This window comes from Crassostrea angulata, chromosome 10 (genome assembly GCF_025612915.1).
Source record: "Crassostrea angulata isolate pt1a10 chromosome 10, ASM2561291v2, whole genome shotgun sequence".
Classification (NCBI taxonomy): Eukaryota; Metazoa; Mollusca; class Bivalvia; order Ostreida; family Ostreidae; genus Magallana; species Magallana angulata.
The window spans coordinates 8,230,378-8,302,466 of NC_069120.1; the positions used below are offsets into that span (position 1 = coordinate 8,230,378).

General features: G+C 34.6%; 3 protein-coding genes across 6 annotated transcripts; 2 read left to right on the forward strand and 1 right to left on the reverse strand.

The window, feature by feature from the left end:
* Positions 1-254: 254 nt before the first annotated feature.
* LOC128165218 (A disintegrin and metalloproteinase with thrombospondin motifs 6-like) lies at positions 255-18,588 on the forward strand. 3 transcript variants are annotated; one of them, XM_052829503.1, is made up of 24 exons: positions 272-792; positions 975-1,330; positions 2,826-2,976; positions 3,080-3,288; positions 3,864-3,947; positions 4,507-4,637; positions 5,159-5,202; positions 5,399-5,504; positions 5,617-5,766; positions 5,992-6,133; positions 6,224-6,334; positions 7,462-7,607; positions 8,083-8,146; positions 8,281-8,383; positions 8,600-8,733; positions 9,106-9,229; positions 9,330-9,410; positions 10,012-10,175; positions 11,078-11,210; positions 11,321-11,450; positions 12,589-12,793; positions 13,269-13,445; positions 14,285-14,438; positions 17,815-18,588. In XM_052829503.1, exons 1-24 carry the CDS (start codon positions 681-683, stop codon positions 17,934-17,936), a joined length of 3,333 nt encoding a protein of 1,110 aa, XP_052685463.1. In that variant the 5' UTR covers positions 272-680; the 3' UTR covers positions 17,937-18,588. The 3 variants fall into 3 exon arrangements, with proteins under 3 accessions (XP_052685465.1, XP_052685463.1, XP_052685464.1); XM_052829504.1 differs by lacking the exons at positions 272-792; positions 975-1,330 and adding an exon at positions 2,215-2,311; XM_052829505.1 differs by lacking the exons at positions 13,269-13,445; positions 14,285-14,438; positions 17,815-18,588 and having other exon boundaries at positions 255-792; positions 11,325-11,450; positions 12,589-12,730.
* Positions 18,589-19,143: 555 nt separating this feature from the next.
* On the reverse strand, positions 19,144-46,067 carry LOC128165217 (FRAS1-related extracellular matrix protein 1-like). 2 transcript variants are annotated; one of them, XM_052829501.1, is made up of 11 exons: positions 44,971-46,067; positions 40,647-41,018; positions 26,163-28,384; positions 23,439-26,039; positions 23,076-23,278; positions 22,793-22,942; positions 22,590-22,699; positions 21,919-22,215; positions 21,532-21,601; positions 21,104-21,277; positions 19,144-20,489 (listed from the first exon to the last, which is right to left on the reverse strand). In XM_052829501.1, exons 2-11 carry the CDS (start codon positions 40,863-40,865, stop codon positions 20,182-20,184), a joined length of 6,354 nt encoding a protein of 2,117 aa, XP_052685461.1. In that variant the 5' UTR covers positions 40,866-41,018; positions 44,971-46,067; the 3' UTR covers positions 19,144-20,181. The 2 variants fall into 2 exon arrangements, with proteins under 2 accessions (XP_052685461.1, XP_052685460.1); XM_052829500.1 differs by having other exon boundaries at positions 21,532-21,694; positions 44,971-46,037.
* Positions 46,068-61,450: 15,383 nt separating this feature from the next.
* Positions 61,451-64,027, forward strand: LOC128164863 (uncharacterized). Its single transcript, XM_052828916.1, has 3 exons — positions 61,451-61,459; positions 61,739-61,796; positions 62,009-64,027. Exons 1-3 carry the CDS (start codon positions 61,451-61,453, stop codon positions 63,787-63,789), a joined length of 1,848 nt encoding a protein of 615 aa, XP_052684876.1. The 3' UTR covers positions 63,790-64,027.
* Positions 64,028-72,089: the final 8,062 nt, after the last annotated feature.

Genomic DNA, 72,089 nt, shown 5'->3' on the forward strand with positions numbered 1-72,089 from the left:
CCCCGGGTTTTAATTTTAAAGGAGATACAATAATTACTGACCGAGGAAAAGATACTGTGTGAAAATTGGTGTCCAGGAACCTGAAATGTATCATTAGTCTTTCTGACTACAAAGTGGGTTTTGTTTGAGAGGGTTTCTCCCGGAGAGGTTGTAACGGCTGGGTTTAGCTCGTATGCCCGCCCTAAATATCAAATCAAATCATTAAAACACAAATTTTATTCCGTCGCTCAAGTGACATTAGACCTGTTTTATTTCATGTTATAATTTACATGCAAATTCAATTTGGAGAGCTTGCTTTGAAAAAAATTGAAAGCAAATTAAGACACGAAATGCTAATGGACAAGGTTAAGTGATTGCTGATAGAGGGGGGAAGTCTATCTCTACTGCAAACATCAATATGTGTAAGGAGTTGGGACATTAACCCGCCAGAGGAGGAGCACCGCTATTACAGGGCCAGAGCTTGAATGGATTTACTCTTATTTACTCACAGCATCACAGAAAAAAAAGTTTCTCTGCTCAGAACAATTCCAGGCTAACTCAAATCAGTTTGATTTAGGTAAAAAAAAAAAAAAAAAGGTTTCGACGGAGGGGCTCTAACACCAGTTCTCGTCAGTTTATGGAAACCGTTATTCATAGTTTCTTGAACATTTTGGAATTAAGCAAGATATATATTTATTACGATGAGAATTGTTGGATTTCTATGCATTTGTGCGATAAAGTTTACAACTGCAAGCGTCAGCGATATGCAAAATGAAAACAAAGATGATAAGAGGATACAAAATGAGAAAACAGGTAAAATTACACAATGTTTATTCCCAAAATGAATAGCTATTGTATTTCTCGGTAGAGCAATTGTAGTTCCATATGGAAGGTCTCACGAAAAATGTCTGCGACGTTTTTTTGAAACACTTTAAGAAATGCAACAACGTTAAATTGAAATCTCGTTAACCTTTCACCTCTTTTTTAATTTTCAGCCGCTCTTTTAAAACGAATTGGTCAGTATGAGATGGTGATTCCCACCCTAGTGGACGAGGACGGCAGGTTCCTGAGTTACAACGTGTCTAACTACGACAGCCAGGGTCGGGTGAGGAGGGACCTAACCAATCAAGAGAATCCCTCCACTGTCTTCTACAGAATATCAGCCTTTGGTCAGGAGTTCCACTTTAGATTACAGATTAATCGTGAGCTACTTTCGCGCTCGTTTTCTGTCGGAGCCTTTGGTAACGATGGGGAGGAACACTCGGTGAACATCCGGCGGAACTGTCACTATGTGGGCTACAGCAGGAGACCCCACGAGTCCACTGCCGCCATCAGCAACTGCTTTGGTTTGGTAAATATTGATGACACTCAAAAGGATAGATAACTAAAAAGACGGCAATGTGAAATTAACAGCAAACTGTTTCATGGCACATTGCATTTGCGATATGCAGATTTCTTAATAGCTAGGCTGAGGGTGGTAGTGTGAACAGCCTCCAAAAACGGAGGTTGCCTAGACCTGGTGAAGGAGAGGGTGCCGATGCAAGAGTTATTACTTTAAATTGTCAGGTCAAAATTATATCCATATATATTGTATCATATTTACGCTTATAATTTAATTTTTTTTTTTCTGGCGGACCCCCCCCCCCCCAAAAAAACAAAAAAACAAAAACCGTGTTAATACGGTATACAGTTTACCGTATATCACGAATATGATTTCCATTTAGGTGGGGGTTGCGTATTAGTATTTCATCTCCATTTTTGACCACATCCTACATATGTCTTCGATTTGCAGTTCGGAAAACGGATTATAACAAAAATCTATCATAGTGTAGAAGTTACCGAATTTGGATTCGATCATCGTAGTACATTTGTTTTTCTACAGTAAACCCACAGCTATTGCAGCTGTACGTTGTCGCTAATTACAGCTGTATACCTACACTACAGTAGCATTCTATCATCGAAGGCAAATGATTTTTTTTTACACAATCTATAAAATTGAAAGTCGAATTGCAATTGATAAACTTTATGGAGTATATATACGTTCATAATACGTAAATTATATAAAAAAAAACCTGTGGAAATATTTCTTTTTTTTCATTTTGCAAAATTATGTCGTAGAATTTCTATTTTCTGTAATTTTCTGGAATAAGATGGTAAGCGGTTACTCAACAAAACCCGGAGACCTGTAGGTTGCACGGATTTAAGTATTATTTTATTGTGCTAATTCGAGATCCTGTTAAAAAATAAGCAAAAATATTTTTGTTTCAACTGTCTTTTATTCAACTTCATTATTTAACTTTAAGTTCAACCTGATATATAATGATCTGCTAAGGTAAGAAAACTTATTCACAGCAAATTTGCGAGATTTTGAGACGTCAGTAATGAGTATACATGTATAAAGTTGTTAAACAGTTAAAACTGTCAGTGAAAAGAATGTGTCCCGAAAACAGACCTGAACAAGTATTCTTTTTTATAGATTGGGACCAATTGCCCAAACGGGATATAATATCCTCATACAAGCACTACTGTGATAGGCTGAAGCCAATCACAAAAATTCATATACTATTACAGAAATAAGATAACTTCTTTATCAGCTGTTTATTAAGCTTTTATCCACATAAAGATAAAATTTGTTTAATTAATGCTATAATAATTATCTCACTGAAATTATCTTATTGAAATATTATTGTAAAATATATTACTAACATCTAACTTGACTATTTGAATTAAATTTTTCATTGGATATATGGAAATGTTTGCTACTGAATTTATATTTATCATATTACCAATTAACAGATTATATTTATGTATAGAGATTTGAGACATTTTACATCTTATATTTACAGCATGGCATATTTCAAACACAAGATGAGGATTATTTTGTTGAACCTCTGTGGAATGATACAAGTAGTGACAGTGGCAAGGGACACCCCCATGTTGTCTACAAACGATCATCAATGCAGTTCCCAAAGGATAATGTCCACTGTGGCGTCACAGGTAAGTGGGAGTTTTGTTTGAATACTGATTTCAGATAAGTTATTGATTTGATAAAAAAACCCAATGCTTTTTGATTTATTAATTATGAAATGAATCTTGATAGATATATTTAAAAAGAAGGATAAAACTGTTAATGACAATACAAGACACATAAGGTCCCAGGGGAAATTGAAGTTAAAGAAGAACCGCATCCCAAGATCTGCTGTCAGTCGGGAGAAGAATGTAGAGACACTGGTAGTGGCTGACCACAAAATGGTGGAATATCATGGCAAAAAAGTCATACAATCTTATGTCCTGTCCATCATGAACATTGTAAGTGCATGCATTTGATTTCCTAAATGAATTTACAAAGAGCTATGGTTTCTGCATGTTTTATACAGTCTTTGTCTTACACCAGCTGTAATTAAAAAATCACATTAACATATTTAACTATTAGTACTGATGGGTCAATAGAGAGAGAGAGAGAGAGAGAGAGAGAGAGAGAGAGAGAGAGAGAGAGAGAGATTTCCTCATTATTTCTTAGAACTGTTTTAACAAAAGTTTGGACTTTGGGCAGTATGTGACAAACTCTGATTTGATGAAGGTTGGGTCTACTCATGTTTAACTGTCTTGAAAGTTATTGGCTAAAAGATATGAATATGATTTCATCCAGGGATATATATTTTGTTGAAACAGTGTCAATTTTACACAAAAAGCAGATCTTGGCAAACAACTTTCTGATTGTCTATGAATATTAATGAGCTTTTCTTAGCAAATAAGAAGTTGATGAGCAAACTAATTACAATATAGTAACATCCCACTGAAAGCCCAGGCTCTTGTTAAAACCGTTCTGTGATTTGTATGAGTACTATTTGATTTTGAGAAAAATCATCTTCATTTGAGGTCAGGTTGCTAAGTTATACCATGATGCCAGCATTGGAAATGCAGTCAACATAGTGGTCAGCCGGCTGATTGTTTTTGAAAAAGAGCAGGTTAGTTCGCCATGTCACCCTTTGGATCATAATAAAAGAAACTAAGGTGCCCTGTGACAAATGAGAAAAAAAAACCCCGATCAAATCAGCAGTACTGGCATACGCATGTTAGTACAGTCCTTAAATTTGAAATTTATCGGGATTTTACTGGAATGAAATTTAATACATTTCAGTTGATCTAAATGTCAATAATAATGATTTCAGCAAGATTTTAATGAATTTTTTAAGAATGAAATTCAAAAAATGAATATTTAAAGTGAAGCACTTGTTTGTTATACTTATTGCATTGTCTCTGCAATGAAATTTTGATTACCCCCTACATTAAAATTAATTCTTCAAAATAATCAGACTAGTTTCCTGTTTTTGTTGCTATACATATCACAAGTTCACTTTATTCTATCCCATATGCTGAATATTTTTTTTATCATGTTATGTCATTTATTTAAATGGTGTAGGTGGTAAAACATGTAAAGTGTACATCATATGTAGATTTGTTCCAATCTTATGAGTAAGTAGAATACTGTATAAGTATATCTGATCATAAATGTATATGTTTCAGGCTAACCTGACATTGAATCATGATGCTGACCAATCCCTGTACAATTTCTGTAAGTGGCAGCACTTTCTGAACTTTTCCTCCTCTTCGGGTCATGGAGGAATGTACCATGACAATGCTGTTTTACTGACAGGGTAAATATCAGCTGAGCAAGAAATATACACAAATCTTCAAATTTTACTTTCTTTAACACTAAGGTCAATGATATCAGTAAATAATGTCTTCTTTTTGTAAAATAAGATCTGGCTTTTTTATTATACATGTATTATACATGTATATCTTTAGGCTGAAGCAAGTGAATTGCATTTAAATCAACATCTTTTGTGCAGAAAAGTGCTTGTATGTATTTTGTTAATCTTGTTGCAACAGGTAAACCTGTCATAACAATTGTGGCAATACTGTAGATTTCTAATTTTACGAGAGTACTTAATTTCACAATTCAACAGTTTTGCATCAAATCACGGGAATGCAAAATTGCAAATGCCAAAATTTTATCAAAGTTTCATTTAGTTTACATCTGTCTGAAAAGGAAAAGCAAGATTTTAAAATCTGCGAGATTTGCTTCTCGGTTTTACACAGATATTAATTCCTTGCGTTTAACTAGGAATGTACAGTATTAGGATGAGATCAATTGTTAAACTTTTGTATTTTACAGATATGACATTTGTTCATACAAGAACGAGCCCTGTGGAACTTTAGGTGAGTAAAATATATTAAATTAAGGTCCATATGCCATTGCAGAAAATACTTAGATAGAGAGGTTACATGTACAGAATTTATGTAGACAAAACTGCTTCATAATTTCTATCATCAGTTTGATTAAAAATTAGGATACATGTATTAATGTTGGTGAGTGTATCCCAGACCACAATTGAATTGTTCTCCTATGCCCTAGGTCTGGCCCCTCTGAGTGGGATGTGTGGGGGAGACAGAAGCTGCAGTATCAATGAGGACATTGGCCTGGCCTCCGCCTTCACCATCGCCCATGAAATCGGACACAAGTAATTTCAAGTTTCTCACAAAATTATTCTCTTAGCATTTCCTCTATGAGATGAAATACATATTATAAATTGTAACCATCTCTTTGGTTATGAAGAGCTGATTTTGTTGTAGTTTTGGAATGCGACATGATGGGTTAGGGAATGACTGTGGTGTACCAGGGTCCAATATGACGGCTGGACTAATGGCAGCTCAACTGTCCAAAGAAACACGCCCATTTAACTGGTCCTTTTGTAGTCGTAACTACATCACAGAGTTCATTGAGTAAGTAGGATCTGTGACACATGTCTAATGTGTTTGTATTTTTAAAAAAATATTTGGCAATAACTATTTGTAATTTTTAAAAAAAAATTCTACAACTCTTATCATATACAGGAAGATTTTTCATGATCACAGTTAATATGAATATAGTAACATGAAAAACATGTATATGATTTGCATTGTTCATTGAACCCATCGAATGGAAAAAACGATTTTTGATGTTTTCAGCTCTGAGAAGAGTGCCTGTTTGGACAACAGTCCTGTGGTACATGTGAAGCACATTGACCCCAGAGTACAAGAGGTCAAGAGGGACAGCACGGAGCAGTGTAAGATCATGTACAACAGCCAGTCCAGGAGCTGTAAGCCCGAGGTATATCCCAGCATTCCATATTGTCCGACTGTATAGCATTCTGTAGTATTGTATCAAGCATTACATTGAAGCCTTTCTCATGCATTACAGTTGGTTTGTAGTGAGCTGTGGTGTGTGGATGAGCAAGGAGAGTGTAAAACCAAGGGAATTCCTGCAGCAGATGGGACTGGCTGTTACATCACCAACACCAAGGAGAAAGGGGTCAGTAAAAGTCGGCCAATGAACACTTCATTTCAAAAATTTCAATATTGTTAAAATGAAATAATTACATTACTAAGGCATTTATTTATACCTGATGAGGTAAGAATGAATGAATGAAATTTTTTCCAAATGGTGCGTATAACAGTTATTCTGTAATGGATCTAGCTGCAGGTCTGTTGCTCCTGGTCTGAAAAAATCTGGATGGACGACCTGGGAGCTACAGTTCCTTGAATGTTAAAAATTTGCAATTTAAAGGGTACAAAATCTTGAGCTAATTTTTAACTGATTAATCTTATTTTGTAACACATTCTGTACAAATATTCTGAAAAATTTCTAAGACATTTTACTTGAGATATTGTCACTTTACTTGCCTCTGATATTCTTATAAACACCATCACCAGCTCCTTAAAGAGAACGAAGTAGTATAGTTTGTTTACATCATACATGTAAAAATTGCGGCTCTCGATCTGCACGAGAAATTAACATTCTTCATTTTCTGATGTAGGTTAACATGTTTAAAAGAGAGTCTAAAACAAGTAAAGCAATGACATCACTAGTTAATTGTCTTAAGAATTTAATGGTGTTAATTATTTCCACAGAATTTGTCTAAAAATAGGATTAATCGGTCCAAAGCAAGCGCAAGTTATTGTGCACCATAAATTGCAACTTTTTAACACAGACGGAACTGAAGCTCCCAGGTTTTCCATCCGAATTTTTTTAGTTTAGAAGCTAAAGACCTGTAGCTATAGTGAATCTATTACATTTATTCTGTGGCACTGCTATTACATTTATTCTGTGGTGGTGGTATTATTACATTTAATCTGTAGTGGTGTTATTACATGTACTTTTTTCTGTAGTGGTGCTATCACTTTTTTCTGTAGTGGTGCTGTTACTTTTTTTTAAGTGGTGTTTTTACATTTATTCTGTAATGGTGCTGTTACTTTCTTCTGTAGTGGTGTTATTACATTTATTCTGTAATGGTGCTGTTACTTTCTTCTGTAGTGATATTATTTAATTTATTCTATGGTGTTGTTTATTACATTTAATTTGTGGTGATATTATTTAATTTATTCTATGGTGGTGCTATTGCCTTTATTCTTAAGTGTTGCTATTACTTTCTTTTATAGTGGTGTTACCAGGGAGAGTGTCGCGCCCTTGACTACCAGCCGAAGCCGGTGGACGGTTCTTGGGGACAGTGGTTAAGCTGGGACATGTGTACACGTACCTGTGGCGGGGGCATTGAGTCAAGCTTCAGAAGATGTAACGATCCAGAGTAAGTAGATGTACATTTTAGTTATTATACTGTCAGTTATTATACTGTCATACTGGCTAAGAACGATGTTGAATAATGGTTGAAGGAGGTTTTAACCAATTGAATTTACTCTTTGTTAAAGTTTATCTTAGTTTTGCAGAACAATCTATAAAATCTTTTTGTAATTTGATACCCATATATATTAAGAGGGGAAACCTTAGCAAGTAAATCCATTCTAAATACTGTAGAATGATTTACCGGTTGATTCATTTTACCCAATTTTGTTTGGTTGCAATTAAATGCATCGGTGGGTGGGAGTGCAATTTCGTGCATTTGATTGTATCGATAATGATCTTGGATACAAAGGATATAAGTTCACTGGTAAAGGGTGAGCCAGCTAAGGTAATTCCTTCAGATATGAGCATCCATTATTCCAATGATTCACTGTAGATTGTGTTAAATAACAATGTTTCATAGTGCCTTATTTTATATGAAGGCCCAGACATGGAGGAAAGTATTGTGTTGGACAGAGAAAAAGATACCGGTCCTGTAACATTGAGGTATCAATCTCCATCAATTTTTGATGTAACCGAAAAAAGACTTTTCGAAATTCTAGATTTGAATTTAAATGATATGTAAGTGCATACATATATACAAAGATGTAAAATACATGTTTTACGCTTCTTTGTCGAAGGCATGTCAGAACAGCGAAAAAGATTTCCGAGAACTTCAGTGTGAGGATTTCAACAAGAAACCTTTCAGGGGGAAATACTACAACTGGAAGCCTTTCTCTGGGGGTAAGCCACCAGCTTAAGAGAAGCAGTATATACACACTAACTGAGTCAAATTGCTTTAAATGCTGCAGAATATATCTAAGTAAATCAAATATTTTTATCAGGCATATTTTGGCAAATTTAACAGCACTGCCATGAAAGAAAGATTTGCAGAATATAGATTTAAATACACAAAACATAGGCTTATTCTAGATAAAAAAGCTTATATTTTACTTTCAGCTCATGACAAGCCCTGTGCATTGAATTGTATTGCTGACGGTTTTAACTTCTACACCGAACAAGCCCGTAAAGTGATTGATGGAACCAAATGTTACCCAGACAAAATGGATATGTGTATCAATGGAAAATGTCTGGTATGTACGTGTAACAGCTACATAATGTAGATCTGAGAATCAGAAATATAGTCTGTTGAAAATCTAAGAAAATTCTTGATGTCAGGGTTTCCTTACAGGATTGTTTTGGAAAACCAACATTCATGTAATTAGATTACGGTAAATACCATATATTTTGTCTTATATAATACACACTGATGTATAGTACACACACCCTTTTATGGAGCCAAAATTTAAAAAAAAATGTACGTGTAGTTTGTTTGTATTATACACTTCAAAACGTATGGCACTAGTAAAGAGTAAACTTGACTTTCAAAATCATGCTAATTTGCAGGGAAATTTTTAAGCATAAATTGACAATGTAAGTTGTTACATGTATTAATTTTATTGCAGCCTGTGGGATGTGATGGAATTCTGGGATCTGTGGTGGTCGAGGACTTTTGTGGAGTTTGTAACGGGGATAATTCTTCGTGTTACACTGTGAATGGGACATACAACAAAATAGTGTCACCGGGAAGTGAGTATAATGATGAGAGTTTGGGTCTACATACATCCCTGTGTGATGTGAAGTATTGATGTGTCATGAATCAATCTCATTTCAATTCCTTATATTGCAGCATACCAAGAAATAGTCAGAATTCCTAAAGGCGCAGTTCATATACGTGTGTCAGAAATAGTGGAATCTCTAAATTATTTAGGTAATTGATGAACTATTAAAAGCATATTGTAAAGCGATAAAGCATTTCCAAGAAAATTATATAACTATTTAAGGCATTTTATCATTTACCCTTAATTGGTCTCTCTCTTTGATTGTATTGTTTCAACTTTTGATATCCTTTGATATGACCCGTTCATATGTCATATATCTACATTCCAAATACTTTTTGCATGTAAAGTGTGTGAAAAGATACTGCAGTTATAAGACCGTAACACACAGGGTGCTCAAAGGTAAAAATGAAGAGTTCTAGCTATTATGACATCACAAATGTTGAACGCTGTAAAATGCAACATCCAAGCCAGAATTTAAGTTCACGCTTGTGGATGTTACAGTGGCTCTTCCATTAAATTGAACTTACTCTCAGGATACAACAGAAATTTTGATGTATAAATCACATTTGCAGACAAGGCAAGAAGTTTAAAAATGTAAATATAATTTGTTGCAAATTTTCATAACTCACTAACGTTACTCAATTTGTATCACACACCGCCGCAGTTATAAGACTATATCTTAAAAAAAAAAATAATGATTCAATGCTTAAATGGACTCAACAGGCATGTATTTCCCCTTTACTGTTTCAGCTTTGAAAAACATGTCAAACATGTTCCTGATCAATGGCGGTTGGACGGTAGATTGGCCGCGGATGTTCTATGGAGCGGGAACGGTGTTTAATTACGAGCGTTTGGAAGGACAACCAGAAGTAATACACTCTACTGGGCCCACCACTGAGGATGTAGTGTTTATGGTAGATTCTCATTTATGTCTTTTAGGTTGATTGTATATTTAACAATTTTGTTCACACACCTTATAAACCAGCAGAGGCCCTGTTGGGTATACAAGTCTTGGTAAATCAAAAAAGCATTGGCTAGAAATGAATTAAGGTAAGGTTTGCGGTTACAGGGAGATAACTCACACATTTTCATTGTGACGTAACACCAACTACCCTTTCTCTCAGTTATGACGTCAAAATTTATATGACGTCATAATTGATTTCAGTTTTTTTTATTTCGCGGGGTTTTGTAGTTTCAATGAAAAAATAAGAGGACACAAACATTTTATCAATTTCCACGAAAACGAAATCCGCATTATATGGTTTTGAATAGTGTTTTAGAAACATCAGATTACACATATTCTAAGATACGTTTTTCCTGAAATCGGTGGACTTGGAAAGGTTTCAAATAAGATGTTTTCATTTACATAATAGTAGTCCAAAATTAAGACTTTTGTTGCATTTTATTCTATTTTTAGATAGTTCATCAGAAATTAATAAAAGTGAATCATGATATTAATAGTGATATCATTTTCGAACATTTTAAGCATAAATAACCCCCATAATAGTCACATATAAAATGTACATATTTTCACGAAATTGTTTACATTTCATCAAAATGAAAATTGGAAATCATGAACTTTGACCTTTTGTAGTTATAAAACAGGACGGGCAAAATTCATTTGAATTTCATGAGAAAAAAGACTTTAGTATAGTGAACAAAATGGTATGTAACTTTGGTACAACCTCTAAAAAATGCAAGCCGCAAACCTTACTTTAAAGCCACAGTAAATAAAAGTTGTATATTACATGTGTAATACAGTTTACACAAAGCAGTTCATTATTCTAATATTAAGCTGGATGGTTTTTTTTTCCAGATAATATTGCAAGAACACAATAAAGGAATCTATTATGAGTACAACTTTCCAAAAAACACCTCAGGATCGGCAGCAAACTCTTCTTATATCTGGAAACATTTCTGGTCACCCTGCTCAGGAACTTGTGGCAAAGGTAAAAACTACAACATGTTATTAAAATTCTATTTCTAGATATCATGAAAATGCTATTCAAGTTGATTTGAATGAGAATGTTCTTTTGAATCTGAGTATACTTTTGGCTAGGAAGAAGGACTTCAGTTCCAGTTTGTGTCAATAGTCAGGATCAGTCGGACGCCTCAGAAACCCTGTGTGACAGCACCTCTAAACCAGATACTAGAGAGGAGGATTGCAACCAGAACCCGTGTCCTAGAGAGTAAGGCATTCATCTCTGTATATGTAACAAAAATGTTTTTTTTTAGTTTTCAGGAGGGCCTCATGGTCATGGCCATTTTTAGTCTGTATTGATCTCCTTTAGATGAAGAGCTCTATATAAAAATATAGGACGATAGCCAAAAGTAAAAGTAAAAATACGGATGCCCATATATGTACTTTATCATTTATGCTTAGTTTATGGAACATACCAACAATTTGTTAGTATCTTGGACATTTCAAATTACATTAAATGCAACACTAGAGTTAACGTGATGATAAGTGATTTAAGGTCGGTAGCGGGTTTAAAATTTTGCGCCCTCTGCGCAGGGTATTGCGCATTACTGTTGTAAAACACAAATTAAAAGTAAAATGTTCAATGATACAGGTTATCATGTAACGTTTTTATTTCAGAAAAATTACTTATCAAAAAATCATTTTAAGTGGAATGAATCGTTAGAATAATGTCAGAAGTATTTTAATTTTTTCGCCGCTTCTTCAGAGTCAACGTCTTAGGATGACGTCAGTTGAGACTCTGACGTAACAATTGACAAAAATTAACGTCGTGCATTTTCTATTACAGCATCAATAATTAAAATCAAAACTATAATTTGCAAAATAAAAACATATACGCGACCCTTCTACATTCTGTGTGAGTGGAAATGTATTTTTCTTCTAATACGAATAAAATTAAATTTGATTCGTTAACATCCTTTCGCTTTATACAATTCTGTAATGTAAAATGGCTGGCACGGCACGTTTATAGGATCAAACTATGAGGAGGGATAGCCTAAAAACCATCCGCTCAATTTTGTTTTAATTTGGCAAAAAGTTTACTTATACGTTCACCTTCCATCGCTGAAAATTTAAAGAAAATCGTATGTTTGTAATTTTTTAAATATGAAATTGAAAATGAAAACCCTCATTTTCCTGTATAATCCTATATAAAATGTCGGTGATGAATCGGACATACGACCAAAATTTGAGCCCGACAAACAGATGAACTATCTGGTCAATTTACTTTATATTTTGCACATAGTTTACTCATAAGTTGACATTTCACTGTAAAAAATTAAAAGGAAATCGTATGTTTGAAACATTCTCCCCCGAAACTCCTTAATACCATTAGTATTTTTTTATAGATGGTCAGTAAGCGACTGGTCCCACTGCAGTGTTACTTGTGGGGCAGGGAGGAAGATAAGGACAGTCCTTTGTGTGCAGGTGGTCAGCCAAACAGAGAAGACCATCCTCCCTGATAGTGATTGTGTGCTGCCCAAACCTAACCCCCACCGCCGCTGTCGAAGGACCGATTGTCCCCCAGCTTGGGTAGCGGCAGACTGGGGAAAAGTAAGTTGTATCCTTAAGTATAATTAAAAGTAGCTTTAAGATTAATTTCAGTTTAAGAAAAAAAAATAGATCAAAAGACAGTCCAGCCAAGAGTTGAAGGCAGCATGGTAAGCAGTCATGTCACAGGATCTTTAAAACAGATATACTATAGATTCCTTATTAAAAGCTTTGAATTAACGTTTGTGTAAAATTCTGTAAAAAGTATATTAAATTGCAAAAAAGGTTTGGTGCTCGTAATTTTGTATTCTCATGATTTGATAAAAAGTGGAATTGCCGAATTAAGAGCTCACTTAAATTAAGAAATCTACTTTTAATTGTATAATTAGATTAAAACTATGGGTCAAATTCTGATTGCCAATTTTTTTAGAAAGATAACTCTGGAATGATTTTTCAATGTTCTTTAAAATCACTCATTCAGTACATGTATTAAATTATGTTTTAAATCTTAATATTTAGTTTTGATGTTGTTTCCTAGTGTTCCTCAACCTGTGGTGAGGGGGAGCAGAAAAGGGACGTAATGTGTATGACCAGTGACCAGAGAAAATACCTGGACAGTAATAAGTGTCAATCCGACCAGAAGCCAGCCGTTGTACAGAAGTGTAATGACAATGCCTGTCCAGGACCGGAGTGGAAAGCAGGGAAGTGGGATACGGTGAGTTCTGAATTGATTTTGAGAGAGGGGGATGGTTAGTGTTAATAGAAATATAGATTGCCATATAATGAGATGAGTTTTGAATGGAATTGGAATATAGAGAAGTCTAATGGGACAGGAAGAGTGTTGAATTCGTATTGAAGGGATATGGTGTAAAAATGAGTCAAAATTGGAAAGAGAGAGGAATGTGGTGAGTGTTGAATTGGATATGGTGATATTTGTATGGAGTAAACTAGTATACTGTATACAGGGTAATTTTCGCCCCGTGTAATTTTTGCCCTTCCACTCTCAAAATTTCGCCCCATCTTGAATTCCACCTGACATAGATGTGTTTAAACTTAAGAGAGATAGTTTGAGACATTTTAATTTGCCCAGTCTTAATTTTGCCAGTTGACAACGAGGGTGAAAGGGGCGAAAATAAACGGATGGGCGAATATTTCCTTGTATACAATATGTTGAGTGTAGAATTAGATATGGTGATATTTTAAATGGAAGATATGGTGAGTGTGGAATAACAAAATAAAAGGGGAATGATATATGAATGTAGATATGGCAAAGAGAATGAGAAATTGGAAGTGTAAAATTGAATGAGAGTAGGAGAGTTAAAGATTGGGATGGATCATGTTGTATTGTGAGTGTTGAATTCAAGTTAAGAAGTAGGATGTGGTAAGTGTGGAATCAGAAGAAGAGTTTAATATGATGAGTGTGGAATTGAGATTATAGTGTGAACAATGAGTTCAATGAGTTGAGGATTGCATTGTAATCAAATATGAAATACCTATAAAACAGTTGATTGAAATGAAGCCATCATATTTATCATGTTTATATCCTCACTTTAGTGCTCAGCAAAATGCGGTAAAGGGAGACAATCACGAGTGGTGGTATGTCTGGACCACGCTGGTAAGCTGTCCAGTGGCTGTGATGCCAGACTCCGGCCCACGCTGGTCAGGGAGTGTCAGTCCTACTGTGAGAGCAAGCACTCCCCCAGGCTAGGTAAGTCAGATTTATTTCAGGAAAAAAGAATCATTCTTTGACTTTTATAAGATCATTTTGTTTGGTCACTTGATTAGATCGAATAAAGGTCTTTTTGATAAAATTAACCCCATACCAACCAAAATTATAGCCAAAATCTCTTGTGATTGTTTAAAAATTTTGATTTATAGTTCTATCTCAGACAAAGACACTGGAAAATTTAAAGACATGTATAAAGGGCAAGATGATAAGGGGAATTTAATTATATGGTGATTGGATTCTTTCCTAAAAAAAACCCTGGGGTCTTGGGGGAGTATTAATACATTTGTACTGGTATATATGGGACAAGATTCTGCAATTTCTATTGAGCAACAGTTTGAAAAAATATATGAAATACTTGATAAATGTTTATATATGTATTTAGAGAGTAAGGCTATTGTGGGATCTGGATTATGACGGAATTTCTAAAATCCATTAGATATCCATATTACACAAACAAAGAAAGCAAAGAAAATTCATATTATTTACCTTTAATTCAATATTCATAAATAGTGAGCTAATTTAAACTATGTAAATAAAGTATTGCCAACCAGTTTGTTACATAAATGGGAGAGCCATGGAGGCATCAACACAGTTGACATTTAAGACCACCATTTCTATTGGTTGTTTCCAAGATTAGTGTTTAGACTTATGCCTCTGCATGTTGGTTTTATAGTTATACAGGTTTTATGAGCTGACTGCATTATAAAATCAAAGACATATATAACATATATACATCTAATAGTATATACGTCCCTGATAAAATGCAAGGACTCTCAATATGTGTCAGACATATATTATACTTCATTTTATTGAATAAATATAATTTGCAACCGCTGATTTAAATTAAACGAAACTATGTAAATTTAAAATCATACAGGTATATTGTAAATACTTGTAATAATAATATTAACAAAGTAATGATTAATACTTGTATAATAATAATAGGAATAATTTTAAAATAATCACTACTAGATGACCCATTGGTAAGAGTTATCACAATTTATGTAGAATAAAAAATGTATAATATTGTTGTGCGTAATATGAGTCTCATCAATGTTATATATTTATTTTTGACAAAATAAGACTGACTATATACAGGGTCTTAATTGTTATACCCATGTTACCAAGTGTTGGTAAATATAATTTCTGTGAAGAATGGAAACATGAACAATATTTATACAAATGTACACAAATTTACAACAATTACTGAGGATGAGGGAGAGGTGTATACAAAGCCAAGTATTATGTCATGATCCCTCAAGAAGAAATATAAGTGCAAGAGTGACATCTCAATTAAATAGTTTGTTAATGAGTATGTCAAGCATAAAAATAGTTCCTGATGTTTTTGTGACACTTTCATTCATTCTGGGACTGCTGAAGTGGAAATATTTAAAAAGAAATTACTTAAAAAACATAAGTTATATTATGTTCATGGTGTGATCTGGTCCGTACTTTGCAATGTCTGCCATTCCTGTAGAATTGTTCATTGCTTAACAAGAACTAAGTGACATTGAAATCAACAAGGGGCAGTCATATGAACTCAGTGAATGAACTCAAGGCGCATTGATCGGACATGAACTATAAATCATCTTTTAAGCATCTGACACCACAGTGAGAGATTCACACAGAAAGTTATGAAATGTTAATGAATTATGTGTTAAAAACCAGGAAATTATACACATAGATAGTCAAAGATTCTAAAGATGATTGAAAGTTTAGAACAATAAGTATGATCATTATGATGTATATTTATATAGAGCATTGTGCATACAATTACACTAATACTGGTGGGTCATGTTAATTTTTGGCTTCTGTCTGGGGGGTTGATTATTTAGTTATTGTGGGTAAAAATGATTTATGGTTTGGACAAAAGAATTGCAATGCACTTAAAATATTTCTCTGCATTTTTTGGCTCATAAAATTCTATTTAATTCAGACATGCATTTTTAGTTTGAATTTTTTGTGCATACCTATGTTACAACAGACTGATCGGTATGTGAAAATGAGCCATAAATTTTGTTTTGTTTATCAAACACATCTTGTAAATAAATGATTGCATCTGTGAAGCTGTGCATATAAATGCAGATGAATGTATTCGATGTATTAAGAAAACTGTAGATATTTTGATGAAAATCTTTTACATTTGCATTTAGTCATAAATAACCAAAAAAATTCCATGTGAGAATTTAAAAAAAAAAAGGTGATCAAAACAAGTTGCGGGGAAAACCTTAATTTCTCTAGTGTGACTTTTTCGATGGTAGATGTTTAAAGCTGCTTGATCTGATTATAACAGTATCAAATAATTTTCAATACAAACCAACTATCTTAAAAATGTTGAGTCTTTTGCCTATTTACACCAGCAGAATCAGTCTCCTTTCAAAGATAGAAGTATTTAAATTAAATAAAAATAATTCCAGTATGGGAATGTTTTGAAAAGGGAACTGTTTGGTTTTGTCCCCTGATTGGTTGCATTTATAGGCTCCATTTATACATTATATTCATGGATTGTAAACAAAACAAACTTCAGAAATATTAGTGAAAATAAATGTACACAGGTTTATTTGATTGGCATAGACATTTCTTAAAATCTTAATTTCTTTGTTTATAGCAAGTGTTAATTTATGAAAGTCTGAATACAATCACACCTGCCTGGGCACCGAAACAATGCGTACCCTTTTATGTAAGGTTGTTTTGTAAGCAAATTTTGTAAATTTTGTCCTATCATTTTTCCACGGAAATATGGCTTAATTGATTGGGAAAACTACTGCAATGCCTATTATTATACATATGCTATGCAAAACCATCTTTTAAAAGCGCCAACATAAAATTTGGTATAAAATTGGACCAAGCATTTAATTTAATTAAGACATATACTTCAAAAGGAGTTTAATTGTGACATTGATGCCTTCGAAACAATAGAATATGACTAGGTTAAAGTATATTTATAGAATATATGTAAAGATCATCTAAATGTATTTACAAAGAGGTTTGTTTATTACCTCTGTAATTAATCAAATCATTGTGATCAACTTGACCCTGACCTTGATGAATAACCTTGAAATTTACCAATTCTTACCTTCGACCTTGGCCTGGTCATTAATTATGAAGTCTCTATGTTGTGTAATTAAAATGTTTGGAAAAAAATTGAATCGTAGAATAAAAATAGAAAGATACTTGGAATAAAAAATTAGACCCTATTTTCCCAATAAAGCACATGTTTATTGGTTAATGGAAATGGTTATTGGTAAGGGCTGTGGCTTTGTTAAAAGATATAGTCCATAGAAGTTAATGCTAACTACAGCTTAATGTTTCTAATAATTGATAATTAATGAGATCTAATACATGTACTCTGCAGAATGCACGGATCAAGACCACGCCCACTTCTGTCCACTGGTTGTGAAGCACAAGGTCTGTAACCGTGGTTACTTCTACAGGATGTGCTGTCAGTCATGTAGAGACGCTGAGCAAACACCTTAGGGTCTGTCCAGCTACAGCAAGAACTGAGAACTCGTTAAGACCTACACAGCCAGACTCAATCTGATCCATCCAGAGTTACCTTGCAGTGGTGCATCAGCTTTTTGACTGTCTATGAGTTGAAGTGCCTATCAACAGTCATATGTTTTTTTAAAACTCCATTGTTTTGTGTGTAAATTCTTCTAAAGATTTTCTGGTCTTAGTATATGTAGTATTTAGTGACAATAACTAATATTGATCTTTTTTACTCTCTAACATGTAGAAATTGCAAAATACATTTATTTCAGTAGAACGTAGATAGAAATGGCCTATTTCACTTTTTTTTAAATAGGTATTTTTAGAAATGTTGTACTAATTATTTTGAGCTGTAAGTGTGGAAAATTGTGCATGGAGGGAAAGTTTGCAAAATTTATGACTCCTCAAGCATTTGTCAAATCCAAAAAATTGTGTATTTAATTTATGTATGTAAGCTCGAATTCATTCTAGGTTACAGTTATTCTTGTACGTGAGATGAGGTGCCTTGATGTCTTTTATGCAAACCACAAAAGAATATAATGATTATTGAACATTGTATACAGTATATACGTACATGTATCACAGGTTTATAATGTCTGAGCACTGTTAGGTTCATCTTATTAAAACAGTAGTATTTTAACATAGTGTCAAGTCTCTCAATTCAGGGTCAGAAAGTAATGATGATTCAGTAATCAAGTGACATTGATTTAGATTGGCCTGGTCCAATTAAAGAAAAGAAGCCTTTTTTGACAAAGGTAGCGGTGTATTGTACTGGTACATCAGACACCAATTGATGTATCATGTTTCTAGTATAGTAACATTTTCATATTGCTTTGCCATAAATAGAAAGATTTAAGAGATAACAGGAAATATAAATTTTACCACATTCATTCAGTTACAAAGGTAACAGTAGTAGTTGAATAATAAAATGGTGGAGTTGGTCGCATCAAGTTGTCTACTACTATATCCTTTTAAGTCCTGATGTAGAGTTAATTTTGAAGTAGCAAGATTGTGTTACATGTATGAAATCGGACATTTACTGTATTTTCAGAATGCATTGGCAGCGACTAGTTCCTTTAAAGTACAAAATGTCCGTTTCCAAGTTCTCTTTGGGGTTTTTCCCAAACACCATTTTCATCATCTATTTCAGTTCTTTTTTTAAATCTAATTCATACAGGAAAAGAGACAAGATGAGTAACTTTTGTTTCTATTTATTTTCTAATGACATGTCATGACAGAATAGAGTCTATAATAATATCACCTCAGCCTGGTCATGACATCAGTATAACAGTACATAAGGGGATGCTAACACTAGTTAATGGACTTTGAATTATACACCTATATAAACATGTCCCATTTCCAGATCTAAGGGGCTGTGGTAAATGGATTTCTTTGACATTAAAACATGATATGTCAAGAGTACATTTATAAAAATACAACATATAGCAGTCAGTTAAAACTTAGCAAAAAATATGTATATTAAATGGATTAACACAGAATGGATGAATGACCTTAAAACTCTCACATAGACATATAAACAGAATATTGTAATATAGTTAATGATTTACAAATACATGTACAAATATAAATTGTGTCGTTTCATAAATGCAATAAATATATCACTACAAAATGGTAATTTGTACATCCCCAAACTATATCATGATTGGTAAAGCAATTAGTACACAGTATACCTCAATAGTACAGTTTATAATCAACCAAGTACATAGTACATAGTACCAATTACTTCATTGTTGAGGCTAATTACTACAACCTCTCAGTACAAAGAACAATAGTCAGACACACATAACAACAACGTGGTGGGCCATACAGATCTAGCTATCATTTCGGCACAACCCAAAACTTGTCCGCACTTACTGTCATAGATTGCACAAACAGAGGTTCACGTGACCCCGCATTATTATGCTTAATATACAGAGTACCTCCAATATGTAGTTATGTATAAACAGAGAGATAAACAAAAAGCAACAAAGTGTCTTATACGTGAAGTCTGCCACCAGCAGTCTGATAATGAGGTCGAGAAAGTCGCAGTCCCTTTGCAGTGGTCCACCTCTAAGTCACCTGAAAATTTTTATGCACCATGTGGACTCGAATACTGTTCTAAGGGCAGATGCCTACGAGTTCCGACACTTATTGCCGCAGATTGAAGGATCAACTTTGTTACAGTTAGCGATAATCTCATGTAGTCTTATAAAACCCGAAACCAATCTCAGACTCACGAACTCCACCGGTAACGCCTACGTCGTTTGCCTCGATTTCGATTTGGCTGGTCTGAAGGAGAGGATTGGAGACTGGAAAACTTTTGACCGGGAACCCCCTCACAGATAAACCGTTTAAGGTTTTTGGTACAAGACTTGTTCTTCCACTTCCTGCGTTTATTGACCAGTACACAGTTACGTCTGTCCCGCCTACCCCGAGTCTGGGGTTGGTTCTTGCCCCAGTTTGTGTAACTAAGGAGAGGGGCAATGGAAGTACCACCCGACAGATACTCCCAGTCTCTGGGGTTGCGCTTATTATTCAAACCTAAAATTGGAAAAAAATGTGTATGAAACAGATGATTACAATTATTATTCGGAAAATACGGCACATTGAAAAATGTGGCCATTCAGAATTTTTTTTCTTGAAATACCGGTAAGCAAACGATCCATATATTAAAAAAATTATTTCTTTGGTTTGTCTAAACCGATTGCCCATAAACCAATTTGATTTAAACGACGCATTAGAAAGGTGTGCTGGCGGATAACGCAACGATTCATCGTGTGTTCCAGTGATTTCGTTGAACCGCCTCGCGTAAATATTATTTCAGCATGAGGAATATTTGCATGTATTCTTCAAACAATGTATATAAAAATATACTTTTTGATTAAAATTTCCGTTATCTTGGGTTGAACCAATTATTTGGTTTCACTGACAACTTGCCAACATTCCTACATTTCATTCACCGCTTTGATCTTAGAACTGCACGGCTCATTTTGTAATTAAAAAAATATATCTACAATCTTGTATAGATGATATATGGTTTACTTATCTCCGAAAGAAATATAAATTCGTTTAACTAAACAGTTATTAAAATAAAGTCCCATGGTCATTGATTGTCTTGAAGACCTCGTTCTGGGGAACACTAGAATTATACTCACCGATCCAATAGGAATTCTTGCCCGCTAGATTGGCCAGGAATTGGTAGTGGGCTTTGGATCGCACGGGGGTGAGGGTACTCGGCATCACACTCAGAGACTGACAATACCGCTTGGCCTCCTCCCAAGATTTCCTCTCCTTGTAAAACTTGTAGCAGCGGCCCTCAAAAAACTCCCCTGTCAAATGGAATCAAAATAAGAAACCCGCCAAGTCTAGTGCACTCGTAATTCCATCTAAATATCTCTAAGGACAGATGTAATTTTGAAGTACTAGTATCGCCTATGACAGGGTATTTTTAAAACATTATAAGTTTTATCATGTTTTACACTTATTATAAAAAGTGGTTTTATAGAAATAGTAACTAAAACTTTTTAATAAATAGTTAGTAAAACCTATACACTAAGCATGCACACGTAGCTAGGTATTTTACCTATGATGCAGACAGATGGGGCGGGGGCGGAGATCCCAGACGCATCCTGAGGGGTGCCACTATCCCACATCTGCCAGGTATAACCATTACATTTGTATAACTTTTGTGTGTAGGAATTAAAATGAAACAAATCTTTTGTGGTTCTTGTGCAATTCTGGGGAGCCTGTTTGAAAGGTAAAATATAAAAAGAAATATTTAATTAAATAACAATGTGAACGGTAGCAAAATATAATGAAACATTAATCACCACCAAACACGGGAAACTCATCTGTTAGACAAAGCTGTAACAAGGAGAGGACCGGTAAATAGGCACAATTTAAGTCTGCTAGGATTTAATGAGACCAAATACACGCAAGCTTGTTTAGTTGATGACTTCTGCCATCCTACCTGAATTCTTAGAGACGATGATGGCAGTGGAAAAATAGAATCCGATTTCTTGGTCACATCTTTCTTTGACTTCTTTGATTTTCTATTCTTCTTCTTATTTCTCTTACGACCTTTCTTCTTTGACTTTTTGCGGTTTCTCTTTGTTGGTATCACTTCGTTGAAGTCGGGGTCTTTGAATGACGTCGATGCTTTGGACGATGACGGAGATGATTTGGATGGCGTCGAGTCGGGATCAGTATTGTAAGCATTATCTAGAGGATTCTCTTTGATGGTTCCAGGGCCATTAAAGTTACTGAACTATGAAATACAAATACAAAATCTAATGACTATTCATATCACAAAATACACATTGTGCAGCACTGTCGCTAAAATATAACTTAATTTGACAATAAGAAGCAACAACGCGCGAAATTGATCTATATTATATTGTAATTTTGATTCTTATACAATGACTTGCTTGTTCAATGACACGCACAGTGCACGCGTTATAAAAGAACTTCGGGAAAATTCATGTACTATAGTAAGCAAATTCTTTTTTTTTAAATTGATTAATGTTTTGACCCGTTATGTTATGTTAAAGTTTCATAAAAAATTCAGTATGAAAGTCCCTCGGTGAATTTGTAAAGATTTTAACGACTTATGTATGTAGAGTATAAGCTTCTTTTACTCACAGTTCCGACAGTTTCCGTCTTCTTATTAGGACTTGGCACCAAGCTGTCCTGTAAGTCTATCACTTCTTTATTGTTTTTGCTGATCATTCCGAGGTACTGGGGGCACTCGCCTGAACAAAACAAGAGGCGTATATAAATATCTCGTTGATTGATGACAAGCGCAATTAATGAATTATAAACGTGTTCGATTGTTCACTCCTTACCGTTTTCCGCGTTGATGATATGGATGTTCATTTTGACTTTTCTGCCCAGGACTGCGTTGATCGGCTCTTCCAAGAAAATTTGAAATTTCTCGCCATTTTCCATTATACCGTCGTCTGCAATTTGTATGTCCCACGTGGCTTGCTTCATTCCTGAATAAGTTTATATGATTAATTAACCGATATCAATTAATAATCTAAATAATAAGTTCAGTTAATGGTTGTGTTGGGGTAGGGGGCATAACCATCATTCAATCTCTAAACTCTCTGATAATGGTATACATACCTGGGTTGAACTGGACTTGTTTGGAAGAGCTGGTGTAGAAATCGAGTCCACTCTTTGCCGACATGTCCCTGACCTTTATCCCAACAAACGAAATCTGGTTCAAGTCACCAGTCCGCTTCAGAGTAATACTGAGGGTGCCTATGTCCTCACAAGAAATAATCTGTTTACGAGGAAACTCGATCCTTGACCATTTCATTTCAAATCTACAACGACCATAATTTTATAATTAAAGAACCGAGAAATGAAGGTTAATTTAATGCATTACTTACAAAGTTAATATGATTGCGTAAAATGAGATACCAAGGTTTCTCTATAGCAATGACATTATAAGAAACTCGATTTAAACTGAAAAACATTAGTTACCTTTGATTATCCAAGACATTCCCTCTGTTGTCCGACACACTAAAGGTGAAGCTGTCATTGGTTTGGGATTTCCTTGGATTCAGTATGTAATGGAGACTACTGTCATCTAAGTCCTTCTGGGTAAATCTTCTCCTTACGTACCGCTTTGTCTTCACGTTCTCAATGTGTCCAAACTGTGGTCTCTTGATCACGTTATAGGTTAACTGGGAACTGGTCGAGTCGGAGTCAATTGCTTTTAAATTTCTATTGGTGAGTCGAAATCCGTACCGGTCGTTGCCAAAATATTCCAATGTGTCAGGCTGTTTTAGCGTGAGTAGCTTTGGGGCGTCGTTTACTAGTGGCTTGATAAAGATGCTGCAGATAACAGGTTTGGTCTGAAGGGTTCTGTTCACTAAAAAGCCCGAGTGTTTACCATCGGATATATTGAAAAGAAAGTTGTCCAACCCCGCGTGAGACCCATCTGTCCTGTACGTTATGAAGCCTAGATTGATATCGCTCTGAGTAAAGGACCTGGTGATGATGATTCCGTTGTTATAGAGACGTCCGTAGGTTGGAGGCTTGGCAATGATGAACGTTACACTAGAGTCGGTCGTATCTGGGTCCTGGGCCTTCAGTAGCAGGGGAGACAACTCCACCTCACCACCCTGGGTGACCTCAATCAAGGTGTTCACTGTGAGTGAGGGGAGGACGCGGTCAAGCGGTTCGATAGATATTCTGAAGTCACCCTCCTTAGCCTGACTGAGTCCATTGGTAACGGTAAACTTGAATAAGTCCTCGGTATTGTCCCCTTTGTTCAAATTATTGTAGACAACCTTCCGAGAAGCGAGATCAAGCTGTGTGAAACTGTTGATTCTTACCAAAGGTTTGTCAATGAATTCAATCTGGCCATGTCTTGGCATTTGTGTTATTGCAAACACGATTTCGTCTGCCTTCGTACTTTCATCAGATGCACTTAGGTTATTGGTTGACAATGACGTCCTCTCGCCTTCTCGAACATGCAGACCTTTATTGTAAACTGCCAAGTTGCTCTTTTTGGAATTCCTTATTCTGATTTCAAATGTTTCCACGTGGCGCCTGTTTGTTCCATCTGTCAGAAGAAACAGAAAACTATCTGTTTCGGTGTTACCCATACTAGTCGTATGGATGTATCTCACTCTGTTCATGTCAACGTCATGTTGGGTAAAGTTTTCACCGACCTGCATGTCTCTGCACTCAGAGATACGAGTTGGCGAAAAGGGGTCTGTGCAAAACTGCAAGGAACCTTTCTTCGGAACAGACATCAAGATGTATACGACTTCATTTTCGCTGTTGTCTGGATCAGTCGATTGCAACGATGCACTGGATATCATAGCAAAATCTCCATAGTCCAGCTGCAATCCGGCATTTTTGGTTATTTCTGGTCCCTCGTCATTCAATGCTCTAATCGAGATGTTACAAAGTTTTTTAACTTCATGTCTGCCGTCGGAAACGGTAAGAGCAAAATTGTCCCTGAAATGTTCACTGTTGTCATGTCTGTACTTCAGTTTCATGCCTTTATGAAGTTCTTCAACTGTGAAATCATGTACAGCAACTTCAACTTCGCCATTCGCTGTCTGTATCATCAACACAATGTCACCATGATCCGGGGCTTGGGATATGGATAGAGTTAGCTGTTCCTTTGGAACGTCCATGTCAATAGCATCGATAATCAACTGATCAATGACCTTGGAGGACCCTTCGTCCACTGCAAAGTCCTGAAGCATGACGTCTGGTTCTTCGTCATTTTGGGGAATTATCCTGAAGCCAAGGGGTGTTTCGTCAGAGCTTTGTTTTCCGTCTGTTGCATAAAATTCAACTTCGTCGTAGATTGGTTCTACTCCCTTGTGATTAGCTTGGACATAATTGATTGTTTTATCAATTATATCTTGAAGTTTGAAGGTTGTAATACGAAATCCTGATCTTGACTTTTCGGAGCCTTTCAGGGGTTTTAGATTTTCTAGGTATCCCCACTGAGGTTGTTTCGTAATGACGAAGCTTATTTCTTCGGGGTCTGTGTCTGGATCTTTAGCAGTGACAGCGGCGGGTGTCAAAGTGACTGAACCCCCTTCATTAACCGACAATTCTATCCCTTTGATGATAGCTGGTTTTGAGTTATCAACTGGAGTTATCGTGATGTTCAAATCATACACTGGAAGATCACCTGTCGCCATGAAGTTCTGATTGGATACAATAAAAGTTACAGTGTCTTTTATCATATTATTGCCCACCTCTCCGCCTGTGTGGATGTACTTTACTTTGTTGCCATTAACGTCTTTCTGGGTAAACTTGGTCACGGGCTGCTCCAGTAGTTGCATGATTCCATGTTTGGGCTGTTTTACTATTAAAAAGATCAAACCGCCATCATCTGTGTCTTCATCTGTTGCCGCCAAAACTGATGACGTAACAATGGCGTCACCACCTTCAGATACTATAAGTCTTGGCCGGAGATTGTTCTTCAACAGAGGGGCTGTGTCGTCCAAAGGCACAATGTCGACTTCCACGACCTTGGTAGCTCTGTTTATCCCGTCACTTACCGTTAGAGTGAAGGAATCAACTAACACCTCCGCCCCATCGTGAACATATCTGAAAAATAATAAAGATATAAAATCACGACCACTCCTGTACATTTCCTAATTCAATGTAAGAATGCAACAAAATTCTCAGTTCTTTTCGCCATGTGATAGCATAGCTATAAAGAAAACTTACCTAATATCATTGCGGCGTAAGTCGTCAATCTTAAATTCTCCTTTTTGTGTCAAAGCAATGCCACCTTTTTGTACAACTCCATAGGATGGTGTCTCGTCCAGAATAAAAACCAAATCTTCTGGAAGAGTATCCTCGTCAGTGGCTGTTAGCTGCAGATTGGATATTCCAAGAATACCACCTTCTTCTACCAACAATTTACTCACCAGTATTGAAGGTGGTTTATCATTCACCGGTTGCACGTCGATTTCAAAATATTGTCCAAGAACTTGGTTCCCGCTAATATCTTGAACTGTATACACAAATCGTACTAAGCGGGATTCGGGACCTATGTCAGCTATAGGAGGCATGTAAGCAATTTTCATGTGGTTTATATCTTCTTGTTTGAATGTAGTTATAGCTGGGATGGAGGCGTTTTTCGAAAGCGAAGAAAAGTTATGTGTTGCAATAATTCTCCCGGCTTCTTCATACCCTGCGTTGTACACAAAGTACGGGGGAGACGTTATGATGTAGGTGAGTTTGTTGTCGTCCGTCTCTATGTCTGTATATTGAAGTTCATCTTTCGTTATATATGTTATATCAGTTTCCGGTACATGTACTAGTCTAGTTGCTTTCGGGGCTAGTTGGGGTGGGTTTTCGTACACAGGTTTGATAATAATGTGGAATGTTTTGTCCCCCGACCTGTTCGGGGGATCTTGGTGGTCCCGTAACTTGAAAACAAAAGAATCCTTGAAAACTTCATTCCCAAAATGCCTGTAGAATATCTGTCCTCTTTTTATGTTTCTTTGGTTGAATTTACTAATTCTTGTTCCAGCATCTCCTGGAATCGTCTTCTTTATTACTTCTCCTGCTGATGGAGGCTGGGTTATAACATACATAATGTTTTCATCGATGGAGTCCGTGTCATGGGCTGAAAGCATATTGGTGGATATTCGCTTTGTTTCTCCTTCGTTTGTCTCCAACCCAATATTGTTAACAAGGTACGGCGCTGAGTCGTCCTTTGGAATGATTATGATGGGAAAATTAATCATGATTGTATGCTGACCGTCACTTATTCTGAATTGAACGTGGTCATTTGTAGAATCGCTGTCATCATGTTGATACGAAATTAGCCCTCGCCGAAGATCTTCTAAAGTCATTGCAATTGTTGACCTTTTGTTTTTTAATAGTTGTCCATATTTAAGACCACCAAGTACATACAGACTTACAGAATTAGCATTATCAGGGTCTAATATGCTTAATTCATCAATGGTTATCTGCCTGGATTGACCTTCAAGCAGAACAAGGCCTTTATTGATAGCCACTCTTGGGGCATTTGTTGCAGATGGTCGTACGGCAATGTGTAGAACAATCGGCAAACTAGATGCAAAATGGCTGTCGAACACAGTGAACTCTGCCTCAAAAACACGGCGTTCCGATTGGCTGGTGCTCGGTGGCTGGTAGGCTATTCTATGATGATCCAGATCATCTTGTATAAACGAGTCTATGGGTAGAGTATGGTCGTCTAGGTGAACAAAGTAGCCACCATTGGTATTAGGAAGGTTTGTGATATTGTACACTAAATCTTTTGAGTTTGTCTCATAATCCTCCGCCGAAATAACACCCGGTAGAAGAGTGGAAAGAATGAATTGATTAACATCCATCATGTATATGCTCATAAAAGAGGACCGGGGTGGCGAGTTGGGAAGAGCACCTTTGATATGGATAGGGAGGTAGAATCGTTCAATCATGACGTCATCACTGATATCTGGATCATGCAGCTCTACAGTCAAGGGAAGATAATCTACATCTGGATTGGGAGATTGTACGTGCTGGTAGTATAATTTACTGTACACGAAATCTGTGCAGGATTTCCGCATAGTATCAACAGAGGTTTTACCCTCTCCTTCAACAATGTGTCCTGCAATGGGCCAGGTAGAACGCTGAGAGGAAAAACTAACAGTGCAGGTTACGTTACTCTTGCCACTGAAGTAGAAACGTATCACAGAGGAGTCTATTGGGTTGGATAAGCCGTTAAACTCTGGCACCACAACAGGTCGCAGTCCCCTTGTGATGACGATTTCGTGGGACGTGTTGGCGATTTGAACGTTAAGATGAAACGTCTGGGAGACGGTGGAACTGTCAGAGAATCTATACACTCGCAGTTTGACCTTGTCCTTGTCTAGTAGAGGTGACCCACCATGGATGTATTGGATAGAGTTTGGATGGAATGAACAGTCAAATATCTGCAAATGAAATTTTAAGAAAATATTAAGAAAAGCATATAAGTACTAAATAATAAAGTTAACATTCCACATAAGACGTAGTTTTATCATAAATAGACATATATACACATTTTCCGTATTTTTTCGCTGTTTACGACCGATTTTTTTGGAAGCCTAAAAGCCGGCTTATACAGATTTTATCATTTAATTTTAGCGCTATATGACCGTTTTGAAATTTTAGCGCCCTGTACTCCATTGTTTTACTTCACTTTACCTTTTTTCAAATGCATTATACTGTGGAATCATTAGATTTCGTGGTGGCTCAATTTTCGTGGAATTTGTGGGTACCTCTCATCCACGAGTTAACATCCCCCACGAATTAATAAATTAGAGCTGTAGAGTCATATTCCTCTTGCATGTATACGAAAATACACGAAATTACGTCCCCACAAACCTGTAAAATTTAAGCAATCCACGAAAATTGGCCCCCACGAATTTTAATGATTCCACAGTAATAGATAAGCAATATACAGTATAAAATAAAAGCATTATGTTTATCTTGAAAAAAAAAACAAAGGCTTTCGTTGCAGGGTGGTTCCTTATGTAAGGACAAATTTCATCTAAATCCTTTAATTCTCAGGACGTACATAGCATCGATCACAACACAACTAACTCCCTTTTTATTTAATTTGCTGTGACACCTAAATCCTAGATAAAAATTAAAACTGAACGTATAAATGAACATCTATCTTAAGCACTATCACTATAAGAAATTGCAACGCATTTTATCATGTTTGCATCGTAAAAAGTACTTAATCTGGTTTTTTTTTTTTTTAATTTTTGTCGGTTAGAAGTGAAATCTTAGTAGTACACAAAGCACTTTTGATTTCTATAGCATTGCATAACGGTAACACTTAGCAGAACATTAATCGTTAAACAGTCCAACCTTTCCCCGCGCTGCTTCAGAAGCAAAACACTCTCAAAGTGCTCATTGTAGTGTTAACGACGTGGAAAAATCAGGAACTTTTGTTTTTAATAAGCATGTGCATATTTCGCAAGAACATAGAGCATCTTTTGCAATTTAACGACCATACCAGTTCAGCCGAGAATCGCGGTTTTATTTACCGCACCTGCGATGGAGCCGTTTTCTTCGGCAAAATAGTGCTTCAAAAATGCACTTTTTCTGACAACCTATCCTCAATGCTGACAAAACACGTACAAAACAAGGACTTGAACGTCACAGAAAGTCGTAGGATCACTTGATAATGGCTGATCTGTTCAGCAATCGTTTTTATAATCAGCGTGCCGATTTTCACCTGCAGTGATCTGGACCCGAGATCAAGATGGAACCGATCTCCTGTTCCGTAGGTTCATGATGCTATGTAGGAACCACATGTAAGAATGGTTACGATAATGAGATACAAGCTTTGCTACACCATTGAAAACACAGGAACAAAACAGCTTGCTGTTCCGCTACAAATTACCTCTTTTTTGCAAACAAATTCATTGTTAAAGATTCTATCTACTTTCTCTATACCAAGGTAATCTGTAGGCAAGAATTGATGCTCGGTTTAATACCATCTATACCCCTTTAAAACTCTCGACTGGTGGAGTTTGCCGCTATCTGAACTACAATTATGCAGTTTAAATGCAGTTTGCAAGGTAGTAATTATTTTGGGTGGACTTTGCGTGTCTGTTGAGATTTTAAAGTACACAAAAACCACCTAGGTGTAAGCAGGTGTCCCTAGCCTGTTATAGAAAGGGGGGGGGGGGTTAATGACTCGTGGGACACCCTATAGTACCTTATCGTGTATCAGAACATGATTTGACAAAAATGAATCGATTTCCTAATAAGTGCATACTGTGTGATTAAAGGAATTTTGATAAAAAGAACACACCCCATCCCCAAATATATATAAGTATTTAAAATTAAATTAAGACTGGCTATGCTATACTGACCTATTCAATTGTAATGTTATTGGTTAGAGATTCGTTTACGATAATATTAATCTTGAGAAATACAACATAAATGCTAACGATGGAAGCAAGCGATAACCACTGGGGATATTCTGAAGTGATGAAAGTCGTATGGCGAATCCTATCTTTCCACAAACATTTATTTTCCCACTCTCGTGTGTACATAGACATAAATATTAAGAAAATTGGAGTCTGCTAAATTTATGCTTCTTTATTACATCAGCTCTCAAATAACAGGTGTCATAAATGATATGTAGACTGTTCAAAGTACCGAGACCGTATCAAGATCAAACGGTTTGAATTTCTTTCAGATTGAAATAAAATTTTCACTAAATTAATTTTTATTCTTTTCTGCTTTCAGCACTGTCCGTTGAATCAACACAAGATCGGTTTTATTAAAAAGTCACGGTGATTTTTGTTGAAATACAAAGAACAATGCAGGTTATGGAGGCAGATTTTACAACCCATTTAATATTTTTATCAATGCCAGTGTAAGCTATATATTCGTCAGACGACTTTCATTTTGATCTATCTGTCCCGTGTATTATAAATCAGGATGCAGAGTTTTTCAGGTATTACCTTTCAGGTGGTTTTACTTGTTTCAAGATGTTCTACTCACTAAGTTATTTTTTAAAACAAACTTCGAGGTGGCCACCTTAATAGCTTGTCTATATAAGCTGTCGAAAGACGATCAAAAATGTGTGAAGCGATTTGTATTGCCTGCACAATTCTGTACAGATTGACCAAGAAATGTCAGTTTGTAATAATTTGCTTCACAAAAAATCACAGCGTCTAAATCGACTTGCAGATCCGTAGATACACAAAAGGCCATCTGATTGGAACATTTTAAACAAACCCGACTGATATGCAAAAGATAAGACATTATATTTGAAACCTCATATACTAGTATATTTTTCAATGTGTTCAATCCATAGGGCATTTGTCAAAATTACTTAGCGTTTCTTTCAAATTTGTTTAAAGATTTTCATTTTACATGTAATGTTTACAAATGTCAATAAGAGGAAAACATGTTCTAAGCGACCTTGTTTCAAAATCGTATATCTCTGTACCTGTTAAAGTTTTTAAACCTCTCTAAAAGCATAGCGCAATATGGTTTAATATCTGCTAAATATTGCAACTTACATTAGTTCGAAACCCGCTGTGTTTATCATTATTTTTAAGTGTGTAAGATTTTTTATTTATCTTTTATTAATTTTAATTTTTTAAAATCTATTTTTTGGTCAAAATATTTCACAAATTGAAAAAAGAACGGGACATCTGTATCAGATGTTTAGCTATGTTTTGGTAAATCCGCATATTCTTATATATTTGAATCAAATATCGTAATTTACAGTGTGTCTTTTATGGACCAAAGCAGAATCCTTCAAACGCAGAAAAAGAAACAGGTAAGATAATGTAGACTGGAGAATTTCAATGTAAATATGATTTCTTTGAGTGATGTTATTTCACATCCTAGTGCATATATCCTTGTCAGATTTCAAGTTAGCTAACTTAAAATTCACATCTAAGCGGCTGTCAATGGTTTGTGCAACAACAATTTGTTTGGACTGAGAGCCGCTGGATCAAGTGGTCTTTGGGCGAGTTTTTGTGTGGTCTTCCCCATTATGATTTGATTGTAAACATTGACCAAATGATTAACATTTTCCAACTTAAATATTTCAAGATTAAGTTCGGCAATTCCTGTTTCTTGGTACCCGAGAATAATTGGTAATGTATACTATCAAAGGTGAGAAGAATAAATAATTGCTTTTAACTTCAATTCCCTGAAGTGGTAATCCTCAAAGCTACTGGCTCCTACACGAAATTTAAACAAGTGCTTGTTGATCATTAAAGTTGTGGTATTGAACTTTTACATTTCAATTTGGTGCGAAAAATTAACACAAATTGATAAGTTTCTGGTCGCCGAGACCCCACTTGAATATAATCTAAAACCATACATGGTCGACTCGGCGGAACGAAGACATGCGGCCAAGTACCTGGAACCTGTCTAATTAGCAGTTTTTCCACCTTGCAACAATAGGATGCCCTTACACAGGTGTTCAGATTATATGGAATCTTACAAGGACAAATTATTTCCAGAGAAGAAAAAAAAACCTGCATAATTGTGGTTAGGAGTTTGAAGTTTTTCTTTTGCAAAATGCCCTTTATCTCTATGACAGATTCATCCCAAGATTTATACATACCAAATGTATTTGAAAACAATTTAAACTATATTTTAAGTGAAATTAGTCTATAGAGAAATCACAGACCTGGAACCTTGTTTGCATATCTGTGATATATAGACTGATGATGTGGTTAAGAAACATTGTGTATTGTTGACAACGAGTGCAAATAAAAATGATTTCTCATGTGAATACGGTCACACTATTTTAGTGGAAAAATTGTCGTGAGAAATGCACATTCTAATTGTTGTCTTTTTAAGGTTAATTTAAAATGCCATGGTCTAGAAAATTACAAAATACCAGATTCTAGTTATGCTTACACCACGTGCAAACAAACGCCAAACACATATAGTGGACTAGCTGGGTATGAAGTTACCAAACAAACATTTAACAGTTTTCTGTAATAAAACGGCTATTGTAAAAGCAATGAAAGCGTTCACAAGACGTCACTGACCCTTGAAATGGAGTTAAGCCCGTGTCTGTCCATCAAGAACCACAAATGATTCCCCCATTCGCCAACCCTCCATTCATCTTACCGCAATTTAATAAGTTCTTCATGACACCGGTAGATCTCCGACCCGATGGAGGTGATTTTAAAACACATTTTTCATTTATTTTACAATAAAATTCTCATCAAAGTAAGTTGCAAATATTTTATGAAGAAATAAAACCGTCTTCAAATGATCACCTATTGATATCTATAAGTATTAAACTGGTATTCTTTTTTTTGCAAACTGAAATTATCGCAAGCCAGATCGTCTGATGCTGACCAAGGAATTACAATCAGAAGGAGAAAGTGAGATGCTCACGGGTTTCTAAAAGTGTGAAGAGAAAAAAGTATTTTAAAAATCGCATCTTTTTTATCTTGGTGACCTTTTTGTTTTTTTTCAAATCTTCTTATCACCGTGATCAGACCAAAAAACAATAACTAATCAGATATTTCGTCTGAGGGTTTTCAAACTAAGATGTTTAGCTTTGTATAGTGCCAATCCGTCAATTATTCCCATTCCCCGACGATCGAAATCTCTATCATGGGAAAAAGAGAAAAAAAAGGGTTTTCTGAAGCTTTCTGAAATATTATCTTTACTATAAGAAGCTTAATTAAAAAAATATATCACAACCATAATCAAAATCTTATTTTTATTTGATTTATAAATTAAAGTTCAGTTTTAAAAAAAAAAAAAACGTTTAGGCAGTAATCTTTCAGTTGACTTTGTGTATCTCAGAATTTCTATTTGTTTCTGTTTGAACGATTCCAAGTTCACGGGAAGTGCTTCTTTGCAATGCCCAGGTGCTGCCTTTTGACAATATTATGTTTGTATTTCCGCTTGAACTGGTAAAAGATAACAAATGCGAAGTTTGAAATAATTATACTTTTCCAAAAAAATGTTTGAGTATGTTTTATGCGGGGATAGTTGATATTCTAGAGGAGAGAAAGCACTTGATGCTGGTTCAGTAATTATAGGATAATTTATAGACGACTTAAAATTCAGTAAATTATGTGTCTTGAGTTAACTAACACGTAAATTTTATGCATCGGATGTACCAACATATTTTCAATTCGACGAAGAATGTGAAAAAGGCATGGTAATCAAACCTAGTATATTGAACAGGCATTTTTGCCATCAGTTTTAGGTGTCTTTTTACAATTGCTAATGGGGCTTTACTGATATGTTCGGTGTCTGTCGATAATGACCATTTGAATGAGCCCCTTTTCTTGTTTTCCAAATGCCTTCTTTGACATTACTAAACGATGGAGCATGCTATAGTACAGAGTGCTGGAGATATATCAGTTGTTGCCAAAAAGTGCTGACGAGATACATGTGGTAAAAGAACGAATAAGCACGTTCTGCATACACACTTTCACGATGTTGATTCTCATATTACAACTTTCAATTTTGCGTAGCAAATACAAACCTACAAGAAGAGCGTAACAAATCGATCTATTATAAATAACATCATAGATTTATCTGATCTCTAGGATTGGAATTACTATGAGCTTTTTGCAAAATTTTGCAACATTTGCATAATATGACCGGGCCGGTTTCTTGGAGACCGTTTTAGTTTCAAATGACCACCCCAATTGACGGTCATCGAGCCGTACTCGATTCGTGTCATCCACAGATACCAAGATCTGGAGCGCGATATTGAAAAGAGGATTAAAGTGTCAGTCAAACGCCACGACTTTGTAAAAATACCTCTTTGTCATCCTATAAATATAAACGTTAGGAATGTCCTATTTCGTCGCTAAAATCGTTTTTCCTTTGAAGTTTGAAAAAAATTTAGGCGTTGATCTTGGCAGTGAACTCGTGCCTGTCGATCTTGTAACGGAGTGGACCGTTAATGACGTCGCGTCCGCCATACTTGTTGGCGAGAGTTGTACAATAGCTCTTGCACAAGACAAATTCGTGTCCTCGAGATCTGCATTTCCCTTTGAAATCCGTGAGCTATGCAGTTTGAAGGACCAATCGAAATATTTGTTGCCGGCAACATGCGGTGTAAACATTTTATTAGAAGAGGTTTGAATGATTCCCACGCGTCCCAATAGATTTGAATGAAAACGAATAACTTTCAAGTGATTATCACAGAATCTTCAAATAAAAACATGAATCTCTGTGAATAAGATTTCCAGCGGCGTCTTCCTCACTTAAATGCTTACTTACGCGGGAATTACATCCTAGAGAGACCATTGAAGACAATAATGAATTCATTCATGCACCCATTTTCCGTGAAAAGAACCTACATTCTTTATTGAATTCCATCATAAAAATATCTCTCCTTATAATGAAATATATTCACGGACCCTCTATCAAAACACCCTTACAGTTGATGGAATAAGTTTAATGAGAGGGAAGGTTTTTTACGACATTAATATCGTCACAGTAATTTAGGTAACCAACCATTCGGAATGCTTCACTACATTTCAATTACACCGTACGGGTATGAAAAGATCATTACTAGTGATATATTCATGTTTGATTTTATAGTTCTTGAATACATTTATCGGATGAGAAAAATGTAATTTACATATATATGTAAAAAATTTTAATAAAGCAAACGCTAATTGAAAGCCAGTCAAGATATGCACCATCGATCATATCTAATAATTGTTGGTGATTTGCCTGATATTTATGACGCTGACCAAAATATGGGGAATTATTTTAAGTCTGGAAGTAGCTTGGTTAACAACTTTAATCATACGTTGATATTATAAGATTATAAAAGCTATAGCTAAATTCATATGTATATATATCCTTTGCTAGCGATGACTGAAAAAATCACGAGAACACAGACTAAACGGGGAGATTATTTTGAAGTTGCCTAGAATCAGAAATCAATGTGAAATCGTCTTTTTCCGCTGAGAAAAAAAATGATACATATTGATCAGCGGGCTCATTTTTCTAATTATTCGTCAAGCATACAATTTTTTGATGGGTTCCTGAACTGTTTTATCGATATCAGCATCTAGAAAACACTGGTTTAACCCTCCTCAATGCGTAACATTACATCCCGACACAATGCCCCCCAATCATCAGTTACTTCAACAGACTTCGTATTGCAGACCATTTAGTTGAAATTGTTACCCAGTTTGAGTTTAATTGCGTTTTTGCTTCTCTTGATAATGATCTTGTGCTCAAAAAGAGAAAATTGACTAATTGGCAAAAAACAATATCCCATTCTTCCAGTACAATAACAGTTCATGTATGTCTTAGGTAACTGCTTACCGATACCATCTAACAATTCTCTCGGAGATGTCCAAGAATTTTACAATGCAAGCAAATTACAAAAAATCTGTACAGCGTGTATGCCAATTTTCTCAAATAATAAACAAAAGTCTTGATTGAGATTATTAATATATCGTAATATGATCTTGATCATCAAACAATTAAACAATATGACCTTAATTATAAAACATTTGAAAACGAGGTTCATGATTCACAAATATGGATTTTATTGTTTTGTGTTTTTGATGTTTTTAGACATGTGTATTTCTAAGAGAGATGTTTGATGTTTTGCATGACAAGCATCAACATACATAAAGAAGATGAGTTGATAAGGCGTGTAAAATACCCATACACGGTCGGACAAGCTACTGAATTCTAGTAATTAAAATATAAATAAATCTGATACTTTTTTTAAAAAAATCATTTAAACAATACATATCAAACATATCATTGATTTTTATCCTATAAATATGTTCAATACTTGGAATATGTCGACTCAAACAGGCGTATACGTATCAAAACCTGCAAATACTGTCATTTTTTAGAACTGCAAGACATTTTCTTTTATAGAGTGGGTCTGTGCTCCATATTTTTCTCATAGTCTGAATAAGGTCTATTGGAAAACAAACCGATTTCAATCAACAAAAACGTGGAGAGATGACCCACTATACATTAAAAATATCATTTTGTATTCCAACAATTGAACGTTTCCAAAAAATAATACAAGTCCGTAAATTCGTGGTCAAAGTAACACGTAATATTGAAACAGCCCACTTTGATATGTCTGAAATGGCTCAGTGGTTAGAGTACCTGACATATGCTAACCTTACATATCTAGGGTTTTTATGTTGTGGGTTTGATACCACCAAAATTTCAGGCAATATTTTTTTTCTTATCTTTTGTTAAATATATTTAAACTGAATATAGTCAGAAATTGTGTTTTTGCAAACTTGTATTACAATATATTTGAATAGATTTAATTGGGAAAAATAAATTTAAAATTGTATTTCACTACTAAACCGAATAGGCATTTGCGCCATCTTATTCCCCGCATCTTCTTTAGAAAATTACATTAAAGAATATTAAACAAATACATTGCACCAGAACGACAACTTTTCCCAAAAGTGCTAGCTTTCAGGTAGCGCATCGCCTATTCGATGTTTCTGATAGAAATGATACAATGGAAGCACGGGTCGTTGTCTTCTTTCCTTTTTTCCCAATGGTGTTGACCATAAATCACTTGTCGCGTAGCATGTAGGTAACATGTCAGAGGTGATTAGAATACACGTGAAGAGGAACCACACGGAGTCGGCTAATAACAGGAAACTGGACAAAAACACACACCTAAAGCCAGATGTAAAAGGTATCCGTCGGGTGGCACTAATTGACGGGAAGACGATATGTTTTCTTTAATATAATTCTTAAATTAGCTTTCATATTAGCTTTCCAATTTACGCCAAAACGATTTCGTTACAGATAAAATTGCTTTAGATGTTTAGATATATTTTTCAAACAACTCGAAGATAGGGTGTTCAACTTTCTAGTGTTTAGGCGAATTTATACAAAAAAATTTTGACAATCAGTGAAATATGTAGACGTTTGAATAACGAAAACAGTCTGCAACAAAAAATATTCGAGTTCACTGCAAGTTTGTACAAATTCCCATAGTATGTTGTGATGGGTCTCTCCTAATTTATCACTGTCTTTAAAACAGTGACAGCAACACAAAAGGCAATGCACAAAACCAAGTCGTTTGGAATCAACATACCCGGCATTAATAATACGTCTTCGACCCGAAGAATACATTTCATCTTGTGTTTCCGCACAAAGAAAGGCCGTATTGTCCCTCAACACAGTCACTTTATCCAGTGAATTTGATGTGGTAATTGTCTTACGTCTTTATCACCACTTGCATTTTGAAGATTTACGACTGTTTTATTGCCGTTTAAGCGGTTGTCTGACTACATGTTTTATATTGGGATTACTTTAACTCTATCATTTCTTGCAATTTAAATGCAAAACACTTCTGATATCATGATATTGATGCGAAATGGATAACTGTTTTTTTTGGTCCCTGAATTTTGTTAAGATGACTTTGTCAAAATAATACCAGGAAAAACTAATCCAAAGATCTCAAGTTCTTTAAATTATATGCATATAACTATTTTACCTATTAAACAGAATCTTCTCTAACCAAATTTTAACTATCATATAAAACCATGTCTTTTGAAAAAAAAACTTTAAATATGTGAAACGATACATCAATGACTTTGATTGCTTTTATGAATAATGACAAAGAAAATTACACAGCAATTTTCATAGAAATAATTTTTCCACGGTTATTTTCTGATATCAAACAGTATTATCGTTTTCAATTAACAGGCAATAAATGCTTCTAGAAGATCAATCAATGCACAGTGGCTTCAAATACACGCAGTTGATTTTGATTTGATGAACATTTCTTGTGTATAGCGCGAAATGAATGATGCACTTGAAGTTTCTGTCGCCAGACTACAAACTCGGTGCCGGTAGCCGTACTCTGTCAACGAGCAATGTATTGGAAAAAAATGGAGAGGAGAAAAAATAGAAATTCTACAAACTTGTAAGATATCTTAATTAAAAGACCGAACATCCTTCCGTCTGATTGAAAATCTCTCTAAATGCTGAGAGAGAAATTCTTTGCCAAACAAGAGAGCGCGGATCTCTAGAATAAATTGGATTTTCATTTTAACAATTGGTGGATTTGAAAGAAACGGTTTTTTTTTCTCGCGTCTGACCGCTACAAGGTGCCTTGTTTTTTTGTCTAAGAGCATCACGACACCTGTGGCAAATACTTGAATCCCACAGATATAAGCCGCTAACGAGACAGCCACAAAAAGGCTTAATGGGATTTGTAGCTTGCACAAGAAACACAGAATAGACAAGGTATTACGACAAATAGAGCTTCTTCGAGTTTTCTTTTCGGAAATAGGATTAAGATACTAGTATATGCTCACAATGTGCAAATCATTGTAATGAAGGAAATCCTAATTTGGCAAAGTTTTCTCCATTTATCAAATGAGGCTGCCCAGGGTCGATAAACTGTGAAAACTCAGGGTCTACGTAGTTTGATAATTCTTTAATAGCTCAAAGTCAACTGAACGTTTACCATTTGATAACATTTCAAAGTTGAAAAGTTGTAATTAATGGTCTTAACTGATTGGGATGCTTCGGGGCCTGTTTAACAAACATGGATAAAGATTATAAATCTGGTTTTAATTTTTAATCTTACCATATTAACAGTTTGAACGACTACTGCGTGCGTGTGAAGAAAATGTCTCGAAGAATTCGAAACCAGAGTCTCCTGACATACGTTTCATAGACAGACAAACACTACCCTGTATCACTGTCCTAATAATTCACCAAAAAATAGCTGAGTTGATTTAAAGCTGAGAGGCCCGAAAAGCAATTTACTGACAATTAAAGAAAAATGATACATAGACAAGAAAGAAATGAGCCAAGTTTGAGAAACACAATATATCCTTTTTTGGTAAATTCTATTTAAGATAGACAACATTGTGCGGTTAAAAGATGGTCTAATAAGGTTACCGGTATTTCGCCGTGCTTAGGAAGCTTGGGTCACATCAACCTGTTGTGTCGCAGATGGCGAACAATTATTTCCCGTCCTCTGTCAGTTTTATTGAGTTTTTGATGTCTTCTGTCTTATTACAATGTCTTCGATATCATTAAGACCGTCATCAGGTTGGAATGATGTAAAATCGGGATCGAAGTCCCCTTTGTGCCTTCCGCGAACGGGATCAGTTTTCAGTCCGGGTGGTGAACCTTTGCACATGTTGTACAATACACGTGCAGAATATCCGTAGATTGTGGGTAGATAAAATCTAAATTATCACACGTCTTAGCAAGATTAGGATCAAAATTATGGTATTGGTTAAAGATAACCATTGAGTTGCTAGAATTGATCCCTAACACATTAGAGAATTTAGCAAAAGATGGTATGTGTTTCATTTAAAAAGCAGAAACTGAGTTATTGCAATCATTAATCACATGTTTGAAATTTTTGGGCGACACTTTGGCTTAGTGAACGACTGTTCTATTTGTATCTTTGTCAATAAGCTGTCTTAGACATTCGAGTTTAACCTTGTTAAACTCACTGGCGTTAAAATACTCAACTTAACATTTATCTTACTTTCAGGGAGTTCGTGAGATTTTTGCAGACGAACAAGTCACATGTACTTCTCTTTTAACCTCAAAATACAGACATGTTTGGATAAACCTAGAACCGTTAATAATGAAGGATTATAAAAACTTCCCTTTCTTCTGCTTAACTGATGTCATCCGGTGTATCTACAAGTGTTATATTCTGATATTAAAGAGTGATAACGACAGTTTACGTACCGTAGGCTCTAGCCGACCAACCCTCTGGGTGATGGGATCATTTTGTACCACCTCCACCCGGCATTCACTTTTCTTTGTGGTGTCCACGAACACCAGGTCATCTTTCCGGAGAAAAACGCTCCTACCGATGTCCACTGAAATCTCTTTTTTACTCACGAGAATCTGACCGGCTGATGTCACAATCAAACACAGTAGTAAAATCCACACCTCGAAGTCCATCTTGTGTCGTCTAGAATACCCCCGTTTCGCTGAATCTTTTATATGAAGAATGATGTCCGACACATAGCATCGTCACTCTATGTCTGTTGTAAACCCTCTCATTCTGCCCTCAAAATTCTCACTTTTGGAAATTAGAAAAAATCCCAAGCAAGCCTGTAAAAAGAGAAAAGGGGATTAAGAAATCCAAAAGTCACCCCAAGCTGAATTGGTCAACGACTGTGTTTACAATTTGGCCGTCTAATTGGTCTGAGGTTTAATCCAGAATTAAGGAAAAGAGGCAGTTTCACGGTTAAAGCGTGTAAATGCGTTGAATAAGTTTGAGACTTTTGGCTGTTTCCCCGGAACACCTTACTGTTGGTATTGCATTACAAATATTGGTGTTAGGATAAACAATGGTTTGCCTAAGGTTTAACAGGAAGACTATACCCGGACTTTCAGTAAACATTGACACCAGAAAAAAGTGTGAACGAAGGAAAACACAACCAACCAAGTGAAAAAACTTCATTTAAATGAAACACCCCTATCGAGACACGGCCAAGGGCTATTTACTGATTTTCGTGTAAAAGTTAAGAAAATACAGTCAAAAGAAAAAAACCTCTTTGAACGTTTGTAAATATAATTACTTGCGATCGAATCAATCACTTATGCGCATTGCTTCTATTGAAAATCCATGCAATAAAAACTTAAGAATTCCTTAGAACTTTAATATCAAGTGTTAAACTTTACGGTATATCAGATAAATTGAACGAAATGATGAACAAGATATACATGTACTTATTCACTAGGTTTAGGTATTCTATTCCTACTAAATCAACGTAAATCGATAAGGTCAAAGATATCGTTTGTGTTCTTTTGTGCAACGAAGAAAATAATAATTAAATTAAATTTTTCGCTTCTATAGTCCATACAATGTCTAGGAAGTTTACATAAAATCCCTCGGCTTATGCATCTTACGAAGATCATGTAATATAACGAAAATTGTCAATAAAACCGAACAAAACACAAGTTGATGACACATACATTCGTAAACGAAATATCTGAGCGCATTGATAGGTACTTAGGAACCAGAAGCGCGCGGATGAATATCGGGCGTAATTAGCGGAGATTGGAGATTTAGGGATTAATCCGCCGTGGCGTAAAATCTGACACCCAGAGGTGACGGGGCTCAGCCCTGACCGGGATCTGTGGACAGCCATCGGAATCTGGGTCACAGGGACAGGGGAAACAACAGAACTCTGCTTTTGATTAAAAAAAAAAAAAATACAACATTTGATCAAAATTGAATTTGAATGTTTTAGTAAAAATTATGCATTCTTGATATAATTTTTAAAGAAAAATTGGTTTGATAATATCTAAATAAATAAATTTAATATGATACAAGTCACACACATAAAGTCAAGTCCAAATATAAAAGCAAACTAAATATAATTCTAAAACAGAAAAAATAGAACCTTGAAGACGGAAAATTGAAATTCTCTAAAATCGTTGAACTCATTTTATGCTGAGATAAAAAGCGAAAACGGGGTGGAAGGTGCCGTAAATTTTTGCTATTCCAAGTGTCGACTCGACTTCTCCGCAGTGGCAGTGTCAGTGTTAAAATATCGGGCTTTATTCACCGCCTTTGATAACAAAATCGGTTTTAGGTGTACTAAATCTCAGCTTTCTCTCCTTAATATACCAACCTTTGAAGAGCAACATTTACTCCCGTGTCTGATGCCTAACAAAATTTTTGGTTTTGTGTCGTGGATTAAACTCTGTCCACTCAGAGCAAGGTCATTGTGATCCACTGATCGACTGTAATTTTGAAGATTTATTTGAAGTTTTAACGCAACAGATCACAGTGAATTTGTCTAAACCCATCCAGTATTGCGCTTGTATTCGGAAAAACGGACAGTGTTTTTCTGTCAAAATCCCAACTTATTATTTTATTACATTATTTGGCGCCATATTTGAAAGGTCGCGTGTCAACGGTTATAAAAATGTCATAAAGCTCATAACTGGGGTAAAAATTAATTGCTTCCGACATTTTTACATAAATGGATATACTTCATAAAATATTTAGATATACTGCTTAAAGTGCTTACCTTCCAAGTGCGCCCTGAAATGGACGAGACTCAAAAACAATAAGAAGTGCAAGTTAAAAATATTTATCTTTTTCAATAGCCAAAGTGTTTGCTGTAAATACTCTGTTGACATCACTTAACTCGAGACAAGGTCAGTGATCGGGGGACATTCTTTGGATGACAATGTTTTTTCAAAAGACCAAGGTTCACGCATGGCTGTCAATTAATTAACTTGCAATGCTGGGTTAAAACACTTTCACACCCGTATGGTACATAATATCTCTAAGTTACCTAGAAATTGTGCGAATTTAAAAACAAGGTAACCTGCCTGTGCGCCGACGTTTCACAATTACATTAAGTCAGATTTCTTTTCTTTTCTTGAACATCCAAATAACGAGAGATCTTGCTCACGAATGTTGAGAAATGATACAGTGAAGTGCACGCACGACTAACTAGGTGGTTTTCATTTTGGACCTGGTGTTCCCCCGGATTTCTTAAACTGACTCGAAAAATGGAGATATCTCAGTTCTCAAATGTATGTGGTTTTTCTGTGGTTCGATGATGTTTTCACGAGGGACCGAAACTTCTGGACTATGTTTCAACCGAGGATTCTTTTGGGATGAACGCCAATATCAAATAATCGGGATCGGGGTTCGATGACACGCAAATTCGGACACGCACAGGTGTGCAAATTACCGGGGAGTACATGTAGGACCACCGACTTTTTAAGTTATGTCACGAATCAAACCCGACCGCTGCCCAGTGTTTTCGGTCCCTTTGTTAAAAAGAATGTGGGAAAAGTTGAATTAATCGGTTGTTTACCTCGGGTACTCACAAGACGGCCCGTGACATTAAGGTGTTCAAAATCACATCAAGTGAAAACTATCCAATTAAACACATATCGGGGAAATAAAGGATATTTATAGGATCATTTCATGAAAAATACTGCTTGAAATTCAGAGAAAAGAATTCCCCCTCTAATCAAATTGGAGTAGAGTTCAATTGTCCTTGTACCTTAGTTTCTTGTAGCAACTATCAAATCTTGAAATTTTGTTATCGCAAGTCGTAAATTATATTAGTAAATAATCTTTGAAATAAATATCGAATAAAACAGAAGAAAACTATTCACAAACAAGAAAATAAATAAATGATAACAAAAATAAAACGAGATATTGAATACACTTATGAACCTTACGCACCGTGATTTAACGCCTTGCCATTTTGCAAGCAATTTTTCTTAAATTAAATCTTTTAAGTAGTCATACAGTTGTGTGGCCTCCAGCTTCCAATTTGTCTTAAACGTCAAAAGCATTAGGACCGAGATATGTTTTCATTTATTACATAGACAGACCACACTTCACCTCTATAGGGGCAGCAGTTTTTTGTTAATCTTGCTATTATTAACACTGGCTAATGCACAATATTCTAAAAGTATGTCTGATCGTAGTTATACATTTCCCTGGGTGTTTCTGTGTATACATGAATGTTACGGGTTTATACACCTTGATAATTTCTTTAATGTAAATGCAAGTCCGTAACTAGAAATGATAAAGTTAGATCAATAAATAGGCAAAAAAGCAGATCTAGTTCATTAAAAATACAGCGATACAAGATAAGTGGGCTCTGTCCTACAGACTTTCGTTCGAGATAAAGATCTCCGAGAAGATACTCGATTTATTATAACCACTCCTAAATCTTCGGCGATGACAGAATACAAGTGAATTTTATCAAGAAAGGTGTTGGCAACACAACATAACCATGCCTCCATATAGAAGGCGGCGTGTTTATAAATAAAGAAAAGGCAATGGGGTACATCTGTTTTGAAAAAAAAAACGGGGGAAAGTTGTTCAGCGTGCATACAAATTGTGCTGCATTTACAAACTATTGCAGATACTGATCGATGTTATTCTGTCTGCATAAAATTTGATGATGGCTGCTGGGTGCACACAGCTAGTCATCATAAAAACCGACGGCGTTTTTTACTCCGAAACTCCATTTCTTTATACTGTAACTAATTCTACGGAGCAAGATATTCTACCTACCAAGTTGCAACTGTAAATGGTTAATCCTGGAGGTTAATTCCGGTCTATTAAATAATACACGGGTAGTCCAGGCAATAATGACGCAAAACACTGTACATGGCTACACTTTTTTTCAGGGTTTTTCCTTGTTTCAGAATTCGGCTCCCTCTTCTCACCAGTTTCAGTCGCTCAGTATGAACTAAGTAGAATCACATGCAACAAGCCCCGTGTCTTATAACAAATGAAATAAACACCATGTGACAGTATTGATTTCTCTAAATTAGCATTTTAATTCTAGCTTTAAATCCAACCTGAAACTCAATTTATAAAAACTTATACATGTCCATTAATTACGTTTGGCAAATGATGCACACACTTTCTCCAAAGATGTTCAGCCTGCCTCGCTGTCTAATGAAATAGCTAATGTCCGATGCTTGGATAGTCCTCAAGAATTTCTTTTTAAACTTACAATTTATATTTTTCTATAATTCGAATTCCGCACAATTACAGGTATTGTGTTCTGCAGGTGATAAGAAATATTCCTCTCCTTTGTCCCTCCCGCTTAGATTGTTACACCTAGGTCACGTGGTCTGAGTAGAGGACCAATATATTCAACGTTTATATCACTAGCAAGCACTTAGGGGGCAAAGCGAACAAGTGTCTTACAGGAAAATAAATCGGTGATATGCAACTTATGCACAATTAAAACTCCATATCTTAGGTGAGGACGAAAGTTATGTATGCAAAAGCTTACACCTTTTCCGCGGCTAAAGAAGACCAGTGTGTAGGGAAAAGAGAGACCGGGTAAAATGCTGAATGAAACTTTCCTCTTTCTATCTCTACAGCACAGTGAGTTATTGTGGATTAAAGGTATTAATCCGCCACTAACTTAATTTGCATTTGAAATCCCATTAAAGTATCACATTCGTGGTTTAACATCCGACTGCGACTCCAGCTAGGCGTTATCTCATGGCCGACCCTGCTCCGTTGTCATACTTTTTCCCGTATTAAAGGGGTGTTCTTCCGAAGTTCAGAAACGATACACAAAAAATTAATTCTATTTCAATTGACGATATAGGGGGCGTAACGATACTTTGATAACAATTAATCCTAAATTACTACTCCCGGTATTTACATTGGCCGAGCACACATATTCCACCTGCTAACAGTGTGAAGTCAAGAATCCCGTATAAAAGTAATATTCTCTCCATTTCATTTGATAATTACAAGGCACTTCTACTTCAGCCACAAAATAAGTTACAGAGTTCAAGCAAATATCAAAATATTAACGTTTACGACTTCATTGAAACAATATTTACCCAATATATACTTTAAACATTATGTAATTATTATTTTCATTACCCAAAATTGTATCCTATGAATGTTAAAGTTTGCACGTGGGGCAGGTATAACTTTTTAACTGCCATGCAGTGTCGGTTTCCATTTCTCGAAAAAATGCATTTGTTTCGGGGGACGGAATTAGATGGTATTTTCATGTACTCTAATCTAATTGTGCGCGAAAAAAAAGTTAAATGGTGTATGGCTTGATAAAATATTCCGGGCGATACAGTAGAATGTATCAAATGGCACGCTGGGAAAGATTCGTGCATGTGCATTATTATTTGAGCATGTTTATTGTGTAGTTTATATGTTTTGAGAGAGCTAGATGTTATAGAGATACATTCCTGTGGTAAGGTTTGATTGTATTAAACCTTTGTTTGACCACATTGATACTGATACTATCTAGATGATTTGAAATAGATTCATTGTCATTAACAATAAAATCACTGAATCATATTCCACGAATGGATGGAAACTAGCCTCAAAATACTGATTAAAAAAATTCTTAAAAAGAAAATGATTTCCGGAATTCTTTCAAAAATTGTTTTAAAATATCTTAAAACTCAATTTTCTAAATAACTAGATTAAGGGCATGCATTTTTTGCACTTGTAGTCAAATTTGAAATACATAAAAAGTAAAGAAATAAAGTTAGATATGAGATTCTTCTCTAACATAACCTTTCCTTTATTAATAAGAAATTCTATATCCGTAATGGATAAAAATATGTTAAAGAGAGTAAGACACATTTCGCCTGTTTTTAATATGCACACGAGATGAAAAGCTTCAGAATGTCACCTTTGGAATACTTTCTTCAGCCTCATGTCTTCATTACAAAGAAATACGTTTGGTCTTAAAATATTATGAATATTATGGCATGTTGAAAATGGGGTATCAATTTCAGAAACCGAAAAATAGACTTTAGATAGTTTCAAGCAGAATAAAGTATACAGTTTAAGCTTTTCACAGCCAGCCCCCAAATCATATCAGAAACGTCTTAATGTGGTGTCTTGGTCAAAGTTGAAAGGAATATTTGAAACAGAATAGCTAGGGGAGAAGTCAATAATGTATTTAGGGTCTGCTTGTGTCGTAAGAAATGTTTTAATCACGGTCATGTTACATTGTGCGTCAATACTTAGATTACGGGAGGGCGGATTGGGACTGAATGATAACTACCCCCGCCACAGTTTGGAGGGTTCGACTTGTCCACCGAGATTAAGGGCTGGCATGTGATAATCATCGCCTACACGTGTCTTCAAAAACCAACTTACTGGATTGCAAAGATGATTAATGGACTTAATAACTGGAAGAAAAAAATGTGAAGAGAACACGACTTTCGATGTCCTAATTACTATACTTGTCTACATCGTGTATACAATTTACAACTAAAGTGTAACGTTAAGGATATATCTGATTCAGATTCTTCGTCTACATGCACTCTTATAATGCAATTTGCAATTAATGGATGTCCGAATATCCTCTGCATTTCGAGTCATAAAAGCATGATCTACATTTTAATACAATAGACATCAACAAAAGAATTCCATCCCAATAACACCCTGCTGCACTGACGAGAGAGCCGCTGGGCGGTTGGTATGACTTCAATAATCTTGTTTTGTGTCGAGTTCCTCCGTGCGTGTGGGCCTCAGGCTTTAGAAAGTGAAGCTGAATCCTCGCGATGACAGAGCCGTGTTGTTCCGGCATTGTCTTCATCTGAAGGCGTAATGTTTTCCAAATGTAGATAAAGATAAGATTATAAAACAAAGTGTCAGAGCCCGTTAATCCAGCTGCTTTACTTTGATATGCATGTTTTGGTGTTTCCCAAACTTTAGTCAATATTTGCCATATGCACAGGAAAAAAAACTTCAAATGATTGGTTATACTGACAAAGACATCCTAATTTATTTTAAAAACTTTCTCAACCTTTAAAAAACTGATACCAAAGGACAATCACGTCGATTCGGTATTTTTCAGCGTTACTCACCAAATTGCCAGACACATGTAATAAACTTAACTTATGATTTATGTAAACTGGCATAACATTGAATAATTTTGTATTTTATTTTTACTGCAGAAACAGAAAACAAATTTCTTTGAAAGTATTCTTTAACCTTGCTGTTGTTTTTAACATAAATTTTAGATATTTTAATCCTCTTACGGGGGTCAAAAACCTGCCAGACACGTGACTTCCGATAGGATGTAAGATAATTAACAACAAAGGAATAAATTAAACGGTACTGGGGATTTTGTTTTTATAATACCTGGATGAATCTCAAGTGATATCGATATTTTATTTTCCCATATGTAGAAAATTGAAAAAGTATTTCAAGAAATACCGTCCCTAAATTAATTTACGTAGGCTATTTATTTCAAAGACAACATATTGTGAATAAGATTGCGTGTATAAATTCGAGGAACTGTTTACTGTTATAACGTGAAAGGGCAATAGAAAGCATGGAAGAGAGAAAGTTTTTTAAAAACATGTATCTAATCAAATCTATCTCAAATAAAAATGAAGTGAAAAAAAAATCTTTAAATGATTAACCTCAGAAAAATTTCACTCCGATCTAACTAGTAGTTGACCTTGGCACGGGCTCATCAGCAATGCGCCTCGAACAACCAACATGGCGATACAAAGTGCGCACCTCCGCATGTAAATCAGGACCTTCGACTGTGTTACCCGTGGCCAGACGACCTTTCCTTTGCACTGAGGGGTCACCGACTGGTGGGGGAGTTTCCGCTCGAGATTTATTAGAAGATTTCCAGTTAACTTGAAGAAAAATATGTAAAGAGGGGATCAGGCTAGTAATTCGGTTCTCTTTGAAGTTCATTAGTGCTTTCTGACTACAACTAGCGGTGTGTTACTTCGCATCCAATTTGAATCTCCTTTTTTAAAAGTTATGAATTGACGGAAGGGAGAAATCGGTCGTGGGGAGAATGCATGTTAGCATAATAAACATGTCCTTTGTATAACTAGTTCTGTATCACTTTCAAAAGACATTAACACTTCTGACCGAATTTCGTTCACATATAGTCATACTGCAACAGAAAAGTGGATTAATTAATTCATTAACTATATTAAGAACGAACTGAGTCGGTCGGGAAGATTCCTTACAATTGCAAATTCTTTTTAAAGCACATTTGTTTTATGTGAATCATGTCTAGCAAACTGTATTTTGCTATATCCTTTTCATTCCTGCATTTGTTCCAAAACTAACCGAATGCTTGAAAATGACACATGCCTCTACTTCTTCACTGAAGAATAATCACTCACTTTCATTTTATAGTTATATTCTTTTTTAAGTATTTTTTTTCGGTTATTGAAAAGAACTACCGGTATATCTCAGTAATGAGAGAAATTAGTAGTTATCACATGCCTTCCATCGTATAACGTGTTACGAAGACACATCAACAAAACCGCAAATAGTTGCTCGGAGCTAAGAATGGTTCACTAAAGAAATCTGAGGACGTTCCCTGCTGAAGGGAGGCAACTCTTCCGGTGCAAGAGGCCGATCATCCTTTGTTTGCTTGTTGCCCCTAACGCATATTTTTCGTGTTATAAAAAAATTATAGTAATTAACTTGAAACCTAATGCTTTTTGCTTTCCCGTGGGTGGGCCCAAAAGAACACGAACATTTCTTTAAAATATCTTATTTATCTTCGATTGGCAGTTGTAATTCATCTCTTTTCGATGTGCTGTATATGTGAAAGATTGACTGTCGAGTCATTAGAATGAATATAACTACGGCCCTTGGTTTCCGCCAAAGAATACATTGTTATTTGAAGTGCACGGCAAAACAAAATGAAGATACAATCTACTTTCACAAATGAAGTAAGGCATCCGAACGTGCATTATATGTGGAAGGGTGGATGAATTCTAGAGACCCTCTATTGTGACCGAGGACGATATCTTGTCATAGGATAGAGATCTGTAACGATAACGACTCGATATATGAATGAAATTTATGGATCGCTGCTCCATCTTTTCAAACCAATATGTTAAAATATTGAAATGAAGTTAACGTTTTTATAGTAGCTTTCAAAAGATGTCATTTCATGTAATATATAGATGATGAATTCTCATAACGATGAATATTTCGATTGCACATTTATAGATGTCTCGCCTTAATATAACATTTTATGTCTGATCTTTCAACAAAAGTAACGTAGGCCTCGGAAAAAATTTCAAATTTTAAACACTCTTTTATATATGTTCACTCTCATCATCATTAACTTATCTAGGCTAGGTGTCTTTACGTTAGATTAATGTCTCTATAGCAATTAATTTCTCTGTAGCAATTAATGTCTCTTTAGCAATTTATGTCTCTATAGCAAGTTCATGTTTAGTAACGGATAAAGGAATATTGTGGCTATGGAAAATACATGGTGAATTATGGTTTAAAATTATCGCCGAAGGTGATGATCATATTTTACATTATTCCTTCTGAATGTACCATTATTCAAATACTCCAAATCAGTGTCTTTTTATATTACAAATACAAACGAAAGAACAATCACCATACTACAAAATCATCCCTGCGAATGTGTTCGGAATGTTTCCTTTATCGTTGCTAAGTATTCAATAAATCCAGAGGTGCTCGAATGAAAATTCACGAGACTTCACCGAGATTTGTTTAGTTCCTGTGAAATTTCGAGCGGAAGTATAAGTGCTCGATTAATATTCTCAAAATACGTAAGTACTGGTCGTTTTTCATATCATATCATACTTTGACTTATGTTAAAACATGAAAATCTTCTAAATCTTCAGAACAGAGTTATCGTTCGTGTTCAACCACGTGTAAAATGGTTGAAAATATAAACATTGGGTTGCTTAATAAAACCATAGCCATGTTTGATGTTTGTGGTGTGCAATACCATGTGTTTAAATAAATATTTGGTGTCTGTTTTGCATAGAAACTTTTTATATATCGAGCCATTTTCAAGGAACATTCTGCATAAATTAGTATAGTCTGTTCCACTAGTGTTGCTATTACTGGGTCAGGCGCGGATCGAAAATTAATCCTCAGGGGAGATCTCTACTAATCATGTTAATGGTTGCAACAGCAGACAAAAACTATTTTTTGTATCGTTACATTTATTTCTAGAACACATTTTTTCCACCAATTAATGAAGATAAAGTTTAAAATCACTAAACCTCTAGATTTCATATTTGACTACAAGTATACATAGATTCTATGAAATAGACTATAAACACGAGGTATGATTACAACTGCAAAACTGAAAGGGTGAAACAAAACCACGCGGTCTAAAATTTAAATGACAATTACATTCACAGGGGTGAAATGATATTAAATAACGGTAGCCTTATCCTAAAAAATTAAACAACTTTTATATTTTCGATTAATCACAAGTTTTCGCTAAGGAAATGATGGTTTATTTACAACAGGTCAACATTTACTCCAAGACAGGATTAACTAATTCGTATACATCTTCCCAATAATCCCTACTGCTCTCCATGTCGTAGTTCTTGACTCGTTCTTTGACGCAATTTTTATTTTCAGGCTCAGTCAATGGCGTTTTTTCATATTGTACATGTAATTTACTGGGTAAGTGTAAAAGCAAAATTTACAATAATTATGATACACTACTGTAATTTTTGTTTAAACACCCAACCAGTAAATTTAAAATTGCAATATAACAGTTTTAATATTTCAACTTACACCTCCACCACTGCAAAGTCGCTCCGTATACTCAAGGCTGTCGTTCGAACCCGAAACCTCGAGTCCCAACTCACGGAACAAATGCTCAACCGAATGAGCTTAATGGCGCCAAAGGAGAAAGAAGTCGACATTTATTGCACCAGAAAACATTTTGAAATGGAAACGGCACAAGTTTCTTCACATGTTTATTGTTTTATTTGGTTGCAAAAATATAAACTTGCACCATCGTGCCTAAACTTACAACTTTTGTTTAGCAATCCAAACAAACAATATCGATAAAAGTGAAGGTTCAGAGAAAAGCCTTCACCAGACAGTGATGGAGTTCCCCGTGTCGCCCAGGGTTTCACACACATGGTGTGAAGTGTAAATAATATTTAAGCCAAATTACACAAGGTCATTTCTCTTCAGCACAAGGTCATCTGAGATTATCAAAGTCATTACACAATGAAAACAATGAAAAACACAACTTTCATCTAACTTGCAAGGTACAAGTAGCATTATCCTGATAGGTAGAGTTAATTAATTGCTGCAATGTGAAGTTAGCAAACATTGATGTGGTTTATTTTTCCACAGGTTGCAATTTTTACTACAGGTAACAAAATCTAACATTATGCATGCAGCAGAACTTAAACTTTCCAATGTAGAGACCTTTTGGACAGCACCAGGAGCGATTTAAAAAAAATAATTTATACAGTTCTTAGGAGCCAGTTATCCTCGAATATCTTCTCCCTTCACAATACCCGTATGTCCCAGGTAGTGTGTTTGGCCAGATATGTTCATATGTTTTCCACAAAAGGTGCAAAGAGCCGATTTGAAACTTTTTATCTCTAAAATATTGATAAACACGGGTCTTAGGAAAGTGTCTTTGAAATTGATTTTGAAGATTATCTTTCGCTCTCGGAGATAGGAACAAAGCAAAACACGAAAGTTGAGTCTTAGGGGATTTATCAAACACTGACGAGATAAAACGACTGTTTGAGACAAGATTCTGGAGTAATCTTACAGGTAATCCTTTCGGTTTGTCGATTCTTCCAAAACCCTGGCAAAGCTTTACCACCTGAAAAGACAGTGAGAAATTTGATGTCAGAGAAATACCCTTGAACCAAAGATTATCCAAACCCTGTGATATGTACATATAAAAATTATTCACCATACAAGTAGCAAAAATAGTATGTCATGTTGTTTGAAGAAACACGAATGTCATCTTTTGCAAAGTATTGCCTTTAAATCAAATATAAAAACAACATACCTTGGTTATTGTTTTAGGCACCGTAATGTACATAGGTATAAAGTCAGTAAACATCTGGTCACATGCTGATTAATATTTCTTGTTACACTCTTTGCTAAAAATTAATTAAATTTGGCAAAAAAAAACAACCATATAAAGAACCCAACAGACAAACCAAAACAAATTAAAAGAAAAAAAAAACCCTGAGATTATTTAATGGGCGTATTTGATTCATTCTATAGTAAGGATATAAAAATGAAAAAAATGCAATGGAAAAATAGAAAGAATGTCTATAGAGGTCATTTTTGTACCAACCAACCGAACCAAATGTTTTTTCCCGTGACTAATAGATACAATTTTCTGCACTGTATTAATGTTGTTTAAGAGGTATTATGCTACCAATGTGCCAGATTTGAGATCATTTGATCCGGTAGGATTTTTATATGACATTTTTACTAATAAATTTATGGAGCAAGATTATTTTTTCTCAGTGAAGGACCCAATGTTTTTCTAAATGCGAAGAAAAATAACCCAAGCAACAAACAGAAAATATCAACAACAGAAAAACGTGATTGTCGTTCTTCATCCGAACATCTACGCTTCCGGAATTAATATGACACTGTAGATCTCAATCAAAAATTGCTTTAGAACGATATAGCGAAAACATAGCCTTGGTATAATGAGGATGAATATTTTATCTTGGTTAGTAGTTGATTTGCTTTAGTACTGATACATTGTAATACTATATAGATGGTTTTTGCCAATGACAATGAACTTTATTCTCAGTGTTTGCCAGTTACTTTATTGTCGGGTGTGAAAATTACGTGTAATATAACAATTTTAGTACGACAATTACGATATATTTGATTGTCTCCTGTAATAATTACATTTGGGTAGTATAATGGTGACGGTCTTTGGATCTTATCAGTTACATGTAATAATGCAATAATTAGGTTACACCAGAAGTTAATCTGTTATTACATTTGATAATATAAAGACGATAAAAATTACAGTTATACCTTTTCTTGGACAGGTGAGTTATGATGAATATGGCACCTCTGATTTTGTACAAAAATTATGATACACCTGATGTTCATTGCATAGTTGTCTTATTATTGGGAAACTGTGGATCTTGTTATTGTAATGTTATTAAACATGCTCTTACGACACAACTGTATGCTCTTCACCAATCATTTCAATGATAGTGTTATCATTATAACTTTTACAGATCATGGAAAATATGCCAGCAGAGCAGTTGCTATTCATAACGCCATGTTCACTAAATAATCGTTGTTTATTACTTATATTTGCATTTTACCACTCGCAAATACCCTGTATTAGCCTAGATCTTGACATTTAGCTATTGCATCAAAAATAAACATTCAGACAGTAATGTATCTTTTTAATTCACATAGATTTGTTAACAGAATCAATGATATGTTATAACAGTGTTCCTTTAAAATATTATTATAAGACATGTTTTAATTAAATACATCAATTTTATTGAGTTGGAGAAAAACACATGATGTATCATATAGTGGTTTTTAAAATCATTTAATATTTATTCGTTTGATGAGATATCGGCGCTTCTGATTGGTTGAAAAATTTCTTTGATACCTGCATCAATAACATTTTTGCCGGATCTACTTTTCTCAACTGCTCTGATCTAACACTATTTATAGAACGGGAATTTCCAAGATAAACACTGTCAACAAAATGTAAAGTTGTGTCTGTTTTATTGTCAGCAAACAATATGCAAACTTGTGAATATAAAAACTTGAAAGTTTAACCTTCAAAAATAAACAAAACACTTTGTTTGATTCACGAAATAGAAAATTGAGCGTCTTCTCACGATTTCGTCTGCTTGAGATCAATCAACATTTACAGCGAGGCTGGCTGTTCCTTTTCCAGGAATATTATAACGAACATATAGGCCTATAAACTTTCACGGTAACACTGCTGTTCAAATTTGGTAACGATAATTTTTACATTTACACACGTAGATGATCGGTCATCAAAATAAGCGTCGTAAAGAAAAGCTATGAGTGATGCATCAACTCCTTCTGCGCATTCCAAGCGGCTGATATACCATTTAAGTGCATCACTGGCTATCTAGTTACCACAAAGTTTACAAAAGTCGCTTATACATACTATTCTCTGTCGTCATATCAGCTATTTTCGTCCACGATCGCTTTTCCTCGGATGGTTATGTCCAGTTGCATATTCCAGCGATCTCACATGAAAACTAGTTTTAATACGAGTTTTCCTGCACAGTGAATGATATCACAAGCTATCGCATGTATTTTCCTTTCGTTTTCAATTCAGCTGGTTCAGATTTTAACTCACTATTTGTGTTTAATCCATTAAATTTAGCCCAGTAGCTCTGCATCAGCTGAAGGCGAATCCATTTTGAATATTGTTGCTGTTGTTGTTTTGTATTCATACGCGCCGCTTCATTTACATTATTTACATTTCTGATCAATGACACTTCACATTTTTTTATTTGAAAATGTTTTATTAAATGATAAGAAATGAAGATAATAATTTTTCTATTGATCGACGTATCAAAGAAAAAATTGACCGGAAAACTTTTTCATCAACGCGCTTCGTGGTTTATAAAGCGTAAACTGCCCCAAGTTATGTTATATCGTATAACATAGGTAGAAATTTATTATATTCATTCCTTAAATAATTGCAGTTCCTCCGTATGGACTTACAGTGGGGAAAAACAATGGATATGCAAATATGACACTGTAACACACACACAGAGTACTGAAAGGTTTAAATGACGTGTTATTATGACGTCACAAACGTTGAACGCTGTAAAATACAACGTCAATAGCAAAAATCAAATTCACGCTTGTGGCTGTTACATTTGCTCTTTTATTTATGTTAATTTACCCTTACAATAAAAAGGAATTTAAGATATAAATCACATTTGCCGACAAGACGAGAAGTTAAAAAATGTAAATATAAGCATTAAATGATTACTTTTTGAAAGATACAGTCTCATAACTGCAGCGCTGTGTGCATACAAATTTCATAACCCGCATTGTACAGTTTCATACATGTAACTGCAGAGATGTGTGCATAAAGATTTTCATAACGCGCTATGGTGGAACGCTGTAACATCACAAGCGAAAATCCAATTCACGCTTATGGCTGTTACAGTGGCCCTTTCGTTGATACGAACTTACCCTAAGGATAAAATAAGTTTTTAAGGTGTAAATCACATTTGCAGGCAGGGCAAGCAGTTTTAAAAATGTAAATATAAGCATACATTAAATCATTATAATTTTTAAAGATACAGTCTGATAACTGCAGCAATGTGTGTATATAAATTTCCATATACGCTAAGGAGCGTTATTCAATTTGTTTACACATACCATTGCAGTTATGAAACTATATCTTAAAAAAATAATGATTTAATGCTTATAGATCTAGATATATTTATACCCCCGCTCCGAAGGAGAGGGGGTATACTGTTTTACCCTTGTGTGTCCGTCTGTCTGTCTGTCCGTCTGTCTGTCTGTCAGTCCATAACAAAAATTTCTTTCGCATTTATCTCAGCAACTATTTATTGCAGATGCTTGAAATTTTAACACAATATTTGTTTTGGCACGCCATATTGTGGGATATATTTTTGTATCAATCGGATGTCAACTTCCTGTTCAATAATGACTTTGTTTATTTTTAGCCAAAATTTTCAAACATATTTTTGTCAAAGAATTCTCAGCTACTGTTTATCGCAGATGCTTGAAATTTTTACACAGTATTTGTATAGGCATGCTATATTGTGGGATGTATTTTTGTACCAATCGGACGTCAACTTCCTGTTTAATGAGTACTTTGTTTATTTTTAGCCAAAATTTTCAAATAAATTTTCCTCAAAGATTTCTCAGCAGCTATTAATCGCAGATGCTTGAAATTTTTACACAGTAAAGGCATGCCATATCGTGGGATATATTTTTGTATTAATCGGACGTCAACTTCCTGTTAAATGAGTACTTTGTTTATTTTAGCAACACTTTTCGAACAAATTTCCGTCAAAGATTTCTCAGCAGCTATTTATCGCAGATGCTTGAAATGTTAACACACTATTTGTTTTGGCATGCCATATTGTGGGATATATTTCTGTACCAATCGGATGCCAGCTTTCTGTTAAATGTCGACTTTGCTTATTTTGCATATTCACATCAGAGCGGGGGTATCACTAGTGAGCATTGGCTCACAGATATCTTGTTTGTTAACTTCTTGCCTTGTCTGCAAATGCGATTTATACGTAGAAATTCCTGTTTTATCCTAAGGGTAAGTTCATATAAATGGAAGAGCCATTGTAACAGTAACAAGCGTGAACAATAATTTTCGTTTGTGACGTTGCACTTTACAGCGTTTAACGTTTGTGACATCATAATAAAACTCGTCATTTTAACTATTCAGTACCCTTTGTGTATTATAGTGTTATAACTTCAGTAGCTTTCCACACACTTTATGTGCAAAAAATATGTTGAATGTAAATATCTCAATTCGTATGCACACATCGCTGCAGTTATGAAACTGTTTCTTTCAAAATAAATGTACTCTTCTTTTCTTTTGCAATGAGTAAAAAATATATAATGCAAGAGTTTCTTCTTATTTCAGTAGCAGAAATACTTTTCTAGCAGAAAAGATAACATGAAACTTATCCACGTTCTTTTCACCAATTACATAAGATTTTTAATATTTAAATATGAAAAGATAAAAATCAACAATTTATTTAACATACAGATATATATTGCCATTAATATATTTTTATAATTATAATTTTATAATTACATAAGATTTTTAATATTTAAATATGAAAAGATAAAAATCAACAATTTATTTAACATACAGATATATATTGCCATTAATATATTTTTATTTATTTATTTTTTATTATTTTTTTTTTTTTTATTTTTTTTTTTACAAATTTTCGATCTTAGAAAACATCGGCAACAAAAATTGCAATCAATGTTTTTTGTTTTCTGTATCAACATTGGTTTTAAATTACTATGTGTAATAAAATTAAATGATTTATTTGTTTGGCATATATTTTTTTTTTTTGGATGTTGGATTTAATCTGGTAATGCTCATGTCTAATAAAAACTGCTGCAGAGATGAGAACACTCTCTTTTATATAAAAGGGATATGGAAATGTCAGAATTGTATTGATCTTAACTCTGGAATATATACTACAATGTAAGAAAAACTGGTCTACTTATTCTTTAAAAATACACATGTAAATTTCTTAATTTTCTTAACGTGTAAAGATTAATACCACTACCTTCTTATTTTGATTTTGAATAGTAAAATGATTTGGAATTTTAATTCTACCAGCATCTTAGTAAGTTTAAAGCAAGATAATGAGAGATCTAATTGAACAGTTCAAGATAATAATGAATTCCTTCTCCTTGTTGTACCTGGGACTAATGAATTTAAGTAAAGCTGAGCTCTAAAATTGATACGTTGTTCTTGTGTTGTATTTTTGACCTAGATTTGTTCGTAACTGGATGATACTGGTAATTGGGAGTCATAATGTGTTAATACTTAAGGAGTATGATACGTCCTACACGTCAGATAACTTAGGGTTTTAACCAAGAAGCTGCAAGATGTGGATCACCCGAAGATGCTTACCATTTTTTCTTCAAATGCAAAAATTATACAATCGCTAGAAATAATTTTTTTCTTAATCTGCTACAACTAGATCATTTTCATATAATTAATACTCATCTTTTATTATGGGGCGATTAGTCATTATCCATTGATATTAACAAACAGTTATTCTCATTAGTTCAATTGTACATCAACGAAACTGGTAGATTTGTTTAATATTAATAGTTTATGTGCATGTTTCTTATTTTCGTATATATCACTTATTTTCATTTATCGCAATAATAATTCTATATCATGCAATAACAGTTGTAAGTTTTGTATAATTTTTCTATTTAATGGTAAAGACCTAGTAAGTTGTCAGAACTTGTGTCCAAACCATTTGTATATGTATTTTATATATATGTATACAATAAAATATGTTCAAATTCAAAGCTGCAAGCTGCGTTACCTGTACAAAATACAGCTGATCTGGATATCATTTTGTTTCGCGTCGACTTCTGTTTTGACAAAACGACTAACATCAACTGAATTGTTTGGTTTATCATAAGTTGCCGTAAAATTTTTAAACCATCTATTTTGAACTGAGAAAAGATTTCAGTTGTAACTATTATTGATTTCTTTTTGCTTAAATTCGAATCACAAGCATATGGCAATATGGATATATTATGTGATTTTAAAAAATGCATATCAAATCAGAGAGGTTTAGATGTCGTTGAATAAGGACAATAAAATATCCTATAAATAAGAGTGACCTTTCGAAAAAATTACGCCAAAACCTGCCAAGCAATCAGCATAAACTTGATAAAGGGGAATAATTAACTGATGAAGCAACCACAATAATAGGGAAAAACAATGCAAATACTTTCGTGTTACATTTTTTTAATTTTAGTCTAAAACAAACAATCTTTGTTAAATAAATTAAGATCCAGATATATTGTGAACAATCTAATAAGCATAAATTTAAAGATATACATGCATCTGAAATTTATAAATCATATTCAATTGCGATTAAAAATTTCCCAGGAAATGCATGACGTTTCTGTAGATAAAATTTTAATTGTTGATTTAATTATAACAGTGACAAGCATGAGCATAACAAAGACAAAGATTGTCATGTTTAAAAGTTATACATGTATATTTTATTTGGAATTCTCATTGGAAAAACATCCTCATCCTCTTACTGTTTTCAAATTTAAGTGAATTTAACATGACCACAAATCTAAAAGTGCGCCAGCAGTCTGCGAATCGAAAGACATTCATTAGTTTGGCATTGCTGTGAAAGAAGAGATACCGAAATAAATGTCAACGAACTGACAAATCGTCAAAAAGGCAAGACTCAAGGCAGTCAGCCAGGAATACAAATAAGGAGTGATAGACTTAAGATTTTATTTCAGTTCAGATTAATTTCAAATATTAAATGTTCATTTCAAAACATATGCTCTCGATATACATATGAAATTACTTTTAAGAGGGTTAAATATTCAAAATCGTTATTGCTCGGATTATTAAAATGTCAAAATTTCAGAGTAATGTAGGTGAAATTATCGGTAATTTGTACATCGACGTAAATTATACATCATTAATTGTCTTAGTTGTCCATAATGATAAGAAGTTTTAAAGGTGTGAAAAAAATTAGCATTGAACATTGCAAACTGAGCTACCCGGGTTTGTGCATTTATTGTTGTATTTCCAAAAGGCAATGCATTATAAAAAAACAATGCAGATTACTTACTGACCACTTTTGCTCTTTAAATTGCATTCTAATATTAGTGAAAAGTTAGAATAATAAGATATTATTGTTCTCATTGCATAATACTTTGTGGTTTATGTACGTTACAACTTCACCATTGCTCGACTTTTTCTTATCATTGAGATGTATTACAATAAAACAATTGCTTGTAATCTTGTGGTGCACTGTATGTTTTTGCAGTTGAACCTAACCGTCAGATGCACTGATTCATAAGTAATGCTTTTGTTTTATTTTATTTTTTTGTTTCTTTTTTTTAATGGTAGACCATTAGCTGTTCAACGACGTAATTTCCAAAACCTTCATTTTTTCTTGCTGCAAAAATACAAGTATAGAGGTAGTGCCTAATTTAAAATGAAAATGACGTTGTTACGCTAAATAAAAAAAATGAAAGGCAAATGCAACTCTATTGTTAAAACAATTTCCAGATCCAAATTTGTACTCCTCTAGATATTTTTGTAAGAGTTATTAAATGGCGCCACTTCACCATTGTTTTGAGAATGATTAGCCAATTAAACAATTTTTGTAGTTATGAAAAAAATAGCAATAAAAATATATATATCCTTGAATATCAGACAAACACGGTCTTCATAAAACTTGCTGAAGTATTTTATTGTTTACGCACAGATTTTACCTCTTTTGTTCAGGGACAACTTCCGAAAAACAATTACATGACATCGTATTCATAGCGCATTCTACGATCACGGAATCCATTTTTTGTCTTGAATACATTTGCTTGTCAATCATCTTATCAAAGATTTACCTTTTTTTTATCGAGAGAATTGTTAAGTCATGAAGATAATAAATGATAGCTACAATAAATCAGGGTTTTAGACCTGGACAGCTGATATGTCCATGCTTCACCTAACATTATGATATATGTCAGTTCTTTTTCGTTGTAGCAAGTTAATTGATTTCCGTTAGCTTTGGAAAACGTACCACGTGGTTTGCCTGACAGCTGATTATTAGTGAGTGACGCCCAGCTCTTTATTAAAACTTGTTTTCACGATAAACAATTAGTATTTTGAATTTTGTCTTCATAATGGTAAGTTGGCAGAACTTAGAATTGATTCCTTTATTAAATTCAGATAAAATATCGCTTCTTTAGAGATTTTGTTTAGTCTTGACTTTTGTTTTAATAAATCATTTCTTTCTTCCAGGCGTTTTTTCTGCTACTTGCCTCTTTGAATTCAGTCGTCACTGCAGAACATTTATTAGGTAAAAAAATGATATATATAATTTAGAAAATTAAGGTTAAAAAAATTTGTAGTAGGACTTGCGCACTAATTTTGCAAATTTATGACACGGATTTTTATATAAGCAACTGTCTTATTTTTTTTATTTTTAACTCTCTGTAAGAATTTGTTTTTTGACGCATATGTAATATGCTTTCATGCTTAATTTTAAAGTTTTTGATAATTCTTTTTCAGACTTCGCCTCTTTGAAGTTATGTGGTGACAATAGGGGCCTGTTTCCAGACCCTTCGGACTGTGGATACTTTTTTGACTGCACTACATATTACGCTGTTCGACTGAGATGCGCTCCGGGGACATTCTTTAATGGTGATACCAGAGAATGCGATTTTCCAGAAAATGTTCCAAGATGTGAAAAGCAGTTATACGGAGAGTCAAAAAATAACTATAACTTAGATGGCGTCATTGATCCAAACGAGATTATCATTGTGAATTCTGGAAAAGAAGAAGGAACACTGAAATCTGATATTCCAAATGAGACAAAATCAACACAAAAGGAAACTCAAACGAATGCAGAAGGAATTGTAATTACAAACAGGGCAAAAGGCGTGCATGATCCCTTTTGTTATGGTAAAACGATCGGAAATTATCCTGATCCAGAATTCTGTGAATACTTTTTTCAATGCAGCGTCACATTGAGTCGAAGACAAAAGTGTGCCCCAGGAACGGTGTTTAATCCAAATTCAAAACTGTGTGACTTTCCATCACAAGTAGCAGGTTGCGCAAATAAATCCAAGAAAAACCTTTTTGTGAGCAAATTAAAGAAATATGGTGGCTTGCGGACTGTGATGTTACAGCCTCCCCCACCCCCACTCCCTTCAACGACGCCTTCTTATTCCAGCAAAGAAGTTACCACATCTGAAGACTCTCCAATGGAACAATTCAGTTCCACAACACCTAAAGTAGAAACAGAAACCAAGAAACCACTTGAACAAAATTTAAGCCCAAATAAAGTAGAACCAGCAAAAACAGTAGCAACGGATTTACAGAAAGAAAAGAAAAAGTCAGAAAAGAAGAATACAATCTTTCAAGAGAGGACCATCAGTCTTTTTAGGACAGGTCTAAGAAATTTTCTTCTTAGAGATGTGATCCGTAATAATGGAGGACATAGAGCTGTTGTAAAGGAAACAACAACAACAACAACGACAACAACAACAACTCAGCCGACTTCCACAAGAAAGGTTCGATCCACAGAAAGCTTGCCTACTGTAAACCCCACAAAATTGCCTGCGAGAATTCAACAAACAAAGTCAAAAGATTCGCAACCACAACCTTATGTTCTGACGGAAAGAAATGTTGTTGTTTCTGACTACATGAACATGGACTTATCTAACCCCAAACAGATGGGTGTTACTGTATTTCCAATGTCTACATCTCTGAACTTAGAAAGCACAAATGTTCGAGACATACAGACGTCTAAACCAAACACTGTGGACGATGCTCTAGAAGAAGCTGGGAATATTGTCAGCAAGGCGTCCATAGAGAACATACTGGCATCGGCCCCTGCTCCTCCATTGGACACCTACTCCGTACACGTGGACGGCAACGGTCAGGCAAGAAAAATCCCACTGATAGAAACGGGCGATATCAATGGGGACTTTGGGTCTGACAAGGGTATTCTCAGCAGTGTCGGAGATACGTACAACGGCCTCACGAAAGACCAGTCCTTGAGCGCGTCCATTGCGGCCAAACTTAAAGCGTTAAAGTATCTATCGTCTTTCATTAAATCTGAAAGACTGAACCAAATTTTTCGAGATACTTTGCGAAAAAGTCAGTTGATGAGTAAAATCTCAAAGAAATCTAGAAACATTTTCAGAAACTCTTCAAGAACGGAGAAGACCGTTCATTATCCTCGGCTGATTGTAGTGACCAGCATGGGATCTGGAGACGCAAATCGAAAACTCCTGGAGAAGTTTGAGGTTGGACTGACGTCAAAACACCAGAACTCAATTATGTAATCCACGTGTCGATTTAGCTGTATAGACTAGGTGCATAGACTAGATGAGTAGTGCGTTTAGATTTATAGCAATTAGTTTTTAGTAAAGTTGTGTAATGTTGACATATGAAGAACATTTACATAGCTGTAGTGTTATTTTCCGTATTTGAATCATAGTAAGAAATCCGCAATTATGTATTACAGGGTAACTGTTTGGTGCTTGTTTCATTCATCAAGTTTATATATATGCAAATAAATTATCAAATAAATTCAACTTTTGTTGCAACTTGTTATGATTTTAATTCATTTGAATTCATTTTTTTTGCAAGATAAATGAAAGCATTATCTGCACCTGTTTTCCAATTTGATATACTTGCCCTCCAGTTTCCAGGTGTGTTTATATTTAATTAATTTATTTTAATTCACATATCATGTAGTTAACTTACGTACAGTTGTCTTTTCTTGGATTGTAAGTTTTTAACTTAGGAGATCAAAATGAATTGACGTAAAAGAGGAAAAAACTAAGTAAACACTTAACAATTTTTTTATCCTCATATTAAATTAGATTACCATTAAGAATTCCATACGAACCGAGAAGATATATATTCGTTTGAGCTTGATCTGAACTAACAGTGTTCAACTGTACAATGGATATAAAATTTCACGCATTTTAATTTCGTTTATAATTTCAGACATTTTAATTAATAGGGATTACCTATAATAACCGACGTTATTCACCAAAAATTGATTTTTTATGGTGTACTTCTTTCCACCACCTCTCATATATGATTAATCTCATTAATCGTTTGTTGATTGACTTTATATGAGCGTATCGTGCGCCATCAAGTGCAATTGAAGTTTTTTACCCCGACTCTTATGGCTCTTGCTTGAATTCAACCTTTAATACGATCATTAACTCTTTGTTTTTTCTTGTTCGACTTCTGTTTGACTTGTACGAATTTTTCCGACTTTAAGGTAGCACGGGACAGTTTTTTTTTTACACAATGCACTGTAGCCAGAGGATATGTATCTTCGGAACTCAGTAACTAGAAATTCCTCAGTTCCCATTCAGCAAAAATACCTTTCATTCACTCCTTATAAGATCAATCACCAATTTCTGAGGAAAACTATTAGTCAGAACATGTAAAATAGTTTTTCTGAGATTTCGACTTTTTCATATCTCGCCGATTTTCATAATTTTTTCAGTTTTTAGACCCCACCCCCTGCTCATTACATGCAAAGGACTGACGTTCCGTACCGCGTGCATGTTGCACCATCACTTGTCATAAACTTACCAATGTATAGTTTATTGTGTTCCATCCACCTTCTTGTCGTGCTATTTTACCTCCCGTCTGTAGCTTGCTATTTCACTGTGTAAAGTCAACACAAGACTCATAGCAGCAAGTTTCGCATTTTACTTCTGCTTCTAATGTACTTTATCCGAAATTGTCCTTTGCTACCTTAGTGCTTTTGTTAATGTAGCCAGCACCGACTGTGACAGACATAAAGGGTTAGCTTGACTAATTTATTTGAGCATTAAGTATGAAAACTACACGTTAGACTGATTTCCGACGCAATTATTGAGTAATATTCGTCTTATTCACTTTTCTTGGGTCTTTCCTGCAAAGCTTGAAAAAATAGATCGAATGTCAAACGATGTTAAAATTTTGAACAAGAGATTACAAGCTTTTCCAAAACTTCATAAAAATATTTTAGATATATCAATGTACTTAGTGATTTTGATTGTGTTGATGCTTTATAAATGTTTGTTGACTGGATTAACAGATTTGTGATGTAAACGGATGGAAATAAATTTATAATAAAAAGAAATTGAACAACTATAATTTTGAAGCCTTGAATATCTCTTCTGATGTATATTATAAATTATAATCAATGGATGAAATAAGAACTAGCTCACATTTCTACAGACGATAAATTACTCTATTTATTTCAATGTATATGAAACGAATGGTTGTTAAGTCACTATGTAAATAAATACATTTGATTTTTTCCGCTTGTTGGAGAGGCCCGAGAGGTTGTGATCATAATTTCATACGATAAACAACTCCAAGATACCGCCTAAACAGAAGGTAAGATAATTGTGATAATTTATACAATATGTTTAATATAAGCTATTCCCGATTGTCTAATGCAATTATATGTCGATTGTAAAGTTATATATCCAAATAGTTCTTTTACATCCCCCCCCCCCCCCAGTTTTATCACCCTCTTGCAGCTTTGTAAACGTGATTTAATAATAGTTCCTAGTAACTTGTTTAATGTATTCTTTTTTTCACTCAAGTTATTGCAACGGAAATAAATAATGGAAATCTGTTATTTGAATACATCTTTGCGTGGTTTTTTTTCCAGATATGAACATTTTGTTTTATATTTATGACTTCAAAATTGATGCATTAATTTCAAAATAAAATTTATTAAAGATTTATATCCCACCTCATTTCCTCTGCGTTTCAAGTTGTCTATATATAATATTTAGAATGCTTTCTGATATGCAAATTATATTTGTGATGTTTTCTTTGTCCATTGTTGTACAATTCTGTTCAGTAATTAAAATTCAGTATCATCTCTAATTTTGTAACTACATCCTTTCTTACGATAACGTTTGACACAGGTTGATGTAAATAAACAGGAAACCACAACAAAATATTCAAGAACCAGTGACCATCATTTTCGGCGCTTTCGGGGAATTTCGAATATCTGTATGAAAACGCATATAGATGTGTAATGTATACCTTATGTAGTACAAAAATAGTTATGTGGCATTACACAATTAAAAAAATATTAACAGAACTATCAAAGTATTGAAAAAAGAATATATGCTGTCTCAAATGATAGTGACTTTTAAAAAAACACCCCATTACAAGCAAAGATGGTTCAGGGAGTGATATTCGTCCTTAAAAAAAGCTCTGTTTAAATCATTCTTTTTTGTTCAACTGAAAATTAATAGTTTTGTACCTTTTGATAACTTTTTTCTAACCAAGGGCACTCTATCGGGTTCACAAATTATAAAGCATCTCAGATTCCTTTGTTCTGGGTTTAATTTTTATATCTAAGATTGTTAGAAAAAAAATTTCTATTATCATAATTATACAAGTATACAAATTATACGAATATAAAATCTTATTACAATCAAAGTTTTAAAAAAATAGTGTACGACACATGGTATCTTCATTTAAACCAATTTTGCTTTTTTGTAAGCTTCATTAAAATACAGACCAGTATGGAATGGAATCCTTTTAAAGTTGACAATTAACAATCTAAATAACTGGGTGATGATCTAAATATCACTCACACTCATGTAATATCAACCCATGCATATTTTATACATCTGCAATTATAATTACCAATGAATGCACAGGATGACGTCATAGAAAAATAAAGGAAATCTCACAATTATTTTGCAATATGGATTTAATAAGGAGTTAATTTAAGCCGCAATTAAACATTCGTGTTAATCAGTGACTCCCTTTTGATGTATGTCCAGGAAGACGAAATCATGTTGTGCACGAAAAGGTGGCATCGAGCGTACCTGTTGAAGGGTGCTCTACCACTGGGGTCAAGCCCAGCACGTGAAGGTCAGAGTGTACAGTGACTGATTTCTAATTATCCTGCTGCTGTAAAACTCCATGAAACCATCACCCTATTGCCTATACAGGTGTGCAGAGGCTGTGGTTTGCAATACATGTATTTTAAAACAATGTTCCACAATCATCACCAATTTAGGTCATGCCTGAATCACTGGGGCAGCCGACCATAAAACCACGAGAGCATCACCATTATTTAAATAAGCTTGCAGAAGATTTGGTTTGCAATACATGTATTTTAGAACAATGTTCGACAATCATCGCCCATTTGCTTATGCTTGAGTTTCTCAACTGCGCCAATTGAAAGCCTTGTGTGTCTGACTTTATGCATGTACATGTTAACTTTCTTCAAAGTTTTTCAGAAACTATATGGAAATTTAATAAACAGGTCTGGGTTGAAAAGAAAACTTTTAAATTCAAGACACAAAAACCATAGAACCTAAGATCTAAGGACAAAGCCAAAAAATGCATTCGCATTTCATATAAAGGAGGTGTCTGGCTTACTTTTGGAAAACATATTTTACAATCCAGGAAATAATCTGTAGGCCATTAATTGATATTTTATTTAATCGTCCTATATCAATACATGTACAGTATTACTGAATTTTTCTGCGTTTGACAATTTTGTTAAATGTGCTGTCAACTTATAAGCAAAGTAGGCACTAGCAGTCAAGGTTTTCATTAATTCAGCAGCAAATAATAAATCGCAACATAAGCTCTGTCTTTTCAGAATGAAAGCGCAAAAATTTGTACCTGCAGAAAAAAGCCAAGTTAGATGGTACAAAATAATTGGCCTTTTAAGATGTTCTTGTTACAAAGCTTAAAAAGCTAGTTTTGCATGTATTTTTTCTACGAGAAGATTTGACGGCTTCTGTAAAGTTCATATAGATATTTATTCAGATACTTATAGTACTAGATGTCATCAATTAGCTAGTATTTTGCAAAAAGTATCACCGTCTTTAAGATTTGTTCATTGGCTACAAAGCTTGAATCGTGGTCTCTTTGTATTTTTGCAAAAAATGCGTTTCCTCAAGATATGATATTGACAAAATCGTCTCTAAAATGTATCGTGTATTAGATTAGCGTGCAGCTATGTTGCAATGGCGTTCATTGTTGTATAAATTTGGCTACTAGTATTCTGCAACACGTTTACAACAGAATTAACTCGGTGACATTTTCCCTAGAAAACAAAAGACCTACTATTCACTTGTATGAATGCCATTGATATTTTTATGAATAAGTACATTATTGTGAAATTATAAGCTGACTCATCTTTGCTGCTCTTTCATTCAAATAACTTTATGAATGAGGGAATACTAGGTAACAGTTTGCGGCCAGAGCATCGTCTCTGACCAACTCCAAGAGCATAAAGTAAAAGCCATATCTCAAAAATATGTTTTTCTTTAATTTTTTTAATTCACGTGGGTTTGAGAAAAAAGAGTATAAAATTATTTAAATGCTTAACCGCATGTGTGCGGGAGAACCTTGAAATATCGTGAAATAATCTATACACGTAAATAATCAATTAAAGGCCTGACATGACATAATCAATTACCTGCCGATCTGTGATGTTAAGTGTCAGAAAAAGGGCGGCACCTCGCTCCTACTTTGTGACTTTCTGTTTTTATTGTCAAATGTCACACACTTTGTGTAGTGGTTGCACTGAATTTTTGAAAATGGATGAACATTTAGAAACAAATAGGATTCAAATTTACTTTTAAACTTGTTAAAGTACGTGTACTTTTTTTAATGAACTATGATGCATATGATAATTATTTTTGTAAATGTAACATCAAATAGCAAACAGTAAGATATTAATGTCTAATCAATATTTCCAATACAAAGGATTTGACACTTTTAGTTATGAGTTGATTTTGATTCGCATTAAATTCCACGTCATCAATGCATTTTTTAAAAGTATTTGCAGCAGAGATTTAGTATTATCGCAACAACTCTGATAGCTCGCTCTTTGCGTACACTCAGCAATCAAATAAATGTTTGTACCAGAAGTTTTGTAATGAGAGAAAATGTAAAATATATAGAAAATCGTCTAAGCATAATAAGTTAAAATGTTTTCACACGATACTTTTGTCAAAACGTTTGTTTATTTTTAACGTATACAACTAGTTACCTACAACAAATAGAAGACAGTCACAAATAAGAGTAATACCTCATCAATCATTCATTGCTTAAGTTGTACCAATATATGTACAAAAGGCTGCATTTAAATATTTTTTTTAAATCCGTGATGGTTTCGTCAACATGGCTTAAATGAAAATATCATTAAATATGTTTTCAAGACAAGTTTCTGACTTAAAAACCGCGAGAACACACAAATTGTTGATATAATTAGTGTTCTATGTTGCTTCCTTCGAATGAAGACCATTGCTTACGGATTAAAAACTTTTGAGTATTTATTAATTTTTTATTCATATCAGATAAACCTCCGTGTCAAGATAGGGTTAAAGAATAAAATAATATTAGTTCGTTGAAGTCCTCCTTCATGATGTGGTTTCAATAAATCAATTCCAACTTGTATTTTTATCCCATCCATAATTTACAGATGCTTTGAACTTTTCAATTCCTTTTTTTTTTTGCAATTTCTCTAAAAATGTTGCGAGACAAAGAATTTGCAAAGACATAACTTTCTAAATATATAATTCAATATTTCTTCAGTTTGGCATAATGTGACTGCTGCAAAACCAATTTAGCGCTTGTAAAGGAAAACACTGTCAGTCGAAGATTTACATTATTGAAGAATGAGGAAGGCCAGTTCTTTTCTGTATAAAAAAGTTTGCTGCCGATACATAACTTGCTTAAAAAGGTGTTCTCCCTAACATGTTCTCAAATGACGGAAACTGGCATTTGAAGTGTATTTAGCTGACCACGTGATGTATCATATTTTTTATCCACAACTGTACGGGGGTTGCCCGTATATACTTCTTGAACCTAAGACACGAACAGGCCATGAATCAGTAGTGTACTCCAATTTGAATTTGTAACTTGTAGTTGATTGGTTCATAACACTTCCAAGACATTGATTGGATGATTTTTATAAAATTCCAATTTTAAATCATAACGATTGATTTAACCACTGACATGTTAATTAACCTTTGATAAAGGTGATTATTATTGCCATTAAAGGTAGTAGGCAGAATTTTATTAATTTTACTTGGTTAGAATACCAACAAAGCACGGAGTCTAGTGGTATATTTGATAAATGTCTTTAGCATTCATTCCTATGGACGAGAAAATCTTGAAACAGCAAATTCACCCGAAGTATTTTGTGAATGCATAAGAAAAGTTATTTATATTTCAAAAGCTAGAACGTTGACATTCTTAATTTTATTATGAAAGGATTAATATTTGAAAATAGGCTGTGCATGTCACAGATATTAAAACATTTTCTTTGATTTATGATCCCACGCTATATATAATCTAATGAAGATTTTTTGATTGATTAAGCTGACAGGTTCTGCAAGGAGAATTTGAACATTCATTTCAATTATGTTCATAAATATAGAACCCGCAACCATTATAGATTACGCATCGACAAAAGAGGACTCACAAAAATATGCTTTCTTTCAGATTGACCTCTTCCTAGGTAATTAACTGTTTGCAAATTGCATTGTTTAAGAAAAGTATCTACATCCTCTCAATTTCCTTTTTCCGTCTCTTGTGCAGACTTTGCAGAGAATGCTTGTTCGATCTATTGTTTGATGCCAGAATTGAATGGGGGGTCTACATTGATATTTCTGTAATGATATTGCGGTGAGGACAGTGACAACTTCCAGGCAGCGACTGACGGCTCTCTCCCCAACAAATGGCGGAGTTTTGGTTTGATTTAGAAAGCTTGAATTATTTAGCGTATGGAAGAACAAATCAAATTGTAAAGAGCGGTAATTACTAGACATGTCTGAAGTACATAGAAGCCTTAGGGTTCGATATATCAAAATTCACGAGGGGTGGTGTTTGAAAAACAACAATCTCAAAAACGTCATCATTTTCCAAAAATCAGCTTTCGAATAAAAATCTACGCAAAATATCAGAAATGGGTATTGAAATATCTAAAGAACAATGAAGCTGGATATTTACAACCTTGTGATTTTTCTAGTCGCTACATGGACATGTAGAATGCAACTGGTTTTAAACTATGCCTGAGGTTACGCATTGGTGTTAAATAAACAAGTTCGAATAAATTGTGAATTATTTTATAATTTATGTTTTACGGACTACATAATTGTGAATATTTTAACCGTGGTAAACTTGCGTCTTGATTTCATTCAAGTTCTGTTAATAAGGATTGAATTGGAACAGCAAATTTCACATTATTTAGAAAGCAGGTTGTCTTCATTTTTAAAATATGATATACTAGTACTTTAACGGCTTTAATATCAAAAAGTTACAACATTAGCAATGATTTTTTTTTTATACAATAATTCAAAATATAGGTATTAAAATACTTTCTGTATCGCTAAATTTTGCCGGTAGAAAACTTTAAAAAAGCTTTTAAAAAAGCATATAACTAAATTCATAATTCTTCCCCTCCAGATCAGGATTTTAGTGTTGATCGGGAGCATGTATTAACTTGTGCCTGACACCATTATAGACACGTTTACTTCTGATGAATAGCTCAGTAAAAATAGTACACCGTGGATCTCAATGAGCTTAAAGCAGACGTTTTTGTAAAGTCTATCATTTTTTGTAAAGTCTGGCA

Excerpts from the sequence above, each read along its gene's own strand:
- LOC128164863 (XM_052828916.1), top strand. Across the intron at positions 61,797-62,008 it reads CACTGCAGAACATTTATTAG|ACTTCGCCTCTTTGAAGTTA; the intron begins GTAAAAAAATGA and ends ATTCTTTTTCAG.
- LOC128165217 (XM_052829500.1), bottom strand. The coding sequence starts at position 40,865 with ATGGACTTCGAGGTGTGGATTTTACTACTGTGTTTGATTGTGACATCA. Across the intron at positions 22,216-22,589 it reads AGACGGAAACTGTCGGAACT|TTCAGTAACTTTAATGGCCC; the intron begins GTGAGTAAAAGA and ends TGTATTTCATAG. Across the intron at positions 20,490-21,103 it reads CAAGAATTCCTATTGGATCG|GTTTGAATAATAAGCGCAAC; the intron begins GTGAGTATAATT and ends TTCCAATTTTAG.
- LOC128165218 (XM_052829503.1), top strand. The coding sequence starts at position 681 with ATGAGAATTGTTGGATTTCTATGCATTTGTGCGATAAAGTTTACAACT. Across the intron at positions 3,289-3,863 it reads TCCTGTCCATCATGAACATT|GTTGCTAAGTTATACCATGA; the intron begins GTAAGTGCATGC and ends ATTTGAGGTCAG. Across the intron at positions 6,335-7,461 it reads CCAACACCAAGGAGAAAGGG|TGGTGTTACCAGGGAGAGTG; the intron begins GTCAGTAAAAGT and ends TTTCTTTTATAG.